Source organism: Lytechinus pictus, unplaced genomic scaffold (genome assembly GCF_037042905.1).
Source record: "Lytechinus pictus isolate F3 Inbred unplaced genomic scaffold, Lp3.0 scaffold_19, whole genome shotgun sequence".
NCBI classification, from domain to species: Eukaryota; Metazoa; Echinodermata; class Echinoidea; order Temnopleuroida; family Toxopneustidae; genus Lytechinus; species Lytechinus pictus.
The window spans coordinates 14,193,431-14,260,435 of NW_026974140.1; the positions used below are offsets into that span (position 1 = coordinate 14,193,431).

Consider the following 67,005-nt stretch of genomic DNA (forward strand, 5'->3'; position numbering starts at 1 on the left):
TAATTAATATTTTATCATTTACCGCATCCACCGGCTCCGCCACCCCTGTTACTTCAAACTTAATGTGCTATAGTTTTTGTTCCTGATATTGTATTGATCTAATTCATAGTAATATTAACTAATATATTTAGCCTATAGTACTAGCTTCAAAATGAGATATTACTCAATAAATTTGGTCAAGATGCTGTGATGTAGCAACAATTTATCCATGGCACCGTGTGGAAAATTGTTCATACGCCACCCTTTTTGCATACCCAACTTATGAAATGCGACCAGTTGCAATAATTACATCCAATATATCATAAAAATTATCTCTCGATCAAAGTTCAACGAGAGGTTAACTATTTTAAAGAAAGGAAAACATTTTGCAGACAAGATCTACAATAAAAACTTTTGACCTGTCGACGCAAAAGGGTGTAACCTATAGGAATTCACCCATCCGTTAGGAAGATCCACAGATTGATTTATCATATTTCCCGAAATTTCTTTGTTATGAAAATGAAATACAAGGCAGTTTATTCCTCTACAGGCAGAAAAAATTATTCTTTGATGATCTAAACATGGTATGTTTTTTATTATGAAAGTGTTTAAAAAAAAGATGGCGTTAATATTTTGTGTGGAGCGTCTGTAGAAACTTGTAGTCATGAAATTACAGTCGTTTGCGATTTACAGTTAATAAGAAATTAACATCTCTTGAGCCATGTTAGCGATAAACATGTTTTAAGAATACAAATATATCAATGATTATATTCTTCTTTCAACACCTTGCATTTAAATTGTCTGTGGATTTTCATTTACTAAATAAAAATGTTCAGTCTAAATTAACACATAATTATAAAATTAGCCACGTGATGAGCAGAACATGACAACCCAAGCAAACTTGGCCTTTACCAACATGATAATTATATTTTGGAGCATAATAGTATATCAGGTCTAAACTATGTGTTTCACGTATAGAAGATTGACACAATATTGTGACTGCAGAATGTCCTAAAATAAACATGTTCCTAATTAATTAAATCCCATCAGTACATAGTTCGATAACTGTGTGTAAACTAATCCATTCAAGATCTCTATCTAGACTTATCAACAATATCAGTCTTCATTCATGTCTTACTCATCAATGGAACACGCTAATATAATCATCATTTAAGTCCACCTACAAATTAATCTTCTAAGATCTCAACTAATCCTCATGACTTGGTGCGTTTAAAAATTTCAATTCCATCATAACGTAATGTCTTGTAAAAGAGAAGAAAATACGTGATCCCATCGCCGGGAAATTACTTCGTTATTTCGTGATAGTTTAAGGACATCTAAGCTCTGAACTGTTGTATTATTTCAAAACAATTCTAATTGCATTTCATCTCCCCCCAATAATATTAATAATGAATAGTTCATAATTACTATATTAGTATATAGAGCGAATGAAATCGACCTGTATATATCAATAATAATGTTACACATTAACACAATCGACTCAAGTAATATTCATATCAGAGGGCAGGATAAGTCAAATTGGTAAGGTTTTTTTTTTTTTTTAATATTGTCATTTTAGTTAATAGAATTTATTCACCTTCTAAAACAGAAATTTAAAGCACCCCTCTGATAAGTTATCTATTCAACTTTCAAAACATTGCTTGAGTGTAATATTTTCCGTCCTCAGAGATCTATAATGAGAACGTCGTTTAGGCCTATAATCATGTAGGCTATATTGATTTCTTTTATATCATTGATGAGACGTATTTGACAGGCATGACGGGGAACTTCGCACAAAATGGTTTGGTAAAAGACGGACAAGTGTAATCTACTTTCGTCGAACAATATATTCAGAAAAATAAAAATCAAGATAGCGTAAGAAGATAATATCTTAGGCTTATGGAAGAGACTATAGAGAAGGAATACACAAATGGGAGTAAGTGAGCAGAGAAACCAGGGCAGAGTGAGAGTATTATGGAATTTAAAACTCACTTGAGACAGATTTAACAAAATACAGAGGTCACGGCATTTTGATATTGATCTCTGAAAGCACGTCATCGGCTGAGAATGTGGAATGACATCCATTATAAAATGGCGAGAATCTGAATGGTATTGACCATGCATGTTGACTAGTGAAAATCAGCAAATAAATGGAAGGTTTAACAATTGCTGTAAACGCAAAGACGATTGTGGTACGATGATGACGACAAAATTAATATCATCTGGCATGTTTTGATTCCATATAACAACAAACTTTAAAGAATGACCACGATTTTGATTATGATCGATATGTTGTTGATGGTGGTGGTGGCGGTGGTGGTGATGGTGGTGGTAATGATGATAATGATGGTAGTGGTGGTGATGATGATGACGCTGATATTGATGATGATGGTTGTGATGATGATGATGATGATGATGATGCTGATAATGATGATGATGATAACGATGATGATTATGATGATGATGCCGCTGCTTATGATGATGATCACTTTCTCCATTGTTTATTTCATAATCATGATTATCATTATGAATTAAACAATGGAGTAAGTGATGATGATGATGATGATGGTGGTGGTGGTGGTGGTGGTGATGGAGATGCATGATGATGCTATGAAGTTGGTGATGCGGTGATGACTAATGATGGAATATGATGACCTTCATGTTATAATGTCCGTTGTGAAAAGAAGTTATAATTAGATAGTTTTGTCGATAGTCATGATGGCAACGACGGTGAATATGTTGTTTTGATGATAATAATAATTGACAGATTCTGTAGCGAAATGGGCAGAAACGATTCATAATACGTGTTTTATATGTCTTTGTTATTCTCAAGATCAATTCATTTTCCAGTATTCGCCAGTATTATAGGAGTTGAATTTGATAAAAGATCACATCGTAAGAGTGAATTAAGAGTTTGATATAATAGTGGTAAACTACTAAAGCAAATCCCCAGATCAACTCAGTCTCTTTGAAACTTCTTATAGATTGAAGGGATAACTATTCTGATCGAAGGAAGTAATATCTACTCTTCAGATGACCAACCACTCAATTGTTTTGAGAATGACCTTACATCTTCCAAGTTAAAAAAGAAAAACACATACCATGTATTATAATTCACACATTTCCACAACAAGTTGTATTCCACAAGTTGATCATGTTGATAAAGTTAAGGTAAATAGTGTTGATATCCCCAAGTAGGTGAAAGATAGTTGATACATCTTCCTAATTTGTACAAAGCAACTACATCTCCAATGAGGATATATGGAGGGGCAGCATCCCAGGCAGCATCTCCCAAACCCGGTCACAAACTAGGAAATGATTTCTATGCACTCAGAAAATAAAAGACCGTCAAGAAACGAATCCCACCAAGGGTCAGGTGATATTTTATTACATGGAGACCGATGGAGTGTAGCACAAAGGATGAATGTGTTTACTTCGTGGAGAGAGAGAGTAAAGCCTAACGACCTATATTTATTTTTCGTCCTAAAGCAATCACGAAAATACCTTGAGAACGTGTGAATCATTTGTAATACTAGCAGACAGCCAGACAAGGATTACTACATGATACAGAATGGAATTAGCATGCATATACACAATGGTTTTATCCTCTGGCTCTAAGGAATAAAATATAAATATGTTATTTTATAATAGATGCGGAGATATAATGGGTCTCGTAAACTGGGAAGAAAGTATAGTTGACTGGGAGAGAGAATTGAATGTTTGTTGGTGTCTTACCGGCTTGATGATGAGGCGGCATAGTGAAGGGCCCACAACATCCCCGTCACCACTGCTACGAATCCAGCAAGAGCGAACAACGACTCGAACATGTCGCCGAGCAGACAGATACGATAAACTGTGCCGCCCGGCATTTCGTACAATTCATATTTGTTCTTACGATCTTCATCTTCGATTGGAACACTGGAAACATCTGTTACGCTCTGACTAGACGCACTTTCAGGATTTTTCTCCTTTTCTCCCGCCACCGACATTATGGAGTAGAGTTGCCGAAAGTTGCAGACGACAGGCTGATTGGCGAGGCTATCGATTGGCCGATAGCAGTGATCGGTGTATAAAAAGCTCCATTATAACCATGTTTGAAATGATGGTTTCAATGCAAGTGTGTATGTCATCATTAGATAGTAAGTCCTATAAAAATATCATTTTGGGGGCAGAGCGAATCGCAGGAGAAACACACCTTCTGCATAAAACGGCGAGATTAAAATGACTGGAAATTAAGACTGACCTATAACTCATCAACGCTGTGATACTTTGTACTCAATCAAATATTGATTAACTACCAATCAAACAAAACTGATGTCACAGTGAGAAAAACAAAACATTCTCCAAGATTACACTGTATGTTTCACAAGATCAAGAAGACTCTATCTCCTCGAATGCGTTCCCTAGATACCGTGATGCGTATATGATTCCACTAAGACAATTTGACAGTATACTATGCTGCGGCTTCGATTTTTAGTATTCTGGTGTAAATATAACTTTACAAACGACCTTTAGATCGTGTGCAACAAAACACTATTGTGATTTCAGCAAGAATTTGAATAGAGCGAAAGGACGGGATAAGGTGTGTTTACACGTGCCTAGGAATTGTGTTGTAAATAGCAAGTGGAGAGGAAGTCTCTATACCGCCACAGCAAAACGAAAAAATGAAAATATCAAAACGTAAAAAAAAAACCGGTCACAACATAAGTCCACACAAGTAAACCACGAACTCAGGCACAACAATGTTGAAATAGAATAACATTTCAACTAACATGGGTAAACATTTCATCGCGGATTGAATAAAAGGTAACATTGACTGCTGAGGAATTCCGACTTTTGAAATCCTCTCAAAATGACCTAAATTCTAAAAAGTGTAAGTTTATGGAGTTGTTTTCGTAAAACCTTTCAGGGTTAGAACGCTTTTTTATGGATATACTATAGAGTCCTAACAAAAGTTTGGACAGATTGTTAACCGCAGAAGTGCAGACATCGAAATCAATCACTCACTTTCTATATAAAAATGAAAAGTATTGCTGCTTATTTTATTTTATAATTCTGTTTTTCTTTATAACAAATTAAAGTCAATTACAAAAATTACAAATGATTATTGATTTGATCTATTGAATGTTTTGTTTGCTTTATGAGAGCATAACCAAATGCATTTACTTTTAATTTTCATAAGAATGGGATCGGAATAGTTGTCATAAACTAAAAAATACACTATTTCGATTCTATTAATTAAAATGTTTTAATTTGATACGGAAAATATGATACATATATTTCCAGACTTGTTGTTTAGTCAATTGGAATAAAAGTTATACTATTAAATGGGTACTCCGGACTGACAAATAATGATATGAAAAGATGAAGTAACGTCAGACAATCAAAACACTGAAAGTTTCATCAAAATCGGACAAGGAATAACAAAGTTATGACATTATCTTTTTATGTTTTGCGTTAGTTCGGTGAAACAATTCTATGCATGTCTTCATGAATATGCATTGAGCAAACTGATGATGTCATTATTCTCAACTACATGCACTCCCATGTATTATACGAAATTATACTTAGGGCCTATGCGAATGTTTTTTGGGGGGTTCACCAAGAATGAATGAAATGGATTAAATCCCGATTTAAGTAAGATAATCATTATTGCAACTTATTTTGTTACAAGGGAAACATCATACACACATGTAGGAAAATATGAAATAATTATGATTTTCAGTGTTTTGCTCGGTGAATTTTACTCCATTCATTCAGATATAATTATGTCAGCCCTTTTATCCCTTTAAGTAGGCCTATTATTTTTAGACCATGTCGACTATGATCTCTTATATAGAGTTTGTACATGTATAGGAACACGGAAGTATTTCGGTAATGGGATATGCTTATTCTCTATTTATATGGGGTACTTCTAGATATTTCATTCCATCTTTATGAAATTTTATCTGTTTTTGTGCTCTATTAACTGATATTCCGACGGTGGAATTTCGTTGTTGAATATCTACCAACCCTTATGAATTGTCTTCATAAATTCTGAGATCGTGCAATACGTATTATTGGAATATGAAATAACACACTTAAAGTAAGAAACTGTACCATGTCCAAATCATCATGATCCCCCTGCAAATAAGGAAATATTTTGTGTGTTTTGTAATAGAGTGATTTACATCGCATGAATTGAGATCATTAATCGGAAGAACGGTTTCCTTTGATAATAAAACTACACAATGAGAGATAAGATATCCAAAGTTTCTATTCAAGTGCTTCTCATAATGTATTCATTTCTGTTTTGTGTACAGACTAGACATCGAACTATTGAACTAATTTTCAACTTGTTGTGTACAAGGTTCATGCAGTGTACATACAATTCAAGGCAGTCCTTGTTGCTGTTGAGTAGTTCACCTAAAGTTAAAAGACACTAAGACAAATACATAAATATTTTATGATATTCATGCAGTATATCATTTGATAAATATATGAAGCTGTTAAGTGGTTCTCAAGCTACCCTGAGACAAAACATCTAATAATAAATATTCATGTAATCATAACAATATAGGCCTACATTACCTTATCTACCATCCAAAGCCGTATTCGTTTGACCAGTTTGTTTTGTGGGGATATTAATTTAAAAAAAAAAGAAGGAAAAAAAAACATCATAAAGAATGAAGGGGAGGGTGACATGATAGCATGGGCGACGGTTTCGTGAAATTATTGGTCCCTCGTAGGGGCAAGACGGTCGGTTGCTGTACCGAATTCGAAATTCCAGGGGGGGGGGGGGGTCGCCACCTATCCTAAATAGTAATACAAGCTTACACATATGTGTAGGGACAATAAATATATTCATTAAGATAAATTGCTTGATTTTTATTTACAAGACCGACTACACTATTTAAATTATAGGTGAAAAATGAAAATTAACAAAGTTTATAAACATAGAGTGTATTCACGTATACTTTCTTTTTAAATTAGTTGTTGTTGCATCTATGTATATGAGGAAAATCATAAAACCTCGAAGAGTCGAAGGTTTTTGGACTTTTTTCTACAGTGTTTCCCTCTTATGTCCAAATGTCTGAACTCCAGGTTATTTTCGCTTGGTAGGGGGCTTTATTATCCCAATCATAACCATCGTTATCCTACTGAGAGGTATGATACCAGGCCTAATATTGAAACTGAGAAATACCCCTTTGATATCTGAATGGAATGTTATCACAGAAACTTGTATATATGAATCATGCTTTCACAATTATCAAACTTTTTTTTGTATTTTTCGAGCAAGCTATATGCATCCTTTGTGGTTATATTTGTGACGTTTTTTCCATCAATGTTTCAGCCAAACACGAATTTGGCAATCCCTGATTAAAAAAATATTTTGTCTGGTAATTGTAAAAATGGCTCTCTCTCTACCGAATTTTCTTCATCAGATTGCAACCACCCCACAACAAAACACATATATTTTCTTCGTCTTTTGCTTTACTTGTTATCCAACAACGTGAAGAAAAATACTAATTGAATGTTTCTCAATCTTGAACTCATTGGAGTATCTGTCGCGTGATGCCTCCCCCCCCCCAAAAAAAAAAAAAATGAGTGCACACACAATACATGCACACGGCGTCTGATGGTAAGATCGCGATCAAAATAACATTTTCGATCTTTTAAAAAAAAATCAAATTTTACAATATATTTTGAAACAATATTCAGAAAATAGTTTCCTTTTCCTTTCTCTTTTTTGTGTTCTATTTTTTTTTTTGGGGGGGGGGGCAGCCACCAAGACCCTAAGCTCCCCCTTACCCTAATCTAAAAGCGAGAACGGACTACAATTGTGTTGATAACGTTCCAAGCATTTTCCCTTGACTCCGTTATGGGTTATACATTTTTTTGCTATTTGGAATAAAAAGATGGTTTCATCTTGTTTGTTCAGTGTTTCTGTCTATTTATTTTTTGGTGTAATTTCGACTTAATTTTGTCTTGGGGTTGTTGGGGTTTGGAGGTGGCAATAGAAGGTTTATAATTTAAGAAAGAAAAAAAGTGTTTGATTGTCCGTATTTTCCGCGTCATAAGATGTCGTAAGATATTAGGAGCTCAATTGCAAAAGGGGTTAGATCCATTTTTCATAATTTTTTTTTTCAATGTATATAATTCTAGTAGCTCTATAAGATGATACCAAAGAAAAGTTGAATTTCCCATTAAAAAGTGAACAAAACTGACAACGAAAATCACTTTTTTTCACAAGGGGTCAGATCCATTTCAGTTTGTTTGCAAAGGAAATTTTTGGAAAAGAATGTAAAAAAAAAATATGAAGACAGGTAGATTTCTTCTATACCCAATTTAATGTTCACGTGGTATAGGATGAAAATTTAGTTTCGCATGAAAATATTACAGTATGGGAGAATGAAAAAAAAAGATTTTCTTGGAGTGGATCTATAAATCCCCTTTTGCAAACAAACTTCTGAAGAGCTCATTTCTCAAAAGGGGTTAGATCCATTTTTCATAAAATTTTATTGTTTTTTTTGTCTCAAAACCTAAACAGCCGCACATTTCAGTCTTTGACTGCTCGTGATTGTATTTTGATAGCTTTATCGCAATAAAATCTAATATAATATTGCAATATGGGAGAATTAAAAACATGATTTATCTCGGAATGGTCCAAAGTGGATCTAACCCCTTTTGCAACCAAACTCTGTGCATATTTTGCTTGATAAATAACGATGTTTTTAGTTTCTCTCCTAAATTATATTGAACCAGTCTTCAAGTGACCTGCACGACGTGTTTTGTCATTTTTGATTCCCACAAATATCTCTGATATCTGACAATGAAAGCCATATTATTATTATCAAGAGGGAATGTTTATATTTGACCTTGCTATACAGTGCTTCTCTTTTCATCTGTCAATTATTATAGTGCAGTAAACTGCACCATGTCGTGCATATTTTGTTTTGCTAAAAAAGGAGTGTTGAGGGAAAATAAGGAATTGCGTGTCGTTTTCATATTTGATCTTTGTACTTTGCGTTGCATGATATCAACGCAACATATATTATGCGATATTGTCACATCATATGTCTCATATTTCAAACATCATAATTTTTCATATTTTCGGAAACAATGTGAAATGCCTTATTTGCCATTCAATTTCAACATGCAGATTGTTTTCTGGAGGTTGTTTTTATGGGTTGTTGTTTTACTGGAATTTCATTCTTTAAATGTTATGTACGAAATGTTTCCAAATTATTTATGTCAAAATGCATACAAGTATCAACAATTTAAAGGATTACCAACACGCATTTAGACGGAAGTACAACCTGATTATCTGAGCCAAACATGTTTGTCAATTGGTCAAACATCATATGGCTTCATCACTTCATCTATTCTCGTCCATCCGGCTTTCTGGTGAGAATTTTGATATCATTACCTTCCTATCGGCCATTGTTGGGTGTTTGACCCTATTTTAATAGCTACGTGTAGTTTCATATCAATTGCAATGATTATTTGTGGGTGTATAATTGTAACAATTTAGATATAGTCCAGAGTCAGCTGGCATCAGGAAAACTGTGTCGAGAAAAACTATGGGGTTGATTGATTCAAAGTCATATCCCTTCAGATCCAGATTAATGTGCAGGCATACTGCAAGATCACATTCTCGCCCTATCCATGTTAATTATCCTAAGAAACGGTGCACCCACAAAACGAGGATAAAGTTGTTAAATACTCGTCGTACGATTCAAGTATGATTCCGCTCTAAAAGTCCTTCAGGAAATCATAGACATACTTCAAAGTTAGAAAGAAAAAAATTTTTGCCACCAAAATAATGAGCAGGATATTCCTTATACATTTCTTTAAACTTTAAAGGATGGGTCCTCATTAATCGGCATGATTATAATGATGACAGATATGATCATATAGGCCAAAATATTATGAAGATGGCAATTGCAATTTACTTTTTAAAAGCCATTTTAGGTCAGCATAATATTGTATGACCTCGACGTATTCTCTTTATTTACATATCGAATGGAAGGGGGAATTTATCGATTGATTGCGACCCACTATTGTGCAGGCTGCTTCTCAAAGACAGCCATACAAAAGCAAATCCAACCATTATTCAATACAGCATGCATGTAAAAGCATTGCAACCCCCACAAAGATTATGGGACGCGTACAGTCCTTGTGTAAAAAAAATCACACCAAAATAAGACAAAACTATACATATTGCAGGAAACTTACTTCAGAGTGGGAAACTGTCGAATATGTGACAAAAATGAAACAAGAGTGAATACAAAATAATGATGCCCAGAATAAAAATGATTATCATTGATATCTATACAGATTTGTACAGCCATTCATCTCCCGGATTCGGGAAAATCTAGACAGACAATCGATTCAGTTATAATGTGATTACAAATAAATAATAGAAAATTGACTCTACAGGAAGGTGCGATTATGTAATTCTATCCAAAAAATGTCAAACACAACTTCCTCATAAATCTGAAACAGTAGAGCACTTACAGAATATAAACATAATCAAAGAGACATTTTCTATATAAAGGCATGAAAATTGTCAGCGTCTATCAGAGTATAATCACCGTGGCGTAAACATGAAAGTCTGATGAAATCATTATTGTGCCTGAGCTTCTGTACATATTATATCAATTTACTCTTGTATCGTCAGTGGATGACTGACTTTACCCACATTGAATACACTGTATGTAACCAAGTGACGCTACAACACCCACTTGATGCTGCCAACAGTTCTACCAATCATCATGACAATCTAATACCACATAAACAATACCTACCCATCTTGAATATTTCCGTCATCATTATCGCCTTCGCCTCCTCCAAGTGTTTTCCACAGGTAGCCACCGATCGACTTCGGTGAAAACATGATGTCGGTGTACGGTGTCCAATACGATACAGACGAGGGGATAACACATTCGTTCTGCGCCTATAGCTAGCGGCTATTCGACATACGCTGCTAAAGCCTCTTACCGGCTACTGTGTGAGCATTTGTAATAGTAGATTTCCAAGGATTTCGAGTTCGCGCGCTCGATCCACTGTCGTCTGCTGTCACGAGTGTATATCTTTCACCTTCCCTAAAATGCCTGATTGATGAACGAAAGAAATACGTGATAAATCGCATCTGCAATTCATTTTGCTGTCGAAGGTCCGTGCAGGATACAAGGTTCAAAAGGGGCATCGCTGATCATAAACGATTGGTCGTCTGCTCACAGTAGATTCGACCAAAATGTCAAAAAACATGATCAAATCAAACCAAGTTACTGCTTACTGGCAAAGATGATATCTACAATAGTGCTGAATTTATCTCATCATCATTATCTTTATTTCAGCTAAATTGTGTGATTATTTTTACTGACATATAATATGTCCGGCAGATAATATACGAAACTACTCAAACAGTACTAGGGTCCTTTAAAAGGAAATAATTATAAACTGGGGCTCACGAAATTTGGGTACTTCAGCTTAGACTAGTTTGGTATTTCTTCTTCAAATAAAGGAAGGAATGCGACCCGGGTCTCAAAATATTTGTTCCAAATCTCAAGAATCCGATGACGGAAGTACTTCAAAGCATCAGTATACACATTTTCCTGGTTTTAACAGGGGCGGCGCCTATGTATTTTCTTGAGAGTGGGTGGGTAAGATGACTTGAAGCTAAACTTGATGGGGGGGGGGGCACAGTACGAGGATATTTTGTAACTTATATCTCTTTCCTCCATACACTCTCTTTTCTCTGTCTTCATTTTTTTGTCTCTTTTTGTTTTCTTATATTGTTCCTCTCTTCCCCCTTAACTAACCTTGAAAAGAAACGGGGGCAATCGTTGCAACCACTGGCTTACAAGAGGGGGGGGGGGGCTTGGGGGCTCTTGCCCCCTCCCCCAAAAAATAATCACGACCAAGAAAAAAAAGAGAAAAAGAAAGGGAAAAGGGTGAAATATTATATCATTTTCTGAATATTACCACAGACTTCAATTTTTGTTTAAAAAAAAATGTCGACATATTTGCTAGCTCGTTTCGCTCGCTCATAACTTCTTATGAATTTTTGCGATACGCCATATTGATCCCCTCAACATTTTTTGCTCAATACACCACTGGTTGCAATCCCCGTTTAACCATCGCCACTGGGTGTACAACTACTTTATACGATGGTAAGGTATGATTCATTTGAAGGGATGGTCCGGGCTGAAAATATTTATATCTAAATAAATAGAGTAAAATTCACAGAGCAAAATGCTGAAAATTTCATCAAAATCGGATAAATAAAGTTATTGAATTTTAAAGTTTATCAATATTTTGTGAAAACAGTTTTATGCACATCGTCATGAATATTCATAAGGTGGGCTGATGATGTCACATCCCCACTTTCCTTTTTCTTATGTTATTACATGAAATCATTGTTTGATTTTTTTTTCATACATATATAAATGATGTGTCTCCAATGTGATGAAATAAGTTGCGGCAATAAATAACTAATGCATTTAATCAGTTGTCAATCCAATTGTTTTAGTTCTTGGTAGAATTTTTTTGAATAAACCTAATATAATTTCATATAATAAAATACAATAGAACAAGTGGGGTTATGACACCATCAGCCCACCTAATGAATATTCATAAAGACAAACCTTTAACTGTTTTACCGGAATAATGCAAATATTTAAAATTCAATAACTTTGTTATTCAATATCCGATTTTGATCAAATTTTCAGCATTTTGCTTTGTGAATTTTACTCAATTTATTGAGATATAAATATCTCCAGTCTGGACCATCCCTTTAATTATATGTGATGATTCATCAAGTCGAAGACATAAACTTACATGCTGATATTTTTCCTGTTTCTAAAACAGAACATACATGATATAATTTTGAGTGAAGTTGAAAAAAAAACGTCTTGATAAAATCAAGATCTGGCGTCTACTCAATGGAATTCCGCAATGATAATGTACACAGTTCATCAATATTGTGTGGCAATGCATAATGGGGATTAAGGTTTTAACATTCTTATACTGATTGTGGTTCAAAATTTAATCAATAAGCACAAATACTGTGAGGAGTATTGCACGAAGGAAGTGAGTTAGTATTCGGAAATTTGTATTAAAAATGAACTAAAGTTTTTTTTATTATCAAAAACAGTGTAAATAACGTCTTAGTTCGCATTGGCATAAAGGCTGAGTTTGTATTCGTGTGTCCATCGAGGGCAATCCTCAGTTTTCCCAGGTATTCCCGTAGACGCGTTGTCATGCTCGAAGTAGCTCGGACAATCAGCTTTCCTTTCCCATGAACAATGGCCATAGAATGGTAAACAAAAAATAATCCGCTTTTAAAGTGTTAAGCCATAACGGGCATCAACAATGGTGCAGAAAAATAGCAAACGAGACATTTGCTTATTTGTTTAATTTTTTTTATTTATCTTCTGTGCTTATATATAGTTATCATTCAAAGTCAAAATATAATACAAAAAGTGCATATTTCAATCAAATACAGGATTAAGAACTCATATAATCTTAATAAATGCAATAAAAAGGAAAATCAATTTTGATCAAATAATAATGCATCTAGCATTATATCACGCGCGTATTCTAGGGGTGCTTTCGGGGCCCGCCCAGGGTAGGCGATAAGGGGGAGACAAAGTGGAGGAGAAAGAAAGTAATAGAAGAGAGAGAGAGGAAAAAAAGAGAAAAACGGGAAAGAAAAAAAGGGGAGGAAGGGGGGGTGGCGCCGAATTTATGATCTAACAAGGGGCGCCGAATTGGAGTTTGATATAGGGGCGCCGAATTTATGTTCGTTATATAGACCGGGAATAGTGGCTCAGTGGTATAGAACGTCTGCCTCATGAACGGAAGGTCGTGGGTAGCGTGGGCTCGATCCCCGGCCGAGTCATACCAAAGACTTATAAAAATGGGACCTTATGCCTTCTTACTATACTATAGGCGCTCAGCATTTAGATTGGAGAAGGGTAATGATAACATATGTTATGCAGGGCCCGCTGGTAGAGCAGTTTCCTAACTGAAGCATGTGAAGTTAGGGGGGTTGTCAGTCTGTTCCCTGATATTTTTTAGACTTAAAGGGGTACTCCAGGCTGAATGTAATGTTATTTGAACAGATAAGTACGTAGAATAAGGCAAACAAAAAACACTGAGAAATCATCAAAATCGGACAAGGAATTTCAAAGCTACTGAGTATTTCATTTTAAAGTTTTACATTATGCATGCAAGTCTTCATGAATACTAGTATATAGTCAATGAGCAAGCTGATGGTGTCATATTGCCTCTTACTCTCTTGTATTTTATACTGTCAGACCACTGTAGGGTATTTGAATAAACACCTACTCGTAAGGGAGGTTTGATTGTCGATGAGAGGAAATGATATCAGTTCAAATTAGCAACTCAACAGGAACATAACGAAGACGAAAACAAAAGTAACGAATAGATCTGAATTGTGTGTCTAAATTTATCTGTATGTATCTTCATTAAAATATCTGTCTTCTTATACACTTTGCCTTCCCAACCCACATCAAAATAGTATCCACATTACAATATTGAAAATCACCAATAGCTAATCAATTAAATTAAAGGAAATAGAAGAACCAACTAAAATGTAGTAACCCAATTCATAGGAATAACCAATGAGAAAGAACTAGAATGAGGGTGGGTAAATGACCAGTGATTATTTCATGAAGAATGTTCAACAAAAAAACAAGATGTGAGGATGGAATGAATGAGTACATCTGAATAGGAATGGAATGAAGATGACTACATGTATATATAGAAAGCTAACTGAAATGAAAACCAAACTGAAGTTAATTTAATACTTAACTGTGCTAAACAGAGGTCAAACAAAAGCAAACCAAAATGTTCAATTAATGTTCCTACATAAACACTCTTCTTCCTACAGTCCTCAAGTTTGTACACATAAACATTATTCTGACACATTCAATTATGAAGTTGGTTTAAAACTAGCAAAATGTAAAAAGAAAATAAGCCGGAAAATATTTTTACCTCTGCCATTTTCACCCGGCACCTTCCTTCCTACCGGTTACCCATTTACTACACCTGGGTGGAGAGTGACAAATGTAGATAAAAAGCCTTGCCAAAGAACGCGAGTGCTGCGGTGGAATTTGAACCCAAAGTCCAAAGTCCGGAGCTTTATCCACTGAGCCATGCATTACCCGGTTTTTGTTGATGTAGGCTCATAAATAGAAGCAATGTGCAAACTAGAAGAGATTTTGTTCCCTTGCCTCTCTTAAATTTGGAAATAAAAAAGAAATTGTTTGAATGCTCTCTTAAGTATACCATGTATACCATATAATAACCATAACTTTACATGATCGAAAAGGTCGCTCGTTCGCAACGGTCCCTTGCAGTAATGCAACTGAAACTTATTTCATTTTGTTTGAGTAAAAGTTCATAATTTATTTTTGTAAATTCGCTCTTTTTCGATTTGGATAGAGAGGGGGGGGGAGGAGTGAGATAAAAGCGACTGAGAAAAGGGGGTGCTTTTTATAATGTATTATACCGGCTTTTCAGTCAAATTTGACTACTTGGATTTAAGCCTGACTTTAGTCAAATTTGACTGTTTAAAGGTCAAGTCCACCTCAGAAAAATGATGATTTGAATCAATAGAGAAAAATCAGACAAGCATTATGCTGAAAGTTTCATCAAAATCTCTTATTTTTCACAGAATAGTTATAATTATGCACAATTTAGTGCAAGTGAGAGAGTCGATGATGTTCCTCACTCACCATTTCTTTTGGTTTTTCTATTGTTTGAATTACACAATATTTCAATTTTTACAGATTTGACAATAAGGACTAACTTGACTGAACCATAAAATGTTAAACTATGATAATTCACGTGTTCAGGGAGAAATAAAACTTTTTCACAGGACATAAGGAGATAGAAAATTTGAATACTTCATATTTCATATAATAAAATACAAAAGAAATAGTAAGTGAGTGATGTCATCAGTTCCCTCATTTGCATACCGACCAGGATGTGCATATAAATATTTTGTGAAATTCAGCAAAACTTAAAAATGTCATAACTTTCTTATTTTACATCCGATTTTGATGAAATTTTCAGTGTTATGCTTGTTTGATTTTTCTGTTTTTATTCAAATCAACTTTTTCTTGGGGTGGACTTGTCCTTTAAGTGCTATGCTGCTTTGCAAATTTTTTTATATTTTTAGTGAAGTTAACAAGGTTTTGACAAACTATACAATAATCAACAGAATCTCTATCTTTTAGGGTATTTCATAAATCAGAATAATTGAACATAATGCCAAATCAGTATAGGCTCTATAAAGTTTACTTGGATGAAAACTTTCGTAGATAATGTTAGATTGCCCTCTACGATATTACGTTAGCTGGCAAGATTTCGCCACGGCAGCAAAACATCAGTCTTCAGGATTATTCATCGTGAAGATTTTTTCGTTTCAGCTTCCCGAATTTTGCAAGATTGTGCCAAATAGACCGGATCATATCAGTTAAGGATTGAACAGCTTGTGGGTTATCATCTTCAAAGAAGACATGTTAATTTGAAGGTGTAAATAAAGTTGATATATCGTCGACCCACTACCAGTACCACGTAAAGTGTAAACGTTCTGTTTTTGTGCGGTTCTGTCCGCCCTTTTCGCCCGGAACTATCCCGGCGATAACCCTTGGTGTGTCCGCTGATAGATACCGTCGGAGCAGAGGGACTGACCAAAAAATGGAAGTCGGAGTTGTGTGTATACCAGACGATACCGATCTTAATAGGTTTAGGAATTTGGTAGATAATACAGATGGTTGGAATGTTAAATATAACAAAAACAATATAAAAGTCTGGGTTCAGAATCTAAGTGAGAAGGAAGCCACATCAACAAGAATCCGCATGTTAAAGGTGAGAGACTGAGTTTACTAAAACTAAGTTAGTAAGTAAGTTAATGGACGGTTGGGCTAGCCAGGAGGCTTCTAGAGAGTAGAGAGTAAAAATCATTTGCTAACGTATGCTTACTCTCCACGAAGCCAGGAATTCCTTCCCATTCATCTGCACGTACTGCCCAAAAACTTGAAACTTTCGCCCCCGAGATTTCTACTTAGGCCTAGGCCTAGGGCCTACCTAAAAGATCTAGCCCTAAATCATGTACATGGGCATGATGGGTGGTGGTTCGCTCAATGCTCAACTAGCTACAGCTTCTACTACTTTTTTACTAGGGCTAGGCTTCTATGAGTATGAGGAAAAGTGTGTGCTACCTCACCCTCTTCTATTTCTCTTAAAATCTCGCTTTAAAATTCAATGCCAATGGAAGAAACAAAGCAATGGAATAAAAATTCATTAATTTTAAGAATAATACAAAATCAGCTTAGGCCCTACTGTTAGTTTCTTGAAATACGTGATGTAAAATCTATAATTTTTATTCCAAGAGCTGATGTCAGGTTTGTCAGTCGTTTGTCTAATGTAGCTAGAAAATTATACCGATACGCGCGCGAGCCAATTACGTTCGTGTATCATGACATACATTTAATGTCTACCTCCACCACCACTGCGGTGCATATCCTGAACAAAATACAGTCCAATCTCTCTTATCCGGACATGTTGGGACCGGCATCAATCCGGAAAAAGGAATTTATCTGGATCTGGAAGACCCAGTATAAATACATGCAGCTGCCTTCCCTGTGGCTGTGGTAGCTACGCGTAATCTATTGTAGTGGGCATACACAGACAGTATTCACTGCAGTGCAGTGTCAGTTCAAATTATAGGCGTCCTTTACGGAAATGAAATCGTTTGGTACTTTGGTTACGAAAACTCTTGGATAATTTACCTGCTGAAAAGATTGAGGTACCGGTATACATTGAGCATACCTAAAAAAAAAGAGAATGACTCGATGAAACTAAGTTTTAAAATGGGATTTTCGCGGCGAACATCGCAGCTTCGCAAAGTCAGCCATTGTTATGACTAGGCTCAAACATGATAGATAGCGCTGTCTGTATCTCGGCCAAGCGCTAGCTAAAAAGAGAACGTGATTGCGCTGCGGCCTGATTTACTGGAAAATTATCCTTCCTAAGTTATTTTCATAAAAAATAATGTGGTTGTAGATAAACTATATTGGAAAATGTATGTAATCAAAGTGAGTTTGCGTAGGAATTTTGAGTTTAGATGGAAATCTCATTTCCCCACCAACTATTGACAAACAAAAAAATCTTGGCAAGTGTGCATCCAGATAATAGAGAGGTCCGGATAAGGGGAGGCCGGATAAGAGAGGTCAGACTGTAGACTGATTTTTCAGTCTTTTGTACAGAAAAATTGATTTGAACATTGTTCAATAAATCTAATAATGTTAGACCTAAGTAATGTTAGATCTAATGGATCTTTCAGTCCAAATATTCATGTAGAATGAACATTTTTATTGAGTTCACAAACTATAAAAATATGAAAATTCAGTTGTTAGAAACTTGTGTAGAGTAGTCAGGATCTGAGTTGTCCCAACCCCCTTGACCCCTTGTCCATTTTTTAGGAACATGGAAATTGTTTGATGTTAGCTATCTACATGTATTGCTGAGTAAGGCAGTATGAATTCCAAACTTTTAAATCGGGTTTGCCCTCATTAAACGGGGGTGGCTGGATTCACATCATATGGGAGGCAAAACCACTCACCTTGAACTCCAAGGCTAAAGCCCTTTGTCAAAAATGCAAATCAATGCAGGTCATTTTGCCTCCGACGAAGATTCTGCTAGGATCGCAAGCTTAGGCCCCTTTTTGACTTTCTAAAAATGCAAATGCACGGACCACGTACATTTGTACCCCATTTGCCTTCACCAACCTTTCTTTTGTGTAAAGTTCCAGTGTGAAGTGATATCACACACCTGCAATTCAACATAGAATCTACATGTACATGTAGGCTACAGAGTCCAAACATGTGTTTTGATTAAATAAAATACTAATTAGTCTGATACGTGTACATGGATATTTGCCGTGATGATATGAGCTTACATGTATGTACATTTGCAGTACAGTCCTTGGTACTATTTTACCAACATAAAACTTTTTGAAATTTTTGTTTTCAGACAAATTACAGTACATGTTGGCCTTTGTTAACAAATTTTCGGCATTACTCCTATTTTTGTTTTAAGATCAGTATGCTCGATCTGTAATGAAAATCATAAGATCAGTATGCTTGATCTGTAATGAAAATCATAAGATCATAAGTCAGAAAAAATTGGAACCAGTGGGATTCGAACCTGCCATCTACTGCTTTCCGGGCAGCGACTCAACCACCAGGCTATTCTGGTTCACGGCTAAGCCACGATGAACTGGAATTCAAATACCCTCGATCCTCTTCTTTCTGACTCATTAATATTCAAATGCCGTCTGCCGTGGACAATAGATAGTAAATTAAGAGGCTTTTATAGGAGGAAACTATAATTTGTTAACAAATTTTCGGCATTACTCCTATTTTTGTTGGCCTGTTGAGTGATTGATTGAAATCCAGTATTAAAACTTAAATGGCTCAATAAACAATGCGTCTCAACACTTTTGAAATGGCTGCCAAGTTCTGCCAATCAAAAAAATATATCACTATGGCGGGAAAGGCACATGGAAAGCCAATATACTCAACTTTCAAATGACTTAACAGTAACACCAAAAGTTAGAAAAATCTTCACACTTGAGTGAGCACTGTCCACATAAACAAAGGGTATGAAAATTAGGGTGGGCAGGAATTAACCTTTCATTTATATAGCAAATCTTTGAATATAAACAAATATAAGAATATTGAATGTAAATAATGCAAATAAACTAAGATTGAAGATGGAAATGAACGCAAGATAGGATAGTTTTGAAACACTTTTCATTTGAAATTAGTGGTGGTGAAAGGAGTGTTTTTCATGAGTGGTGGTCAGAAATCTTCTGTGCCGGTTGGGCCCAACCACTGCCGGCCACTGTAGCTATCACACTAATCTTTTGGGAGTCAGGATAATTATGATGGTACCTGTTGCATGCAAGGGGTGAGGTACATGTACATGTAGGGTGAGACTTGGTTGAAAGGATATTCTTCTTATTCGAAGAAAAGTGAGATGCATTTTACAATATCTGTTTTAAGGCTTACGAAATGGTGCCAGAGAAAGTCATGTTGAAAATCAAATAAGCTTCCCATAGAATCTCAATAAAGAACAATAATGATGTATTCTTTGTTCCCTACCAAGACAAGTTTTAATGTTTTACACTAATTAGATTGAAAATTGCAAGAGGAACAGGGAGGGTCTGCTGTTAGACATGTATCAATGACTCCCTCATTGTGTTCAAATCATTTCATGTACATAAGCCTATATATGTACATGTAATGTCCACATGGAAGTGTCATGGTGTAACAGTTCGGACTCTTGACTTGTAATCAGAGGGCCATATGTTTGAAATTTCGAATCCCAGCCCTGGCCTAACGTCCTTTGGCAAAGCGTCAATCCACACTATGCCAATCTCCACCCAGGTATTAAATGGGTACCTGGTTGGATGCAAAAGCGTATGTACGTGTAGTATGCCTTGCAGTTGAGTCTTGAACTCTCATTGGAATGCTCCCCAGGGAGTGGAAAAAGTGGATACATTATGTGCAGGCATGCTAGGATCTGATGATCGGGGTAATGATAGTTGCAATGTAAAGCGCTTAGAGACAAAGTATACCGGTACTGTGTTTACTGTTTTGAGTAATGTGCAGTACAGTATATACTGTACATGTACATGTACTTTAGTCAGGGTTGTAATAAAAAACGTTTTTTATAAAAAAAAACAAATAAAACGTTTTTTATTGTTTTAAAACGTTTTAAATCATTTTAAAACGTTTTTTTTCAACGAACGATGTAATTTTCCTGTAAATCAATTAAATTATAAACTTAATACAATATACTTTAAGCTCTTGATGTTTTAATTACATTTTTGGAGTATTAAGAGATGACTACAATTTTTGTTACTGAATTTTCAACAGAAAAGTTCATATTTTTCCCAAAATTACTAAATCAAGGAAATTGAATGCCAAAAAATTAAGTTGACATTTTATAAGTTTATTCCTCATACATGTAGTCTCAGGTTTTTTTTAGTCTTATCAATCTATAGGGGTGAGAAGAAGTTGAACTATGTAAGAAAACAACATAATCTATAGACTATAGGCTTTCAAAGCTTAATTTCATTTACTCAATATGCTTTATTTCATTTGTATCAATTATACAAATTTAAGTAATAATAATGATAATAATAGTCCGCTTTTATATAGCGCTTAATACATTGGAACGACGTGTCTAAGCGCTTTACAGATATATTATTAACCCAGTTATCGGATTCAATCAGTCATTCCCGCACACAATGTATGCACATCCTCCACTCCCTGGTTAGTATTCCAGTCAGTCGCTAGTGAGGCGCACACAGTACTGGACAAGCTACAATGACTTTCACATCCTACCGGGTACCCACAAGTGCATGAAATATAAGTTTGGGTTTAAATCTATAAATATTAGGCCCTTGAACTGCTTATTTCTTTAATTGAGGAATTTTAATCAAATTGTTTTTTTCAATGTTTGTTTTAACTGTTTTTTTTTTATTTCTTATGTACAGTTTTGTGGTTACTTTTGGGTTTTTTTTATCATTTTTTAATGGAAATTATTGGCAATAATTTTCCAATCATTAACAAAAAGTACAAATATTGATACAGATAAAATGTTGGCGAAAAATTTGCATTGGCTTTACTTGTGTAATATCATGGAGCTATCAATGTGTTGATAGCTCCATGGTAATATCATAACCGCATAGCCATGCATGTATAAAAAAAATAGTCTTGAACAATATGGCGTGGCCCTGCTGTTCTTATGGATTTATCATAGAAATTTTTAAGGGGGCCATTACAGTCCCCTGGGATTGTTAGGGTTAAAGGTCAAATCCACCCCAGAAAAATGCTGATTTGAATCAGTAGAGAAAATTCAAACAAGCATAATGCTGAAAATTTCATCGAAATCGGATGTAAAATAAGAAAGTTATTAGTTATGACATTTTAAAGTTTCGCTTATTTTTCACAAAACATTTATAACAACTCAGTGATGTGCAAATGAGGGAGTTGATGATGTCCCTCACTCACTATTTCTTATGTTTTTTTAATTGTTTGAACAATAAAATATTTCAATTTATACAGATTTGATAATAATGACCAACTTAACTGAACCAAAAAATGTTTAAACAATGGTAGTTCCACTCATGTTCAGGGAGGAAAAAAAATATATTTCACATGACAATGAGAAAATAACGACATACAAAATAAATAGTGAGTGATGTCATCAGTCCCCTCATTTGCATACCAACCAGGATGCGCATAGCGGCATATAACTGTTTTGCGAAATTAAGCGAAACTTTAAAATGTCATCACTTTATTATTTTACATCCGATTTTGATGAAATTTTCAGCATAATACCTTTTTCTTGGGGTGGACTTGTCCTTTAAGGTTTGCTAGCTGATTATCTTATTCTGAATTAAACTACTTTTCTTCATCTTTACAAAGCGCAAAGTTTCACCTACTTTCGTGTGTACCTCAAGGTTACAATGTCAGTTATACTGTCTATTTGCAAAATATTATTGTGCTTGTGCAACACTTCCATTTCATTCAAGTACTACTATTACATATTTGAGCTTATTTTAAATAGTGTTTCTTTCCCTGTCTAAAAGTGAGCACAACACTCAAATGCTTGTTAAAATGAGAATATATAGATTGATCTACATAATTGAACAGGAGGAAAGGAACATGACAAAGCAATGGAAAAGGGGGAGAATAAGGGGGGAAAGAGAGAGGAGAAAAAGAGTGGTGGTGAGAAAGAGATTTAGTTAGAAGAAAATAATATACCACTTAAGAAAAAAAGTATAAAAAATATATTCATGTAAAATCACATCCATGCATATTTATAACACACAAGTCTATGAGGTGTTTTAAAACACGTTTTTTTTTGTAAAAAACCGGGTGTTTTAAAACGCGTTTTAAAACATGTTTTAAAACACACCGTTTAAAACGTGCCAACCCTGTCTTTAGTGTATGACTTTGTTTCACCACCTTACAGGGATGGTCCGGACTGAAAGTATCTATAGCTTAATAATAGAGTAGAATTCACCTAGCAAAATGCAGAAATTGTCATCAAAATCGGATAACAAATAACAAAGTTATTGAATTTTAAAGTTTAGCAATTTTTTGTGAAAACAATTTTTGTCATGAATATTCATAAGGTGGGCTGATGATGTTACATCCCCACTTGTTCTTTTGTATTTTATTATATGAATTAGGTTTATTCAAATTTTTCCTCCAAGAACTAGAAAAATTGGATTGACAACTGATTTAGTGCATTAGATATTTATTGCTGCACCTTATTTCATTTTAAGGGAGACATACATGTATTATCCACACAAACTTGTATGAAATAATGAAAAAATTATGACTTTACATGTATGAAATAACATAAGAAAACGGAAAGTGGGGATGTGACATCATCAGCCCGCCTAATGAATATACATGACAACTGTTTTCACAAAATATTGCTAAATTTTAAACTTCAATAACTTTATTATTTGTTATCCGATTTAGATGAAATTTTCGGCATTTTGCTCAGTGAATTTTACTCTATATATTAAGATATAAATATTTTCAGCCCGGTCCATCCCTTTAAAACTCAATAAGAGGGAAAGTTTAAAAATCCATAACTTCATCAGATTCAGATAAAAAATATCAGTGTAGTGCATACTCTCTTTTAATTATTCTCTTTTAATTCAAATCAGCTCCTTTTTAGTGTTCTTGTTCTAGTACAGTCAAACCTTATAAAGAGCAACTGAGACTAGGTCTACTGTATAAAAGTTTGAAGGACCAATTGTCCACCAGTCGTAAAATGACCACTAGTTTCCCCTTGCAATGTAATCTTAATATAGGCCTATTGGTAGGTTTTGCTGCATTGTACTGATAATGATAAAGCATGTACATATACAATAGGTGGTTTCAAACCGCCTCGATCACAAGAATCCCCGTTAAATTACGAGAACTTTTTTAGGCTGAAAAATACCCATTAATTATTCCTGCATTCACACCGCCCTGAAACATACTCTTCGGGATAAGTTCCTGAAGTTACGAGCATGCGCAGTATGGTCTGATAAGCAGCAAGGCGCGAAATTCAAAATCACTAGCCCAGCAGCAACCCATGCACGGCGCCGCACCCAACGACACGCTGGGCTAATAGTTCCTGTAATTTGCTTTCAGAAAAATCCACGCGAAAGTTCTCGTAATTTCGCCAAGTACCTACTATTTATCGGGTATTTTCTTTCGGGGATATTATGCGTAGTTTGCTTTCACACCGCCAAAATAACTGGTATTTTCTGATCGGGGTAAATTTCCCGATCAGAGAATACCTGGAACTGGCGAACTTCGAGGCGGTCTGAAACCACCTATTGTATGTTAAGAAAGAAACTCCTATAGCAAAGGGAAAAAATTCTTATTGCCATGGAGTTAAGGCCACCGCACACCTTACGACCCGACTGGTCGGCGACTGGCTTGCGACTGAGTGAGGGAGATGAATCGCAAGGCAGTCATAAGCCTCGACACCGCACACCTTGCGATCCGATCTGCGACTCACGCATGCGCTTTTTGCTTTTTGGCATAGCATCTGAGAAATTGCGCTTACTACTGCGTATGCGCGTTGTTTATCATAATACGCGTTATGCAACTCTGCTGTCTGATTGGCTGGAAGTTGGATTGAGCTTGCGATCCAGTCATAAGGATTCGACATGTCAAATCCTTCCGATTTTCCTTGCGACTTGTCTCTGACCGGTCTGCGACTCTGAAGCTGACATGCGCTGTGACGTCACATCTCCCCTCACTCAGTCGCAAGCCAGTCGGCGACTGGTCGGGTCGTAAGGTGTGCGGTGGCCTTTACGACCCGACCGGTCGCCGACTGGCTTGCGACTCAGTGAGGGGAGATGAATCGCAAGGCAGTCATAAGCCTCGACACCGCACACCTTGCGATCCGATCTGCGACTCACGCATGCGCTTTTTGCTTTTTGGCATAGCATCTGAGAAATTGCGCTCAATACTGCGTATGCGCGTTGTTTATCATAATACGCGTTATATGCAACTCTGCTGTCTGATTGGCTGGAGGTTGGATTGAGCTTGCGATCCAGTCATAAGGATTCGACATGTCAAATCCTTCCGATTTTCCTTGCGACTTGTCTCTGACCGGTCTGCGACGCTCAAGCTGGCAAGAGCTATGACGTCACATCTCCCCTCACCCAGTCGCAAGCCAGTCGGCGACTGGTCGGGTCGTAAGGTGTGCGGTGGCCTTTAGCTCTCCCAACTCCCTGATAGTGCATTACATGTAGGCCTACATGTATATGAATGCCTACAGTCTCTGCATGGGTGCTTTCATACTACAGTCTACAGGCCCATCTCCTGGTCTCTTTTAGTCTTCAGAGTTTTATTTTAATTCTAGATAGGTAATTTGCTCCATGAGTGTGTGGGCTTTGGGTTCATTTGAAAGTCAATTAAATCTGTCATGTCTTATTTCTTGGAAAGCAGAGAAGATCTTTCCGTCAATCTTTTTTTTTTCCTGGTTGAATCAATGTGAGTGGGTGGATACAGCCAGTTGACTGCGTGGGTTGACCGCTGTATGGAGACCAGTAATCTTGTTTGGAAAGATCATTGCCATCACACTTCTCAATATAGAATAGATTTTAAAAGGCAAAGGTTAGGCTGGTCATCATTTTATTAATCTTACAGTACTACAGATGAGAAATTAATTTTCAACTTATTTGTACAGTGCATATATCAATTTATCAATTTTTACTTTCTGTGAAACCCAGTATTCATGTGGGTTTATTTCCAAATGTCTAATGCCAATTCGGCCAATTGCCAACTTGTCTACTATCATTTGGTCTACCATCAGTTCGTCCATTCACCACATGGTCTACTTTCATTTAGTCAAATGCCATTCCATCTAATAACTAGTTGGTCCAATAGTCATTTAGTCCATACCATTTGGTCTTTAATATTGGACTACATGTAAGTGTTAAATTGTGCAAAACGATTGAAAATGAATGGATATTAGACCAACTGGTCATGAGAAGAAATAGTCATCTAGACGAAATGGTGATGAGACGAAGTGATGATTGGACCAAATGGTTAATGGACCAAATGATTGTTAGACGAAATGTTGATGGACGGAATGGCATTAATTTAAGACTAGATGAAAGTAGACCATGTGGTGAGTGGACGAGTTGGCAGTAGACAAATTGGCAATTTACCTTCCTGTGCTTATACTGTAATGTAAGATTTTGTAATATCCTTTAGGGAATGGCAAAATTTGGCTCTAGAATTCTTTGAAGAATAGTTCATGTATTTCTATAATTTGTTTATTTTTTGTATGTTGGAATAAAAATCGATAATAGTATTTTTTAGGTTTAGGATACACTACAGTACATGGTTGTTGGCAGAAGGTGCGATTGAACATTCTCCCCAAATTGATATACATGTACATTGTAATATATGCAACATCTTTGCATGATTTTTTACAAATTTGTCTTACCACTTGAATGATTCTACCATAAGTAGGCCTACATGTAGCCCTACATATAGCATGTCTCCCAGTAGGCAAGATACAGAAATTTAAGGATGGCTAAGCTGTGGATTTATGAACTTGAATTATGTTACAGCTGACAAAGCAATAGACACACATATTGATCGGTTGAGAGCTGCTTGTACATGTACATCTCTCTCCGTCTCTCGGTAAAAACTAAGGCTTATGATGAATGATTGCAGAAAACCCTGCGGGATGGATGAGGATGCTGAAAGAAAGTTCTTAAAGATTGTTAATAACCTTGGATTGATCTGATGCAGGTGGTTTGATTTAGCAATCAAGGTTTAGGGGTTTGGTTAAAGCATGGTAGGGTCCATGGTTAAAGGGTGTCTCCTAAACAGGATAAAAATGGATTCTGCCAACAAAAAAAGTTTTTGTCACGCCTGCATAGTAGAACGAGACTACAGGCACTGCTTTTATGGTGACAACGGTGGCGGCGTCGTCAATATCAAAATCTTATAAACCAAGGTTAGGTTTTTGAAATGTCATCAATCATATAACTTAAAAAGTATATGGACCTAGTTCATGAAAACTTAGACATAAGGGTAAAGTGTGCAGAGGAAAGGATTCTGGAAGACCTGCATGATTTAAAAACCAGTGTAATTCTATCGGATGTTGTTGATCTGAATACCTTTATCCTGTTCCTGTGCCTCTTCCTCTTCTTTTTGTGTGTAATGTACACTTACATGTATGTTATGAATTAATGACTAGTAGTAGTATTGTTTAAAAAATCTTACTGAACAAAATTTTGCAATATTCTGATTAAAAAACAAAAATGATGAATAGTGTGAAAGGGAAATGGAGATGTACATGTAGACATTATTTAGTTTGAAATTCACATCATTTGGAATACTTCCAAGATAAAATGAGGTGTTGAAATTATGAAAGCTTATCTTTTTTAAATATTTGTTTTATTAAATCATGATAATCAACGTAAAATTACAGTATTTACAACTTTCAGAGTTATTGTAACAAAACACAATATTAACCAAAATAAAGCTTAAAAAACAAAACAAAGTAATACATGGCAAACACACTAACAACATAGCATTGTACAGTTGCAACTTGCTGTACATGTACGTGTATGGATTAAAAAAGACTTGAAATATTGAAGAAAAAATATCAGGGTTACACCTCAAATTTCCATTTTTTGAAGTGGATGGAAAGCTTATTACTTTTTTGGGCTAAGAAGTATTCCAAATCTTTCTATTTTTTAATAAACAATTTGAAGGCCTAAATTTTTGGTAAAACATCTTTGAATTTACAATTATATATTACTAAGCCAGTAAAAATAATTAGGACGAAAACTTATCAGTTGATACCTCAAATAGTTTTTCAAAATTGGTCATGGTAAAATTAAAATCATGTATAATTTATGTTGCCAAATGGGGAGAACTACTTCACAATTGCAAAAAATGTGAACCATAGTTTCTTCAAATTTATTACAAAAATTGCAAATTAGGAAGTCCTTCCGTTTAATTTTAAAAAGAAAATGAAAGCTTATCTTCTTAAAATCATTGATGAAATGCATCAAATTTGTCTTTTAATTTTCTTAACTTAATTAAATTTTCTGTCTTCCCCCGTTTGTTTTCTTTCTTTCCAGGCCGTTAATGTAATGAATGATGTATCTGCAGCTCTTGCCTATGATGTCCTCCATGACCCAGAATACAGGAAACAATGGGACAAACACATGATAGAAGGAAAGGAGATCTGTATGCTTAATCCAAACAATGACATCAGTTATTATTCATGTAAGTAATAAAGTAGGTTTTATTGTCATGCAGTGGTTATACTGTATAGGCCAGAATTCACAAAGGTGGTTATCAAATTCATCAGTTGAACCCGTGATTTATGAAGATTTCCTGTATAAATTACACCTAATTTACTGCCGTGGTCTAGTGGTTGTCATCTTTCAAACTCAGGGACGTGTGTTCGCTTATCATGGCTCTAGCCATGGTGTGTTTTCCTTCAGCAATGCATTTGCCCACATAGTGCTGCACTTGAATGGGTACTTGGCAGGATTATTTCCATGAATGCACTGAGCGCTGAAAGACACCTCAAGCTAAAGCCGAGGTAATAATAATAATAAAAATGCGCCTTGGAATAGATGATTTCTAGATTGATAGCACTAAATACTGTACCTATTGTTATTATTATTAAAAAATGTCCAATACTGATGCGTGCTTTAGTCACAGTGCGCAAAATTGATGTTTGTTGCCATGGTTGAGCACGCTACGTGTACATGTATGTTCTTCATTAGTCCACTGACTTGAATTAATGAATCCACTGTTCATAACAGTAGACTCCTGCATGATGCATTAATAGCTCCTTGCATGATGCATGGCTAACTTTCATTCGCAAGGACAAACTTTGTACACCCAGGAAAATGTACTAAATTAGGGAGAATAAATTCTACAAAATATTGCATTCGTGAATGTGTACTTTACAAAAATGATGTTATAAACATGGAGGAAAATTTTACCCTGACGTCAAGTTGGTTTCAATTAAATCAGAAAACAAATGGCAAATATCTATCAAAGGATGAACAAGATTTGGATTTGGAAGTTCTTATTTAACACAGACTTCACAGCCATTCTGAATTATAAATTTCTGACCATTCTTAACTGTTTTGATATGATTTTCTTATTTCTATTAATAAATTTACATGTACTGCACAACCCAGTGGGAAATACTGTATCAATATTGAAAATGCCATTTTCATTATTGGGCAAAATCATCTTTATTTTCCAGATGCATGGGTTGTTAGTTCTGCATCTGTAAGCAGGTCCCCCATAAGCTGTGTGATATACAGTGTACTGTATAAACTCCACAAAATGCTGTTTTCTCTTAAATATGAATAAAAATTAGAAACATGATTTCATATGAATTTTAGTGAAGAAAATGTTCAAAGTTTTCATAAACCATTAGAAATGGAAATCTCTGGAAGTTTTATAACATGACAAATGGGGCACCTGCTCGCACATGGTCTCACATTTATAAAGAAAAGGACCTTTAAAATAGATATGTATGAATTACCAATTATTACTGTATTAAGTCAAACTCACTTTCATTACTGTTTCTCTCATATATCTGGTTTTATTTAAACCAACTGCTCTTCATTGGACTTTCTTGACATTTTTTAAGCAGCATTTAAATATTTTAGAGCACAGGAGAGCAGAAAATATCCATATTATCTCATTCTGGTTCACTGAACTGAATGAAAATCATAGTCTATAATAAAATGGAACCCTCATTAAGGTGTTAATGCAAAGTCTTGTGGAATATTAAACATGTTTCACTTGTGACTGACTCTTATCTGATAATAACCTCTTCTTCATGTGATACATGTACAGTACATGTACATTGTACTTTTAAATGGGAATATCATGTGATGTTCTGAGTCTTTAGTACAGTTTGTATTCCAAACTCCTGAGCACCATGAACTTTCAATAAAAACAAAATTACATGTACATTAATCTTCAAGACATCAGTATGGGTTTGGTTTGCAGATTAAAAGACTTTGAAAAATAAAAATAAAATGAATAATTATTGAAAATTACAAACTTTAAATTGATATGATTAGGCAACAAAGTATCAGTTATCGGGAGATCATTTCATGAAGATCAGTTTGTCAGTGACTCTCACTGACAACTGTTATTCTGTACATGTAAGCTATTAAAAATCCTCACATCTGATCAGCTATGAGCAAATTAATCTGGACTCAATATTTCTAAGCAGGAGATCATTGACTACATGTATCTTTCTTTCGTTGATGAATCAAAATATTAAAAAATCAATACAGATGCAGTCACTACTGTTGTACAGAAAATTAGTGGAAACTGATTGTCATGGCTCAAATAATCACAACAAAAAACAGTATAGGGCCTGTGCAGATACAGTGTGATTTCTACAAAATTATGGCAGTGAGATTTTTCAGGTTTATTGAGGTTTTACATTGCATTATATTATGAAAGAAAGAACATTCACTTTTTGTAGAAATTGAATAATACACAGTGCATTTAAGATTTGCTCCCAAAAATGTCATTGTATACATGTGCATTGCTTTTAAATCCAAACCTCATTCTGCAGTGGTTATTGAATCATCATCAAAGAGCACATCCATTCTACATGTAGATAGGATGATGTGAGGGCATCTTTTCATTTTATACCACTTGCTTGATCAGGGAATTCTTGATCAACTACATAGACTTTGTCATAGCCTGGTGCAATCTTACAGATTAACAATTCAAAGGTCAGATAAAAGGAATTACGCAGTTCAGACAAGCAGAAATTTACTGTACATGTACATTGTATGTGCAGTAGCTTAACAATTTTATTTACATGTATGTCTGTCTGAACAAAGCATTTAAAAGTATATTTTAACATGAAACTCATAATCATGGTACTATGAACTACATACTACAGTGCGTATATAAAAAAACGGGACAGTTTTGAAAAGTCTATAAAAAATTTGTTTCAAATTATTATATCTATATTTTGATGTTATGCTCTGATATCTTATCTTTGAAATGCAATTTAAAAAAATATATTTTGTTCATGCTTGAGCGAACATGGGACGTTTTTGTCGGGGGTTCAAAAAGAGGCTTGCGCCAAAATGGCAGAAATGAGAAATTTGATGATTAGACTTTTGGCCAATCAGCAGACTTCCTCTTAATCTTTTCATTATCTTTGCCATAATTTTCAAATTATGCTGTCAAATTTCATTTACACATTTATTTATTTACCTGAATTATTTTGGTTTTCATTGAAACTTCTTTTACCTTTGAATTTTCCTTCATAAGTAAGAAAAGAAGACTTTTTGTCAACCCAAGTAAGAAGATTAGCATTATTAATTGTGAGAATTTGTAATTATTCAAATCCTTTTATTATGTGAAACAAATTATGTTATGGTACCTACATGTATAAAAGACATGAATCCTATTTTCAAGGGGCTATTGAATCCTTCAAGTTTAATTATGTGCTTGGCAGGACAAACAGGAAAGGATTCATGTCTTTCAATGGCAATGGTGTAGCCTATTGAGTTGATTTTGAAGGAGCAATATAAGGCAGATCGGTTAAAATGTATTAAAAAGTTGTGACGCGAGCAAGCAAAACATTTCCACTTTTTTTATTAAAATATCAAATTTTGTGATTTTGACATAATATTCAGAAAATGATATCATATTTCACTTTCTATGTTTTCTGTGATTTTCCTTTTCACTTTTTTTCTTGGTCATGATTTTTTTTTTTTTTTTTTTTTGGGGGGGGGGGTGGGCACCCCGATCCCCCACCCATCAGTATGCCACTGTTCAAAGGCACCATAACCTTTGTAGCACCCAGGCAATGAAAGGATTTTAAAAAAATTGGCGCTCTCCCATACTTCGGTTGAAAAAAAAATTGTTTTTGCTTAGAGAAGGAATATTCAAAGCTGAAAGAGAACATATTAAAAACGAACAACAACAAAACTATTCAAGCAAATAAGTAGATTTGGAAACAAATTTTGACCGCATAATTCGAAAATTATGGCAAAGATAATGAAAAGGTTAAGAGGAAGTCTGCTGATTAGCAAGAAGTCCGACCATTATATTTATCATTTTATACCATTTTGGCGCAAGCCTCCTTTTTAACCCCAGACAAAAACATTCCGTGTTTGCTCAAGCATGAACGAAACTAAATTATTTTGATGGCATTTGAAGGATAAGACCTCAGAGCACCTATTGACACCAAAATATAGAGATCATAATTTGAAACAAAAATTTTATAGACTTTTCAAATCTGTCCCGTTTTTTTTATACGCACTGTACATGTATGAACCTCCAGTGCACTGTAGCATTTTACAGGGGCTCTTATGCAATTAACAAGGGCTACATGTATGTTGGACATTGTGTAAAACCATTATGTTCCATATCATTTGCACCTTACAAACATTAGCAAATGTCCAATTAAAATCAAGGGGTTAATTTTAAAATAGAAACACGTTCCAGTTGAAAATACTGATGTCGATTATTGCTATGATTTTTGCATAAATTAATATCAGAATATATAAACAAACAATCATGACATGCATAATTCAGCTAGTGTGAATGGTTTTAAGTTACCTATGAATGGGATCTGTTTGCTCTTCATCATGCGCCTTTGTTTGCCGACCCAGACCCCCATCGCTTCTCTATTGACTCTACTGGTTAATGGCGTTTGGTGAAATGAGTTGAAAGCTTTTTGTGATATTCCAATACACTGATACAAACAGTGGTAATCCATTAATAAGATGATGATGTCAAAGAATAAAGATAGTACATGTAGGAGTGATTTCTGTCTTGCACAATCAGAGGGGATTTCGTACATACATGTAACGTTTGTATCATTATTTCGGATTTTGAGTTTGATGCTATGATTATGAACTGATCCCTCTACCATGAAATTTTTCATTAAAAAATGAAAACAATATATATATATTTGGAATGTCTTACTTCAAACATAAACAGATACTGTATAATACATTTTTCTGCTTTTTCTCTTTTTTAAATACATGTATACATGTAGTTCTTTTACACTTACTTATTACTTATTTTATTCACGTTTTATTTCAATAGGGTAGCCCTTTCAGTTAATATAGCAAACTGATTTATAAAGGGGCCCTGCAACACAATAAAAAAAAACACAAGTTTGTTATTACAGCATATACATGAAATAGAAATGGAATGAAAATAATACATACAATAACAAATATACAATATGAAAAAAGCTTTAGAAAAAAGAAGAAGAAAGAAATTAAAGGAAAAAAGAGCCTCAATCAATTACAAAATGTACGAATAATCAAAAGAAAAATACAAAAATTAAGGGTTACTAAAGGCGATTAATGGAAGCAAGGATTTTGCACTTGGATTTGAACAATTGTAACGATGTTGCGTTTCAAACTGAAAGAGGGAGATTGTTCCATATACAAGAACCGTGATATTGAAAAGATCTTTTCATGTAATGAGTTTTAGGCTTGGGTATATAAAGAGGAGAGATTATAGCATAACGTGTAATAATAAAATAATAATTGAAATTTATATAGCGCATAATAGTCCAAAGACTCTCTATGCGCTTTACACTCTGAGGGGTTCTGAATGCTAAACTCTTTATTAAAAAGATACTCACAGGCGAGCCTGTTAATTACTAAATACACAAAATTGGTAATCGACTCATTGTTTGAAAGACTGCCAGTTTAATTGACTCAGTAATGTTGTTTGAGGGTTAAAAAGTCCGCATTTAAAACCAAACATGTGCCTATACTAAAAAAATATGTAGTTTAAATACCACTTTTATAGTTTCATCTTCATATACAATGTAGTCCAGCTAAAAAAAGTGCGGTTCTAGCGACTAGCAACGAATACCCTTTTCTCATGGGCAAAATTTTCCTGAACCCTGTATACATTGTAGTGAGACCACCACATATTGACCATTTGTTTGCTTGCGTGCATTAAGATTATTGAGTATTACAAACGATATGCGTGGGAGAGTAGGTGCAGTGTCCATAGGAATGATAAGAATTGATATTACGAGAGAAAAAGAGGGGTAAAAGTTTAAAAATTCCATAGAATATATCAAAATTATATTGACCAGACCCAAACCCCACTGCAAAACAGTTGTTCATACCAAGAAATCTGATAGGAAACGGCTTTAGAAACAAATATCTGTCGTCAATCATCGAATCATGTGCCGGAGCTCACGGTGGAAGTAGTGAGACAATCATTTAGCATGGTGACATCATACATGTAGAACTGATTTGGAAGAGTCAAAATATTTCGCCACCGCAACAAGAATTGGCAGTAAACTTAGTGTATACTAGTAGCGGCACTAGCGGGTGGTCGATTTCAAAAGAAAGGTGCAAATGAGCAAATGTGAAATCGCCGCATTCGTTGTTCGCCAATATATACACGCACAGAATCAGAGTTATCAATCTAAACATGGGAATCTGATCTGCTCAATTTCTGCATAAATGAGATGAAAACTAGGTAAAACTGATAAATATTTACGCAGATGTAAAATTAGGTGGTCGATATGGGGTAGCTCCAACCATACTACATGCATATTGTAGGTGGGGATAAATGGCAAATAGTAGTGCCATCTATAGTCCAGGGTTAAGCATAGTTCACTATTTGTTCTCCAACATTTTTCAAAAGTGGTTATCCCCACATACATGTACATGTACAGTATGGGACTATTATGCTTTTCACATTGCATTTCCTTAACCCCATACTATCCTTAACCCGGACTATCCTTAACCCCATACTATCTTTTTTTGGATTTACACTGTCTTTCTTAACCCCATACTATCTGCTTAGCCGGGGTTAACGCCTTAACCCCGGACTATCCTACAGCTCATGAATATTGATGATGGGCAGTTTCACGGTTACGGAGTGACATTCAAAAACAAGTTTTTAGCATTCAAACAAAGATATCACCCATATTTAAATAGATATTTGCAAAGAAATGGTACCTGACAGTAGTTGCTGAAACCCACTTTTCAAAATAATAACATTTGTTATTTTGATCCACTGAATTAATGAGATATGATAATTCATAAACATGGTTACGGAGTGACATAAAATGGACATGCATATTTGAGGAGAAAACATATTGCTCAAACTCTGTGAATTTTAAATGGCTATCACAATATTGAGTTATTGATTAGATTCTATGTTGTTCTAGCTTTAATATGCTGCATTACATTAAAAAAATTGTGTATTTTTTCATTAATTACAACTTAAAACATAACCCATTCCTGGTTACGGAGTGACATCTGAAATATTCACACACAGGCAACGTAAAATGAACTTATATTTTAAAATTTTCTTTTGATATGATGTAAAATGATGACCTTCAGATTATCCAAAAGAAATTTTTACAAAACAAGCAATAGCTTTCTGTTAAATTGAAATTAAGTAAAAACAATACATATAGTCCCATGTATAGAATTTTTTGTATGGTTTGGATTCTCCTATAAGGAGATGCATAAGAAAAAAATTTGTGGCTAATTATGTTCCCCTTTTGTATTTATGAAATCCCATATGAGTTTTGATAGAAAAATTTGATCCAGATTTTAAATAGAGCCAATATAAATTTTTGGAAAATGTCCACTTTTGCTTGGAATTGCCCTGATTTTACCATACAGAGCATGATTAACGTGCAATTTCGACTTCTGTGATTGGCTATTGCTTAGCCCCACTTTTCCTTAGCCTGGTTTTGTTTCACACTGCATCTCTTAGCACCGCAATTGTGGTGCTAGCACCACAATAAGCCGGCTAACCCTGCTTTTTGCAGGGCCAGATAGTACCGTACTATTTACCGTGCTACATGTAGCCCCCTTTGCTAAAACGTAGTGTGAAAACGAAGTGGGCTAAGGCCCCCCTTAGCCCCACCAATTTCCTGGGGTTAAGGAAAAAAGTACAGTGTGAAAAGCATATATGTGACCCTGCAAAATACTTGGGTTAGCTTGGCAATTGCAGTGTTAAGTGTGAAAGTCCAGAGATGCATGTACTGTAAGAGTCATCATGAGAACAGAAATTTGGCCAAGCAGAGGACGATGCTCCACATATGCCCTAGGGGCAACACAGCCAATGCTGTTGTCCAACCAGAGATGGCTTCTACTAGTCATTGATTACTGAATTTTATGTGAAAATAGTATTTCCTTTGCCAAGGTTAAGCAGAAAATTCCTCAGATGTTACATGAATTAAAAAGGGGAAAATCATGACAATCATATACTTAATTTTTTATTGTATAAAGCAGCAAGCAAAAGCCCTGGGGCCCATTTCATAAAGAGTTGCTATCATAGCAAGTTGCTATCATAGCAACTCTGGTAGAATAGCAGCTTTTACTTGCTATGCTAGCAACTTGCTATGCTAGCAACTTTGCATTTCATAAAAGCACATTCGCTGGAAAGTCAGCTTGACTTTCCAGCTATTTATTTGAATAGTCATGTACGAGGCTGATTAGGGGGAAATCCCCTTTCTCTCCAGTTTTTTGTTTTCAATTCAAGTCAGAAGTTTTGGTAGAAAGCACTGGCGGATCCAGGGGGGGGGGGCACAGCCGGCCCGTGCCCCCCCACCTTTGAGAAGCAAAATTAGAAGAAGAAAAATTGAAAGAGAATATTATTATTTTTTTGCTTATTAATTTTTTCGGGAGCGAAATTATTATTTAGCAGCTGCAAACAACAGGGTCTGCAGCATAAGACTAGCAGTTGAAGCAGAGAGATGGCTCTATGGCGATAGTTTGCAATTCTAGAAGAGAGTAAGAAGAAAATATCTATTTGTCACAGGATAGCATAGCATTGTTTCTCCATTGTGTAAGTTTTCAGAGAATTGATTTCATTTAGCCCTATGCCAGGGAAAAAATTATTTAAAAAAGGGGGAAAATTTATTATTATTGCCGGTCGAAATTTCACCTTCAACAAATTTTCTACCGTACAAGTTTAATCCCAGTCCCACACTTGACTATTTGTGTCGGTAATGCAAGGTTGTATCAACAACAAGGCAGGCGGCGGCCCACTGCTGGTGCAGTGCCGTATGATCACCCTGAAGCAAGTAAATTTGTAGGCTCTAATTATGCATGAAACATCGAAAATGACCTTAAAAGATTATTTTTGTTCAAAATGGAAATGATTTTTAAGTTATCGGTTTCAACGGTGAATAACCATTCAGTAGGATTCAAATTTCAACAATGCCATGGCCACAACTTTTTTTTTTGAAAGTCAGAAACAGAAAAAAAAAGCAATCATTTTTTTATCGCATACATTCGTAATTCCGAAGCTTCATTATTCCGAAGGTTCGTTAGTCCGAAAACGAAGTGAGGTTCGTAATTCCGAAGGTTCGTTAATCCAAAAACGAAATGGTTAACGAACGTTATTTCGTTTTCGGACTTACGAACCTTATTTCGTTTTCGGATTAACGAACCTTCGGAACAACGAACCTTATTTCGTTCTTGGATTAACGAACCTTCGGAACATCAAACCTTATTTCGTTTTCGGATTGTCGAACCTTCGGAATAACGCCACAAATGTTTGGATTAACGAACTCTTTTACGTTTTCAGATTAACGAACATCGAGGTATAGGCAATTTACGTGTTTCGGAATTACGGACCTTCGGAATTACGAAGTGTTACCTTTTTTATGGCCTAGGGCTTTTTTAATTTAGGCCTTGCATTAAACACTTCCACAAAATAGATCTACCTTCCTCTATTTTTTCCCACAAGAAAAAAAATCCTCTCAATTTTTTTTTTTTTAAGTCTGTCTATAACTTGCCTCCCTTTTTTTCCCTTTGCCTGCCCTGGGAAAGACTGAAAAAATTGCTGTTTCGGAGGAATTTTTAGATTTTTTTTTTTTTTGGGGGGGTAGGTAGAACAAAAAAAAAGAAACAGCATTTCTACTAGAAAGCATTACATTAATATTTTCTTTATTAGCATTATCACAGACATTGCTCTAAATATCTGTTCTCTTGTAAGAGCCCTTTGGGCATGCCTGAGCACAACGTACACCATTCTTAACAATGAAAAACCCTTTACAGTGTCAACTTGACGCTCCCCCATGACCAGCGTCAAATATTTAACCCTATTTGACGCTCCAGTAACCATACTTGTCGCTCCAGTAAAAAGTTGACGCTCCTACTGGAGCGTCAACTTTTTATGAAATGCGCTGCAGCGTCAAATATTTAATTTGACGCTGCAGGTGAAAATTTGACGCTGTTTTGGGACTTGACGCTGACGCTGTACCTTTATGAAATAGGCCCCAGATGCATCAGCATGATTTTGAAGATCCATAAATCATCAATATTAAAACTACATGTATCCCTTTGTGAATTCAACCATGGTGTTACATTCATAATTGCTGCAAGGCATTGATTACAGTATGTCATAACATGCTGTTGAAAACAAATTGTGATACTGTATAGGCCTACCTGCAATTTAGTCAGCTGTTCCTTCTATGATTACATCTATCTTGTGATAATTTTCATGTTGGTTTTCTCACTCAAATTGTTACTGGTATTTTTTTTTCTTTACAGTGTTATTTGAATTCAACATGCCGGTTTATACATGATGTAGCTTCTCCATGTCACATGAAACAGATTTTAACTGTTTACATACATGTATAACTGTATGAATGTTATTTTACATATACAACTACAAGTATATTTTAGGCACTTCTATTATAAAGTCTATTTCAGTTAAAAGAGTATTATTTAATTTGTAATGAAGAATGCTTAAAGTTTATCTCTTTTTAAGGTATTTTTTTTCTGAATTCTACTTTTTTTTTTGCAGTGAAATGTCCATCACCAATGAGGAATAGGGATTTTGTGACCCAAAGAACGTGGTTAGAGACTGACCGAGAATATATCATCTTCAACCATTCAGTATTCCATAAGGTAACCATGCTTTTCAGTTTTTATTCTAATTCTGTCTTTGATTAACAGTTTGTATAAGAACAGTACAGGTGTGGTATGAGTTGCATGTTACATAAATCAAAGTCGAAGGTCATTAGGCTTATTGAACTTTTAACATGTTGCGGTGTCAACATAAAAAAATTAACCAATGCTATGATTTTGAATTTTCAAGAAGCAGGATAATATTGAATGTACATGTATAAATCCCATTTCCATAAAACTAATACATACAAAAATACAATTGTCATCAAGTTCATGTTCAGTATCAGCAGAACAATGATTGTAATTTCTGGTACGTAGCTGCAGGTCAAAGATCATTATGGGGTCAAATTCAATAAACTGAGCATATCAACTTTAAAAAGACATAACCAAGGTTAAGATTTTGAATTTTCAAGGTAATGTTGATATTATAGTCTGTAAATTATGTTAAACTTGGACATACTGTAATGTTTGTGTAGGCTGCTAGAGGTTCCACTTGCTTTAAATAGATCAATGAGATTTAAATCTTGCTTAGATACAGGGCTAGTTGCTGCAGGCCTTCTTGTTGCAGTTTACTGCATCCAATATCAAAATGAGCATTCTCAAGAAATGTCTGCATGCAATAACTACATGTAGTGCTTTTGTAAAATCAATATGCATATAAAGTGATTTTATATGCATATTTGATTGACAGTTATACAGACAGCTGTTTACTTATGGATTGGACTGTACATGGACTTACATGATATTTATAATGCTGTGCAATGCATGTACATGTATTTGTAAAGTGCTCACTCAGTACCTGTACATCAACAGCATCTCACACCTAATGTTTTGGGTGCATAATTTCTGTCATTCGCTTCAAGTTTGTTGATAGAATACATGCACATTTTCCACTCCCTGTGGCATGGCTGGCAGATACTACTGCATGTCCTCTGACAGGTATTCACAATGCTGAACAGGCTGCATGAATGTTAGGTTCATTCACATTCTATTGAGACAGATTCTTCGGTGATTCTTCTGAGTTTACTGAATCTCAAGTTTATAGCAAGATCAGCCCACATCAAGAGTGGGAGATTCAAGAAACCAAGGAGTTTATACGTGCTGGTAACTCCTTGAAAAAACCCTATCCATATCTTCCTATGAAGAAGAATTTTTTTCTTTTTGGCGTGGACTGTATGACATGGGGTTCATGTGCATTTTTGGCTCCATGTTTAGATAGCGTGCAACGACATGGTACTGTGAATGAATTATCCAGGCCAAAACCTTAGATTAGTTTTAGATGTGAATATGTACTTCATGTAAAAACCATCGTTTTGAAAAACATCCGTTGTTGAAACAATGTATTCAGACACAGCAAAAATCTCCTCTATCGATACAATAGATACAAGAACTTTCTCCTCTGAAAGGGGGGGGGGGGGCTATCATTTCATACCTTCCAACCTCCTGACAGCCAAGAAAAATGAAGGAACAAATTACCAAAGGAATTTCTCAAAATAGGAACATTCTTAAATTTCATATATAGGAAAAAATTCTTCACAGTTCAAGCAGGAAAACAGAAATAGCACTTTGCATTTCCCCAAATAGAAATATTCCTATGTACATGTAGGCCTACATGTACATGTAATATGAACACTTTCAGTAATGTCTTACTCTCGACTACCAGGTACTATTTTTAATGTTTAATATGTGAATATTACATTGCTACTTTAAAAACAAATAAAGTGCACCTGTGCATAGAGTGTGTCCGTCACCCTTTAAGGTTTAAATCACCAGGTATTCGACACATCCATCGCTTCAAGATCATCATGGGGTCTATATTCATTACACTTGATTGCAGATGAAAACCCATAACCATGTAGAGCCAACTAGTAAAATATACATGTAGAAGACTACAAAAGTGGAGGTTTGGGGTACTTTATTTTTTTAGAGATTCCGTTTGATCCAATAAGCAGGAATCACATGAAACATGTTTAACACAAAGAATTTAAATTGAATTCTTAAAAAGAACAGTATTCTTACAATTCCTTGCATATAGATCTAGAAAAGATCCATTTAACCATAAATGTAGAAGGTAAGTCAATATTTGATCCTTGAATTCAAACTGCAAACATGTTTGGGGGAATTCTACCTGTTTAATCCTTTTGGTATAAAAGCCTTCTTGATTCTCCATTATAAGAGTCAATGATTAACAAATTACAAGGTTGGAGTCTGTCTCCTTGAAGTCAACCATATATGTATCATCATCCTCTTTAGGTTTAGGTATTGACCATTGGATTAAAGGTCAACTCTACCCCAACAACAAGTTGATTTGAATTAAATAGAGAAAAAATAATCGTACATGTACATGTATTTAAAATTTCATTGAAATCTTTCAAAATATAAAGAAAGTAATGGCATTTTTATAGTTGCACTTATTTTCACCACTATTGGCGCAGTCACATTTCTTCCTACGGTGGCCGTAGAGCCGTCCTATTCATTTTTATTCAAGCCACCTACAGCTAGCAGAAAATGTTAAAACGGCTGTTTTCGTCTCGCCTTACGGCCGCTGTAGGGGAAATGTGATAGTGCCATTAGAGTGTATACAGTACATGTACCTGACTCTATGATGTTATACAGTTTGCACACTCATGTATATTTCAATATTATTTTGTTGATTTGACAATAAGGAAGCGCTTTTTAATTCAATCAAAACAATAGAGAGATTTTACTTGTTTACAGAGGAATCAAATCATATTTTTTCAATTTATTTCATATACATTGAAATGTAAAAAAATAAATTATGAATGGATAATGTCATTGGTCACCTCATTTGCTTAGCACCTGACCTGTGATATTTATGCATGTATTTTTTTTAGTCTTAAAGCGAATCTTTTATTGTCACATCTTACTTTAGTTTACACCTGAATGCATTCTCAAATAGAAGTATGTACATGTACATTTACCAATGTATTGAATCTTTAATCAAGGAAGTGATCTGTGGCAGTATTTTCAAATACATAGAAAGTAAAAGTGAAAATATTACTTTCATGTTGGAGTAAACATGTAGATGAATGTAAAAAGCAAGCAAGCAACAACACAAGAAATTACAAAAAATATAACAATTGCTTGAATAATAAAAATCATGATTCTGACCAGAGGTAACATGCCCACATAGTCTTGATATCTTATTTTTATTGATGTTTTACTTTTAGAAATTATTTACCACAGGCACTAGATCAATGTACATTATAAATGCTTTATATTTTGTTAATATTATTTATTATTATTATCATCACCATCATCATCATCATTATCAATATCATCATTATTATTTTAGCATTGTATATCTAGAGTCATGAGTAATGTGATCTCTGGTACATACAGAACATGTACATTGCACATGTATGTCACATTTAATACTGTATGTACATTATTTTCACAATCGTCTGTATTGGTACATGAAAAATACATGTCCATATTTGAACACATAAAGAAATTTAAAATAGACTTTCATTGGTATACTACATTTACATGTAGTTCACACATTTATTTTTCTTGAGATTTCATCCTATTTATTTGCTTCCTTACTGTAGCCCAACATTGACTTGACGAAGTGCGTACATTGTACATGTAATTTCATGTGTCTTTATGACCAGAAATTTATGTACAAAGGACCGATGAGAATATCAAGTACAAATGTCTTGTCATTAAGACCATCATCAAGAACTGCATATACGTGTAGGGATAGTATCTCTCTATGATGATGTACTTTACGATGGTATTTTATGAGCCCTATATCGTTCAGGGAAATGGGGCAAGGAATATCATTTTCATGTCAATCGACAAAGGAAGGTAAATTTCACACCCAAATGAGTGCCATTATGAATTTGCATTTTACATCTAGACAGGGCGACAGTCTGCTGTTGAACTGCCAGCATAACCTTTGAGAATGTTGTTACTCTTTGTTCAAAGTGGTTTAAAGGGCTGCTTCTCTCATCAGCCGTGGGAGGGTACATTGTACATACACTGTACATGTACAACTTATTTTGAATATGAAAATACATACCTAAATATTGTGTGTGGGCATTACACTGTACATGTACATTTACGTGACATGTGTAGTTTTCAGCCTGTAAATTTAAAGGAGAATGAAACCCTTGAAACCAGCTGAATCCATATCAAAGAGAAAAATCAAAGAAACATATTGTTGAAAGTTTGAGGAAGATTGAATGAATAATAAGAAAGTTATGAGCATTCGAATATTGAGATCACTAGTGCCACGTAGATCCTCCCAACGGCAATGCGACCAAGATCTGTGATATCACACACGTACAACTCCCTCATTACTTTAGTACTTATTTCACTTATATTCTCACTTTTATAGAGTCTATCACAAGGTGAGGTGTTCTCTTTATGAGATGACAAGTACAGAGGTTTCACAACATTATATCATTGATGAATCGTTTGTCATATGATTAGAATGAGCAAAAAGAGATGTTTTGGGGTATATTTTCAGTGTTCAAATGGGAGAGTTGTACGTGTGTGACATCACAGATCTTGGTCGCATTGCCAATGGGAGGATCTCCATAGCATTAGTGATCTCGACATTCAAATGCTCATAACTCTTTTATTGCTAGTCCTATTTTACTCAAAGTTTTGTTGATCTTATTCTTTGATTTTTCTGCTTTCACAAAAGCTAACTTGCTCCAAGAGTTTCATTCTCCTTTAAGCATTAAAAGTTACACAATACTCGTGGGAAATGTATTTTCAATCAAAGTTTCAAAATGCTCATTCTGTCTTAATAGCATATTAGTACACCTTATGTTACAGTGCATGTACATGTATGTGGGGAATTCCATTTTATGATACATGTATGTATTTTTGCCTACATGTAATTGACATAAAAAGTCTTCAGAGGGGAATGATTTCTTTGAAATTAGCCAATGTCACATTACATAATTGCTCAAGTCACTATAACAACCAAGTCTGCATAATTTATGATATTAATATTTTATTGAGTACTGGAACATGATGTAATGATGGCCTTGTCATTGGATCTGGTTACAGTTTAAGTGTTCAATTATTGGAATGGATAACACATTTTGTACATTACAGTCTTTAATGTTCCCTGGTTAAATCTATACTTGTACTTGTAGAACCAGTGATCAGTGGAATGGAAATCATGACATTGACTCTTTGCTAATTCTATTCTCTAAAGGCTATTCCAAAAGTCACACCATTTGAGATCCCAAGCTATATGAATTCTTCAGATAGATCAAGGTTGAGGGATGGTAACCCACAAACATCAGGATCCTCTGCATTCTCCTTACTGCTATATGATCCCTTAAGGATACCATACCCACAGAGCGAATAATCATGGTTCAGTAGACAGTGTCTAGTGCACGATTAACCCATGAATTATCAAAACTGGCAACGGTCAGCCATCTGGCACTTGATTCTTGCCAGATTTAGTACACAAGTACCCTTTTTACACACGCTAAAATTTCCTTAACCCCGTACTATAGGTGGGGCTAAATGGCAATTTAGCCCCACCTATAGTACGGGGTTAAGCTTAGCCCACTTTCTTTTTACACAGCATTTTTGCAAAGTGGGCTAACCCCACCTTTAGTACGGGATTATTTGGCCCTGCAAAAAAGCAGGGTTATCCCAGCAATTGCGGTGCTAAGAGCGATAGTACGGGGTTAAGATCGCTAGTGTAAAACGAAAGTGGGCTAAGCTTAACCCCGTACTATAGGTGGGGCTAAATGGCAATTTGGCCCCACCAATAGTACGGGGTTAAGGAAATTGTAGCGTGTGTAAAAAGGTACGAGTGAAGTACTTGTACTACGAATGATCGACAAAAACCACTAGTCCGGGGTTAGCGAGTTTCGTGTGTGAAAAGCAAGGATTCCTTATCCGGGGTTAGCAATAACAATTTGGCATGTGTAAAAAGGAAAAAAAATAGTACGGGGTTAAGGATAGTACGGGGTTAGCGATAGTCCGGGGCTAAGAAAATCCTGTGTAAAAAGGGTAAAGCTGTAAGATGTCAAAGATTGCCTGCTCTGAAAATGTTATTTTGGGAAAGAAAAATATTGTGTATAGTGGCTGTGATGGTACTTTCCATATTTGTGGCTGTACACTGCTATGCTTACATGTACATTTAAAAAATTAGTGTGGCTCAATAGTGATAAGAATGGATATTATTTATTTTTTTCATATTTTTTCCCCATAATATTTTAATGGGAAATTTTTGTAGCCCGCTTCTTGTGCTCTCTGTAAGATCCATGTGGTTCAGTATACACGGATGGCATTATACATGTATTTATTCCAAACTACAAATCAAACACTTATAATAGTGCAATTAAACTCTCCACCACATCAGTTGGAATGATATAGAAATGTCAAAGCTATTCCACTCATCAATGGTTTCATATCTAACCCTGATAGTCTACTGAATACCAGACCACACCCCCTCTCTCTCTCTCCCTTTCTATCTATTTTCTCACTTTCTCTTTGATCTTTCAATCCCTTTCTCTCCTTTTCCATCTGTCCTCTCGCTTTTTCTTGATTTTTCAATCTCTCTCCTTCTTTCTCTCTCTCTCTCTCTTTATTTCTATTTCCGTGATATATAAACAGGTGTTTTATTGATTTAATGGCTCAGTTGCACTCTATCTCACGGTGTACATATTCATGTTACATGTATCCTTCAGCAATCACAAAATATTATCTCAAAGTACTTTCAACTTCTCATCCAGTGTGTTCCACCAGGGTTCTATTTCTGTTCATCAGCTGATAACTGATAGTACAATGTATCCTCTTTCTTTTGATTCCTTGTTCTTCAGTGCAAAACTTTTCAAAAAGTATATTGTGGTTTTTATCTTTATGCTCTTTAAAAAATTGAATGTCACAGTCACCCAAAAGTGACCCAATACTCTCCTAATGAGAGCTCCTTTCACTTGTGTTTTTTTTTTTTTTTTTTTTTGGGGGGGGGGGGGGTGTTCTGTTGATTTTTGAGGCCCCATTGGACATAGACCCCCACACCAGGGGGGCGTTTCATGAAAGGACTTGTCGGACGTTTTATCCGACAAGTCCCATTTCATCCGACAGTTACCATAGTAACAGTACCTCTCAGCCAATCAACATCAGAGAAAGATGTCAGATCTGACAACTTGTCGGATGAAAATGTTGATGAAACACTCCCCCGGTTGCAAATGCAATGTACCATTATCAATTTGTTCAATTTTTATTGGATGATCATGGTAAAGTTTGGTGCTGTGTTAAATGAGATCTATTTTGAGACTGAATGAAAATTTCTGCTGTGCTATTCCCATTAGCCCCATTCCATTGATACTTTATGTTCCTTGATTAGCCTTATCAGAATGATCCTGCTGTAATCTGTAGTGAATCCCAGTCAAATTTACGCTCCTTTGCAATGGCTTATCGTTTAATCAATTAATTGGCTGACATGATGGCAAAGGTCCACTTGATTTGTGGTTTGATTTTAGGTTGAACATCATGAAACCTGATTGAGCTGTGTTTTACATATTTATAATCAGTGTCATAATTTCGTACTCTGTATGTCAAATTAAGAATAAAAATTTCTAATAAAATGCAGCACTGATTTATATGATGAGGTAATGTTTGTTGATAACTTGCCAAGATGAAAACAATTTCTTCTATATCTTAATGGCACACTACATTGCTTTTATAGCTCCAGAACTTGGTGCGTTCAAGAAACTAGTCTGCCTTGGTTGAGTACAGAACAATAAATTTCTAGGTGCAAGAAATTATGCCTTGGCTGGGATTTGAACCCACTGACGAGAGTCATAACCACCAAACCACAGCGCTCTACATATACACACAATGAAGTGCATTCTTTCCCGGTGATCTTTTCATCCATCAGAGATCTTTTTTGCAGTTTTCCCTGTGTGTTCATCTGAGGTTTGATCTTGTTTAGCCTTTACGACTAATGGTAATTCTTCCAGGAACACAAAGAGAGCCATAACATCTGCACTGCTGAACCAAATCAAGGCACTAAACAATAGGGAGGTGTCAACCCAGTGTCACACCTTCTAATGAGAAACTGATGGAGGGGTGTATTAGGGTAGAGGTCAATTACAGCTATTCCCTCCATCGCTCCATCACTGTCTAGCCCTTCGCTTCATCTACATATCTGTTATTCTCTTTGTCTGGTCGTCTCGTTAAACTCTTTCCATGTTGTTGCTGTTGTTAATGGTGCTTCGACAAACTTATAAAAAGTAATTCCTTTGGCAAGTTCTAATTGTATTAACTGGCATCTGCTCTACCCCAATATACCATAAAACAACAACAATTGTAGATTCAACTAATGATAGAGACCAATATTTTCAGTTTCTGTACCATTGATTGTTCTGCTGTACTATGTTGGCTACACGTATCATGTCTTGAGATGGTAATCAAATGTCAAAAATCCCCTGCAGAAAAGATGGTTATTCCTGTATACTATAATGCATGATTCAAGATTGTAGGATGCTTCTACACCGGCATTTTTATGAGAAGTAGTGATTTTTTTTTCTTCCAGTGTCAGCTCTTATAATCTGCTGCATGGATTTTTTTTTGTGAGAGTTAACAAGGTCAAGGTGTTATAATGTCCTACCACGTAATCACATTTTTGTTTGTCGTCTCTCTGTACAGGACCTACCTCCAAGGAAAGGTTTAATTCGAGGTGAATCAATACTGACAGGTTACCTGGTGAGACCAAGAGGAAAGAATAGCTGTGAACTATACTACGTCACACAATCAGACCCTAAAGGCAAGTATCACAATAGACCTTGGTATTGCCATGGTAATGGCTGACCTGGTTAGGCTCTGGGCCATGGCTCAGTTCGGTGTTAAGTTTAGGAGAGGAAATTAAAGTTTAACGATTGTGGTCTTTTTATAGCTTTGTTTTCCTTTTTGTTTTCTTGACATTGTAGGAGAAAATACCTGCATCTATTGTTGTCTCCCTTATCAACCACTAATGCTATCTACATCACAAATACACAAACCCATATTTTGTCAAAGGCTTGCATCAAATTTTAAGACTTAAAAAAGAACCCTCTGTGATTTGACTACACTTCCCTGAGTGTGTTTCTTTCCCTTTCTCTCCATGTGAATTTTTTCTATATTTTTACTCATACATAAATAGCTACATTACCCTCTCTGCTTACAATCATGTATATTCGATTGCAATCTTTCAGCTTAAGTTTATTTCACAAAAATCCTTTCAGACCCTTTTTTGAGGGTGGGGGGTCTGTAACATTACTGCTTCCACTCTCTCACATTCTTCCACCACATCCTTCTCTTTCTCTTCCTCCCCTTTAAACTCCATCTCTTGCACTATCTGTTATCCCCCTCCAGCTGTTCTTTCATCTTTCTTTCCTTTACCAAGCATTCAACTCCTTCACCTCTCATAGCACTTTCCATGCAGACACACCCTAATTGATAACCAGTTCTAATGTAGACACCAAAGTCGGTCATAGAATCAGGTTAATCACTCCCTCTTTACAATCTCCCTTTTAACCTACATCCCGTATCCATGGCGATGACCCAAATGATGCCTGCCACTGGTAGAAATGTTTTTTAAATCAAACATGTCCCAGTGCCTCCAAGACAATAAGTTTTACCCATCACCTTCCCATCAGATCTGTGGTAGAGTGGCAGTGCTTTGACCCCAAGTTACAGAACAACATTCTAAGAAAATAAATTAAATGAAAGTTTGGAGGAATAATGGAAAATTGATTGGTTTTGAAAATTGAAAACAGAAAGTAATAGTCTTATATTGAAAAATGAAATTTATACTAGAGGCACATTCAAATTTCTATTTGGCCAGTTGGTTTATGCCTTTATACATGAAGTTTAATGTGTAGATGGACAGTCTTTCCATTGACTCCAACACATAGAAATAGCAGGGCTCCACACTAACACTTTTTTTTTTACTTGTCACAACCTATTCATGTTGGACCAGTAGATACCCAGATTTTTACTTTTTACTGGTCCCCCAAATTAAATAAATAAAAACTTGAAAATTAATATGCTGTCGTTTATTTGTATGGGGGGGGGGGAATAAAATCAATAAACAGTAGCCTACAATCTCACAAAATAATTCATAAGAGCAATTTCTCAATTTTGGAGAGCCATTTTTATAATTTACAAATTAATCCAAGAAAAATATTGTTATATATACTCTTGAATTTAAAAAGGAAACAAATTCTAAGTAAAAGAAAAACAGGTTGATAATATTAAGATATGTAATGGTCAGGTTATTGACTTATTCATTTGTGTAGTTGCTGTACGTGTATTGAATAACTGCATCACAAAAGGCCAATCACTCAAATTTATTGGATGATAATCATATTCTTTCCCAGAAGCCAGGCTCATGATGAATTTACTTCACATAATGTCACACAGCACAAATTGGTGAATATACATGTAATTACTATTGATAAATAGGGATTTTCCCTGATTTATTTGTGCATTTACACTGGAAAAAACTGTGCATACTCATGCTAAAATGAAAATCTGCTTTATTTATTCAAGCTTGATATTTTATGGTACTTGTAAAAAAATTCCGTATTCACTTTCTAAAAGCATTTATAAAAATTTCTTAAGAAAACCATGTACTGTAGGTGATAAAATTAGTTTATAATTCAGTCTTTAATAGAATAGATTCAATGGAGTAAAATGGATTTCTTATAAAAATTATAATGGTACCGGTATATAGTATTAATTTTGGGCGATGAGCAGGTACATCACCTGCATATCTGAAATGAATGAATTACATTCTTGATTAGTAGGTCAAATTTTATTTTGGTCAGTGGTTTGCCAGTCAAAGTAGAGTGAGAGAGATAGAGAGAGGGAGATTGGATGAGAGTAGAAGGTAGCAGAGGATGTGGCAGAAGACAATACAGGAAGAGACTAAAGAAAGAGAGAGAGTGTAAGTAATTAAAAGAAGAAGAAGAAGAAATAAGAGCTAAAGCGAGAACTACATGTTTCAGTTTCAGTTTTCAGTTTAGTTTATTTCCATTATTCATATACAGACATTAACATGCTTGACATGAGTATAACATAATTATATTGAGTTGAAATAAATCGTTATTGAGACAGAAGTTATACGCAATAAGAATTTAAATCAGAACTACATGTAGGTAAACAGGTACATAGACCTACATGTTAAAAATAGATTATTGTGGCACTGTAGCACTTCTTGTATGAAAAAGAAGAAGCTAGGCATTCTGTAAGATACAAGAACAAATATAGGTTTTCTAGATCAGGACTGAGAATAAAAGATATGTGTACTCTGTATTTTGTCTCTCGACCCTGGTGCATGTATTTACAACTGTAGTATAACATTTGTATATTGACTTGAGTTTTACAGACCAGTATATATGTATCTGTATAGAAGGACATGTACTGTATGGAGAAAGAGAGAGAGAAAGAGAGATAGGAAGTGAAAGAGATTGACGTAATAACAATCCATTCATTGAGACTGAGATGTTATACTTTGAAGGCTGGGCAGGTTGGGAAAAGTGGAAATAATCAATAAAATCAACACACAGATGGAACAGACTGTACAATGACATCAACTATGGATTTCAATTCAACCAATTAGGCATAAAAAGAAACTCGCATACTGGGTGTATTGAGAGAATATTCACTCTTTTTCATGTCATGGCTCTTTCTCTAGTGGTATCTAAAAGGAGGTGTATTTACATTGGGCACGCCACTTGTTAATTTAATTAACTTGGCGAGTCTTGGCTCTTATCTAGCACAGGTTGAGGTACTTTCAGCTCACCTTTAACTGATACGATTATGAATGATATAGGCTTTACAATTGGATTCGCTGATCGCCAAGTTCAGATATCAACAGCTCTTTAATTAATTTGAACAAAAATAATTGTGAAGTGCTTTTAGCAGTCATAGACTGGAATCACGCTATATAAATACCAATTATTATTATCATTTATTTATTACATATGATAAGGACAATAGAACATGGTGATTAAAATCATTAAACCAATGTTGCACCATCCTTGCTATTCATTGAGAATATAACTGGCTTATCCACAATGCAATGCAATTTTACAAGTATTTTAGTATTACTGGTTTAATCTTGAAATTCATTACATGGTATTATACTCATAGGTGTATGTACATGTACATCATATGTCTGTATTTGGGCATGTAAAATTTCATCTGTGCTGTACTGCAGACAATTGAAAGTCCATGCATCATCTACAAGTAATGAATATTACAATTGTACTTTGCCAGTGCCTATTTTGATGGATGGACTATATATATATGCAATGTGGGGGCGACCAAGCAGAACTAATTATTATTTTTTGGACAAGGAAAGAGAAGACAATATATTCATCACTTGACAAAGATAGAGTTCCTGTAGCTAAGGCAATCATTTATCATTAGAAACTTTAACAAATAGGAGCTTTAAAGGGATAGGTCACTTTTCAAATTATGACGTAGACAGCAGCATCAGCAAATATGATGGTGAAGATATTGATGATGATAGTGATGATGATGATGATGATGATGATGATGTGGTGGTGGTGGCAGTGGTGAAAAATGATGATGATGATTATAATGATGAGTATGATAATGATGGCCATGGCTTTAATCACCTAAACCTATATCATTCATATATTGTTGGTTAATGGTTGTAAATACTTAAGACACATTCTAGAATCCATGTGCATTTATTGTTTCTTAATAGTCAATTAACTTGAACTGTAAAAAAAAGTGAGAAAAAAAGTAGTATTAAAATGAGCGATGATACTGCATGTTGGGGTGGACTTGTCCTTTAAATTTAACTACATGTTTGGTTAACATCCCTGTAATATTGCTGGTGCCTGTAAGTTTGCATACAATAGAACAATCCCTGTGAATAAAAATCTATTCATTTTCATCATCCATAATTTTCACAGATTATTACATGTATTTTGATTAGTGAGGAGCTTATTAAAAAGACTTCCTTTTTGTCTCCCTTGAGAATCATACTGTATTTATACATTCTTGGATTACAAAATGTTAAGCATATTTCACTAATTCACTGATAAACATTCCAACCCAGACAAAAAGCAAAACCAATAATAATTGATGTTTTATATTACAAAACGCCATTATAATTTATTAGATATGTTGATACATGTACTGTATTTCACACATGAGAAGAAAGAAAAGAAACAGTACCAAAGAGTGATTTGGCATGTATCTGAATTTCATTTATAATATATCGTGTCTGGAAATGCTATTTCTCACTTTAATATTACACTTCATTAAGGAAAATAATAGAGAATTCTCTCTTGTTTATTTTCTTCCTTTCTTTCAGGATCAGTACCTAAATGGGCAGTGAACAAAGTGGCACAGATCGTAGCTCCATCGGTAAGATATAAAATGTGGTATAGTAGGAATAGAGATTACATGTTGAATGTGAAAAATTATTTAGTATGCAATGACCAGGAATATAACCTTGATGTATTATATAGAAAAATAATAATAATAATACCAACATGCTTAATATATAGCGCATATCACTACCAAATGCGTCCCTATGCGCTTAATTGGATATTATTTCCCTGGCTTTAGCCCCGCAGCCTTTTACAGCACGGTGGCATTTCAAGGAATAAATTCCTGCCAGGTACCCATTTATCTCACTTGGGTGGAGTGCAGCACAATGTGGATAAATTTCTCGCTGAAGGAAATTACGCCATGGCTGGGATTCAAACCCACGACCCTCTGTTTCAAAGTCTGAAGACTAATCCACTTGGCCACAACGCTCCACAGACTCTCCACAAGAAATAATTTATCTGATTGCAGATTATCTAAATAATATTACCGTAATCAGTTTGTTTCATTTTCACTGCATACCCACTATTATTGCTGTTGACTTATACCAGTAAATGTGTAACAAATATAACTGTACTTTCTCCTCCAACTGTGACTGGCTGGCATATGGGAGAGATAGACACTTCATTTCTACTTCTCAGACAGCTGTAATATATCAAATTTTATGTTGTTAATTCTTTTTTTCTGCATCATTAATGGCAAGAGGAGTGATTGCTCTTGATGAAATATGATTTTTGCTGGTACACATGTACAGTAGATAGGATAATGCTAATGAGACTGTTCTATGTTCCCCATAGGGTAACACTTTCACTATTAAGATTTTTGCAAGACTAAGTTCACATTACTATCTGAAACACAAACATGAATTGTAATTCATTTATCTGTTTTGGTAACATTTCTGCCAAAGATAATTCATGCAATTTGTGTTGACATGGTTCTTGATGAATGTGGACATAGGGGTAATCAAGTATTAATGACAAGTCGTAGGTCACACGATCATGGTCAAATGTCTTTTAGGGTCAATGAACGTAGTAATGTATCATTATATGAATGGTGTTTTTTGTGAATAATTATTTTATAGCAAGCACTGCTGCTATATTGAATCGCGTAATGCAGGTGAGACTGCCAGAGGCGCTCCATTTGTTTGTTTTCTAAATTCATGATAGAATTTCTTAAAATTGCATGGACGCGACAGTAATTTAACTCCAAAAGTTTTAATTCCATGATTCCTGTACAATAATAATGCATCACTTAAGTTTCTCTAAGCGCTTTACAAGTTGCTCGTATGTCCCCAATAAATTTTATACTTGGAAGTGGAAACACCTAGGATTCTGTATGCAACCTGTGGAACATCATATGTTATGGACAGTGCATGTCCTCTTATACCTTTAAGTGGATTGTGCCTTGTCTAGGATTTACATATGATTATTTACATCGTGTGGCTCCAAAATGGTTTGAAACATAAGGTATAAAATTTAAAAAAATGAAACGATCACAATGGCAGCAATTTACTGCAATATGGTACCATATTTCTGTTCAAGAAAATCATTGAAAATAGACAGGTGGTGATATTGTTTGAGTGTACCATGCACATCTACCATATATGGATCAATATTACAGTATTTGTGTGGGGAGGGAAAAATGGGATATTAAAGAGTTCCTTTTTTAACAATTTGTTCTTTAGGTTTTTCTATGTAGAAAATGAATATTTTTATTTATTGCCAATATCTTTAAAAACATGTTTTGTAATATTGTAATTTCTGTGAATGTGCATTTTGTATTATCAAATATACATGAGATAAATCTGTTCTAGTGACAATATTTTCCCCTTTTTTTTCACGTTTGTGTGCCCAGGTGATGAAGACATTACGTAAGGCATGTCTAGGCTACCAGAAATGGAAGAGCTCCCACAATCCTAGCTTCAAACCTTGGTTATACCCTGAGCAGGCCATGGCGTACCTGCCCCGCCTTGACATGAACGACATCCTAGCCAAGCAAGAGTACCTGTCGGACGACTCCCTTGATGAGACCGGAATGAAGGAGGAAGACTTCAACGATAGTAATCTCATGGCAGAAGACAAGGAGGTTTTATGAGGAGAATCTGTGGCTGTTGCCATGGCGATGTGATGGAGACGTCCATGTTGTGTCTGGAGATATTTCAACCAGTTTCGTACTATGATTTTATTAAGCTAACTTACACAAATTAAGTGGGGACATACTGTACATAGTGTTAAGCCTGAATATTGATATCTTTTTTTATATGGGCAAAAGGATTAACAATTCAGTGCTTAGAAAAAAAGATGTAATAATTCATAAGAGAAGACAGTATGATACCATGTTGTACTTAGAAGTGCATAGTCCTTGAATATATTCTACATTTAGTACAGTAAAACTTGTCAAATCAAAGCTGTATTTACTTATGAAACAGCTTTGAATTTACAATTTTTACTTACAGTACTTCACGAAATTAAAAAGACCAGGGCCATATCTCGTCCTGGGAATAGCTCTGACTAGGCAAAGTTTAAAGTAACATGAGATGAACTCAGTCAAAGATAGCTTTTGGTAGGCACCTTTTCAGGTCTAAGCCTCATCTTTCAGTGGGAATCCTGCCTAGTACCTTTACCTCACTTATCCTCACATATCAGCATAGAGATAACAGTTGGAAAAATGGGAAAGACACTATGAAACACACTGAGGGATTCAAAAAATGTTGCTTTGTTCATGTGCCTTAGTTGATGGAATGCATCATTTTCTCCTTCCCTCATCAATGGATAATGATAGATATCCCTCCATGGCTATACTTCTTAATACATACATTAAAGTTGAGAGAGACGGGAAATAAGTTCCTGATTGGCAGGGTTAGAAATGCACGCTGGACTATGCCAAATCCTGTCTTCCATTAAGGAATAATGAATAATTAATCCCAAAGAGCTAATTTTCATGACTCCTCTTCAATGCGGTATGTTCTGCAGGCAATGTAGGTAATTACAATTGATTAATAGACTAATTACTGGTTACTTTACTTCAAATGAATTGTGTTCAGCTTGTGAGAAAAAAAAAAGTTTTCTGTTTATCTCATTCCGTAGGAACTCGGCAGGACAGCATTTTTGCTGGTAAACGCCAAGGTGGTATATAACCAATTACTGAGGAAACATTTTACGTCTAGGTTAATCGGTCATAGTGGCTGACCTTCTAGACTACAGATATTACTCTCGGGCCTTTTTATCAAAGTGGAGACAGTGGCAGATTAGGGATTCGAACTCACAACCTTGCGATTATGAGTCCAATGCTCTAACCACTGGACCACACGACCCGTTTTGATTTGTAATCGTTTACAACTTTCCCCCATTCTTAAAATGTGTATCACCATTGTCCAATTATAACAAGCATAAAATATGAATATGTAAAGTCATTTGCAAATATGAAATCAGTGTCTAAAAATTGCTTGTTGCTGCAGCTTACATTTGTTTCAGTGAATAAAATTCTGAAAACAAGTGGCAATAAGAGAATTTGATGATACACTGAATGGCTATCATTTTAAGAGGGTATTGGACAAGGATGGGTTTCACCTTGACCTTGGCTTCAGTCAGAGAAAGTGTATAAATCCTAATTTAGAACTTTGAACTCCCGACCTTGATATCCCATGTATTGGACCAAGTGATTGTATTACATAACAGCCATTATACCAAAATGATGAAAAATGTTTTCATTGTATGGCATCAGTGGAGTTAGGCAATCGTGAAATTCAACCATGGCCTTGTCATGAATAAGTGATACAATACTGAATATTATTAAATTTATCCTAACTGTAATTTAGGGAAAACCATGTGCAGAATGAAAATAAGATCAATATGTTATGTTTCAGGGACCAAATGATTTTAGACCAAGTGTCTCCAACTTCAATACTGAATTACCAATGGTGGATTTTATTTTTACTAGATTATATTTATAAATTATGTTTGATAAAGATTTCATGCCTTATGTCTAATTTAGCAGGAATATTGCGGAAAAAGTCCAATAATCAATGGGCCTAATTTCACAGTCGTTGGTATTTTTAAGATATAAATTAATCCACTGTTTATGACGGCAAATTGATTTACTGAGAAAAAAAAATGGATCATAGCAATAATTATGTATTTGGCACACTGCAAAAAGCTTGCATTCAATATCGGACCTTTTCTTTCTACATTTATGTAAGCTTAAAGAATAAAGTGTAACTTAAGCATGAAATTTGTATAAACCATTATTAAAACTATAGATTAAAACCAGGGATTCAAAACCACCTTTGTGAATTTGGGCCTGGCATTTTATGCGGGAATCTAGTATCGACCAGACAGGTTCATTTTGAATTCAATGTGAGTTTAAATGCCCTTAAAATTCATATTTAATATTCTCATCAGCTTAACCAATCTTTATCTTATTATCTCTAGGGTGTCACAGCATTAAATGCCCAAGGCTGCTCATGTTATATTCAAATCATGCAATCAACATTCAGCAATAAAACATTGTCATTTTGATTCCATTCCAGTATTCTTAATGTCAGCCCTAATCTCCTGTAAGCTTCCACCAAACTTAACTTGTACTTTCAACCAAGAACAAAGTTATATTTTTTAAATCCCCATTGATTATGTACAAGTAGACCTAGCAGTATTAGTAGTACAATACTGTACAATACATTGGGTTAAAAGACAATATTCTATTATTAGTCACATTCTTACAAGGCCATATTCTAGTATGATTTATATTTCCTGACATTTAAAGAAAACTTAATGTAACTAAGTTGGTGTGATATTATAATGTTATATTAGGTTCCTGATCAAATACAGTATTGTTTTATTCTGTTTACAGTAGCATAAGATTGAAGCAAACCAATGCAATCATTGTGGTTTAAAAATAAATTACTGTGCAATGTAACATGCTTTATTTCAAATCATGATTTATTTGCAGTTTATGCAATTTCAGACCAAACAACTTCAACTAAAAGTTTAAAAGAAAATCATTCCTTTTCCAAGAAGATAAATCCTGTACAAGGTTGTGAGTCATTTGTATACTGTGTGGTATATTTTTCATGAAACAATTTAAGACTTTAAACAAATTATATAATCTCATCAGGCCTCGTAATACTATGTTTATTCCATTTTCTATTGTGTAACTAACTGAATTCAAAGTATACTGTTTTAGATATCAATGAAATACACAACTTTAATATGTATTCATTCCATTTGCTACTTACGAGTATGTAACAACAAAAACATAATTTTGATGTTATGATGTTTTAAACATTAAGTTTAACCAATTTTTTATATTCTTATTCTTTTTTATTATAATATCAATTCTTTTCAAAACCTTCCAGATTTCATTCTGTTTCCTCTTTCTCTCTCTTTCCTGGAAGAAGAGTTTATGGTAAACTTCAATGAGATACATTCCAATCCAAGCGATGCAGTCTGGCTGCAGGTTTTTAGTGCATCCGATGTTCCTAGTTGCTACCGGCTGCAGCTCTCGTAAAGAATTTGTTTTATCCCCAGATGCTGTACAAATACTTGAATGAAGTCCATGAAATTTAATATGGATGGACATCTGATACAGCATCCCCCCCCCCCCCCGCCCCTCAACTCATCATCCATTCCTTTAATTCCTTTTATCCTCCAAATTAGAATGTGAGGGCCAACTGATATATCTCCTCAGAATCAAGTCTTCCTCTAAAGGATTAATTGTAGAGATGTTACATGTTACAATTAGTATTTGTACTTACATGCTGCTGCTATGTTTGGCAACCTATGTCTTAGAGTAGCCCAGATTTTCTTTAATATGAATGCTCGATCTATTAAGACTAGGCTTCATTGACAAATTGAAGTTACAGATGCATTTATATACTGGGTAGCCTCGGTGTACAAAAGAGCCAACTACTAGTAGATGTCTAAGACCAGCTTGCAAATCTTCCCCAGTCTGTGACCTTTTTTCACACATATTGACCAATGATTAAAACAAACAATGTCATCAATAGTCTGCTATAGTTGTACATGTATTTCATTCTCAGTGATTGTAGTAAGTAACTTTGTACAAATCTTCAAATAAACTTCAATAAATTGATTTTATTTTCTGCTACAAGGAGGTAATCATCACATCAGTCAGTTGCGAATTTGCAATCAATTGTAAGATTTATGATTTGCTTGCAAATGATAGAAAGTTAAATGCAATGCCTTATTGATCTTTGTTAAATAGCCCTGAGAATGATATAATGTAAATATTAACATGATTATACTTTCTAACTCAAACTCTATTTTATTTTTGTTGTACATGTATTAATTTTGTCAGTTTTATACTTGTCTTTTATTTCATGTTGATATCTTTGCTTGATTTGTAATGATACCAAAGGCCACCACTAATCTTACAAGTAGTCTATGATCCTAGTTGGGAACAAATTGCATTTTTATATTTTATGAAAATACAAAAAGAGAAAAATTTCTTACATGAGGTTTAGAATAACAATAAGAATACAGATATTGAAATTTGGGGTTATTTCAACCTTTAGTGTAAAACATAGTTTAAATTGTTTTCAGATTGTAGCTGGTTGACGATTACTGTGGCATCATTATAATTTAGAAATTGAATTTGCCTTTCATGATGAGGACTGCAATAGTCGTGAATTTGAAGTTCAGTATTCGTATAATACTTTGGACAGAAAGATTTTTTATGTTCCAATGTTTACATCAATATAACATTCCCATAATTATTTGGTAGAAAACCAATTGTAAGGTGTGTGGTGGCTTTAATTTGTACATATTATATTTGAATATTGTAATTTGCTTCTACACATCATTATTTAACATACAACTGTCAAACTCTCATTGCACAATACTGAATCAATGCAATGACTGTTATTTTGTTTTTAGTGATTCAAAAATGAAAAGGAAACATTTAAGCTATTATATAGCCATTAAAAGCCATAGGTATCCAGAGTAGTAATCACAGAAAGTTCAGCTAGGATTCACAAAATCTCCCTAATGAAGATTGTAACCCTGTTTATTTTACATGTGTCTTAAAATCAATGCACACATCTTAATGGGAATATCTTTGATCTGACTGGATGTTTTGTGAAAGGCTACCTTGCAATATGTGTCAGCTAGTGTCTGTTTAAAAAACGATAAGCAATAATACTTTCAATAACACTATATACATGTATTGGTTCCAAATTATGATTTATCAAGTGCAGTTGATATTACAGAGCATCTTTTCATGTGTAGATTTTTTTCCTCAGTGAATATGATTTTCTTTTGCAATTCAAAATAGATTTTCATTTTGAATAATTTGCATTGTAAGCTCTTACTAGATTGTGCTTCCATATCTACTCTGTTTATGTTGTATTTTTACTTTATATGATTTACTAAATGTTGGTTATAAAATGCTTACAAAATGTACTAAATAGCACATTTGGTCAAAGATTATTTATTACCACAAAAAATGTTCGTAGAAAACAATATATCAATATACCAGTATATCATTAAATTGTGCACAGTGTATTTACCAATGGAAATTATTTTGCCTTTGTTTTGTAGTAATGGATTATAAATTTAAATGACATAAATCAGTTCTACAACTGATTGAAACAAGTAACAAACTTAGAGTTGCGATATATTAGAATCATGTGCAACTGTTTATTTGAAGGGGCTATTATATGAAATCAATTCAAATAATGATACTAGATCAAATGATGGTATTGAAACATGTTCTCTTTTATATGAGCATGATAAATGACCCTGCTTGTCTTGCTTATCATAAAATGTTTAGGTTGACATTGTCCAAGTTACTGCATTGTATCTCAATGTATATTTCTAGTGTATTCTATGGTGAAATGTCAAGTTATGTTAGTGACTTAAACATTCCTGATGTTTTACATTATGTGCTAGCACCAGAATACATTTTGCTATTTTATGTTATTATTATGAGTTTATAACTTCTATGGTGTTTTTTTTTTCAATTTGGTGTTTGACATAAAAAATATATAAACAAAATATTATCTGTGGGTAATCATTATATCAGATTTACTGTTGACTGTTAATATCTTTTGGTGTTGGTGTTGGGCCTAACTAAACTAAACTTTAGATAAAGCTCAATCGGTGTAGAGCTATCAGTTACATGACTACTTAAGTCATCTTTGTAAACTCGTGTTAGGTGTTCGTGCTAAGAAAGGGAATCTGAATTGTGCTTAAGGTTCCAGTATGAACATACCTTCATGTTGATTTTTAAGATATGTTGTTGATTGATTTTAATATGTTGGTTCCTGAATACTGCTTCTTTACAGATTAGAAAGAGGGGTCACCAGAACCTAAGCTTACAAAGGGTCGTGATAGATCTGATCAGTTTAACTACGGAAACCCAACAATGTCATAATTCTTTATAATATAGGAATTGTACTTAACATCCCTTTGGAAACAAGCGAAGCACATTGATATGTCAGGACAATGATGTATGCATATTTGGCATTAATGGCCTGCCTGTGATTGATCAGAACAAACTCGACTCTTTAGAAGCCAGGGCCCAAATATCTAGTTAGTCAAATCAACCACGAGATGTAGGTGACAAGGGACCAGGGCCCGTTTTCCATAAACGAGATAAGCGTGCATTTTCTCTTATTTCCTGTCTAAGACAAAATTCTTAGCTAAAATGCATATTCCATAAAGAATTGGCTAAGAATTTTGTCTTAGAATTTGGCTTAGAGTTTTTGCGTGACTAAGACAGATATAGGATGAATGGCTAAGCGACTTTTCTTAAAACTGCGGAGTCTGTATTCCATAAATACAACATGGCTTAGAAATTTGCCCTAACTTTAAGACAGTTGTGAGTTGTCTTTATTGTTTTAGTTTCAAGGCAATTTCGGCCCATGCCTTTTCTTTATCCTTAAATGTGATACGTGAATTAAATAAGCGTGGGTCTCAAGATCTCTTCCCTTTCTCTTATTTCTGCTATTAGCGTAATTTTCTCTCCTTCAGTGAAATTGGCCTTCCTTTTTTCTCAGCTTCCATCTTGATATTTGTTATGATGCGATTTTTGCTTTAACACATAAAACGCATAGACTTTTATCGCGGAGCAGCTGTTACGTTCGCGATAAAAGTTGCGTGACGTTGCAATTTTCTCATGACGTCATAGACTTTGAGACTTTGGCTTAGCCATATCGTCTGACTTGAGACAAATGTCTTAAAGTTTATAGAATATTGTTATGGAAGAAGCAACATGCTAAGACCAATTGCTCAAACTTCAGCAAAAAGCTTATCTCGTTTATGGAATACGGGCCCTGGACAAGAAGTATAGAGAAACTTTCATTTTAGTGATATCTCTACTTTTTTTTTCATTTAATCATTTCGATGTCATTTTACTTCAAATCTAAAGCCTGCTGTGCACAAATACAACAACATATATTGTTATAGTTATAGAGATTCATTGCCAAATATTTTTATGTAAAATGTACTGTAATGAAAATGTACTTGGGAGTACTGTTATGTTACACATTAAGTACTGATTACAGTTATGACTTGATGTATATTCTTGAGTGCCTTATATTTAAAACTAATTAAGAAATTGTATCATTGAACAGGGTGCCATTTATTCATTTTTTATATTTTTTTTTTCTTTTTTTGGGCCCAATAATTATTTGCTTTGTAAGTAGATGTATGATATTTAAATAAATTATGTTACATTATATTTCATTCCTTGTGTGATCTATGCCCTGTAACAACAAAGATACAATCAATTTTACAATTAATTGTAACATGAGCTTATAGAAAATCCTGTAGAGTTACAATTAAATTTGCAGATATTGATTTTATTTGTCTATGAAACAGGCCCCGAGTTTGGGCCAATTTTGGTAGAGTCATGTATTAGTTGCTAGAATTTATTTAATGAGATGTAGTCATTGCTTATGCAGTATTTGTATAGCATATAAATATTAATACTTTTATTCTGGTTCATATTTCAAAAGTACTTCCTTCTTAATCAACCTCTAGATACAATTTTCGTGTTCTTTATTTCTTTGTAAGATATCAACCTTACTATTGGCAATACTTCATGTAAATGTGACTTCAAAATGTACTGTGAAAGTTATAGTATAATATCAAGAAAAATATAACTTTTGTGACGTAGAAAAGAAATTTGCATTTATAAATATTCTATATCTTCTATAGCCAAATATTGTGAAATAAAAATATGATTATATTCATGATTAATATATGTTGTTGTGTGTTTATGAAAGTCTGTATTCATATTTTTTAAGATGCTCGCGACAAAGGGAAGAAACTGATAATCGATTAAAAATCAACTATATGCACTCTAAATTACAGGGATTTAAAATTAGTCCACATGGACTGTAGTTAGGGACCAATCGAATTCCGAATTTAATTGAATCCTTCAGATTCCTTTTTTAAATCTCGAAAGATTTAAATTTAATTTGAATTTAAATCATTTGAGATTTAAATTTAAGTCTTTAGGATTAAAACAAAATCCAGAAATCGATTGGTCCCTAACTACAATCCATCTAGACTTATTTTAAATCCCTGTAATTTAGAGTGTGGTTAATTTTCCACGAAGGGAAAGTATAGGCCTCTGTAGGTCAGAGAATTAAGAGGAATGTTCAGTCAACTCAGAAAGGAGAAAGTCTGCATGCACAGAGCATGATTAAAACTTTGACCAACAAGTTGTCTTCACACAACATGTAAAACTTCCTGTGTAGGCCTACACAATTCTTTGTATGCTGCACATTCAGACCCTTACTCGAGTGAAGGGTTTGCACTGCAGACTAGACAAGAAGAAACATCCTTTGTGTCTCTCATATTCTCGTTGTCTGTCTTTGTTTCCTATTGTTATATGTGAAACCCCCCCCCCCCCCTCCTGAAAAAAAAAAATACGTAAACCAATTATTTCGTTAAAGGGGAATCCAACCCAAATAAAAATTTGCTATTAGAGGAAAAAGGAAAATCAGACAAGTTGATAGGTGAAAGTTGAACAATATCGGACAAACAATAAGAAAGATATACCTATGGAGATTTCAAATTGGCAACAAATGTGATGTAAGGCAAGGACTACTCTGCCATGTACTCCAATATGTAAATTGACTAAAGTTACTTTTTTTTCAAATGTTTTACTTCAAATTATATTTTTTCATGAGGACAAAACAATATACTACCTAGGCTATATTTAGATTACAGCCCCAGTGGAATGGATACTTGGGAGAAAACCACAAATCACTGATAATAAAGTACATGGCACTGAACTAGAAATGGGAAAGTTGTCCTTGCCTCTTGTCATAATTTACTTACCCAGTTGCCAATTTGAATTCTACATAGTCTTGGAGATCTCAATTTTGAAACAGCCATATATAACTTTCTTATTGCTTGTCCGATTTCTTTCAAACTTTCAGCATTCTGTTTTGTTAATGTTTCTCCTTTCAAACACAACATATTATGACCGAGGCTGGATTCCCCTTTAAGTTTATGAGTTCATTATGAGGCTTGGTGAATCTGGAGTTGACTCTAAAACCCCTTTTGAAGCAGCGCAGACGAATCCGTGTATCGTCTTATAACAACAAAATAAGAGTAAACAACTAGGCGTAACCAATCACATCTGAACGACACGTGCCTAAAAACCCAAATAAACGTCTATATCGCCCTTGACAATAATTTCATTTTTTTTCATTTCATTTATTTTTCCATTTCCAACAATCATTTACAATAAGTTTTGTTACATACATCTTGATATAATCAATAAAACAAAGAAACTTATTATATGTAATAATTAAGATAACAGGTCGGAAACGGAGGAGGCTGCTAAAAAAGCGAAGCTTGTAGAATGCAGCCTCCAATTACATATTTGTATGAACAATGTAAACAAAACACAAATACAACATGTAGAAGTTGAGCTTAAATATATTTAAATGAATAGTTTAAAAGGAAAAAAGAAAGAAATAGAAAATGAGAGAAAAAACGAGATCAATGGTCTCCAGATTCTTGCCCCGGCACTCACAGCGAATATTACGGATCAACAGGAAAACGAAAAATATCATATTTCACACTTATAAGTGCTAAGTATATATGAAATATATAATGTATGAGTGATGAAGAGTTAAACAAACTAACGAGTATCTTGGAGAAACTTTTTGAACTTAAATTTAAAAGTATTTAGACTTGGGGAATCTTTGATAGTATTATTAAGAGTGCCCCAAAGTCGAGGGCCTTCGAAAGTAAATATAGATTTGGCAAGAATTGTCCGGGGTAAAGGAAAATGAAATTCGTCGGATTGACGTGTATGGATAGTTTTGTTTTTGTTAAATGAAGAATCGAAGATTGATGGTAGCATATTATTATTTAATTGATACATAAATTGACCCAAGTTATATTTACTTTTAAGATTTTATTGTCAATAAACAATTGGTCTGTATGGGATCTCCAGGACTTTTTATGTAAAAGTAATATTCTTTCTAGATCTGATGTATGTGTATTTCCCCAGGCAATTATCCCGTAGTTTAGATAAGGTAAAATTAATGTTGAATAAAGCATTTTTAGGGAGGAAGTTGGAAGAAAAAACTTGACCTAATTTATAACACCAATATTTATAACACCAATAATGGGGTTCAAGCTAGCGTAGTTTCTGTTACAGTTAACGAGGAGTGTGTATACGTAAGATGTTTTGTTTTCTTATTTGAGAATTACGTTATTTTACTCGATGTTCCATTTTCTGAAATGAATGGGGCACTATTTGACTTCAAAGCAAAAAGTAATTGGCGCCCTCTTACAGCATGTACCATCAATGTAGCGGTATGTGTGTACCACTGATCTCTCCACTAACTGGATATGCGGGGAGGGTCCTTTGTTTGAAGCCCGCGAGTTCTATTGTCCGCCATACCAGTTCCCCCAAAAGGAACGCGATCGCTCCACTGCATGTGCATTGAAACGGTACGCTAGCTGTCTGCACACTGAAGCTCTCATTGCTTTTCATACAAAACTTCATATTTTTAAGGTGCCAGAATCCTCAATTTTCTTGAAACCATGGTACTTTCCCAGTACATTTCGGAAACATAATTTTGAAGGGGTTGTTGTTTTTCTCACCGCTGAGGAAGAATGGATGAAATCCTTGACTTGTCTAGGGGTATTTTGGAGGCATTGCCAAATAACATCTTATTGATAGGGCGAGGACTTTCTAGGTTATGCAGGCTTATAACACTGGGCTTGAAACCCCCTTTTATTTAAAGAACAAGTCCACCCCAAAAGAAAGTTGATTTGAATAAATAGAAAAAAATCAAACGAGCATAACACTGAAAATTCCGTCGCTTAAAGGACAAGCCACCCCAACAAAAAGTTGATTTGATTAAAGAGAGAAAAATCCAACAAGCATAACACTGAAAATTTCATCAAAATCGGATGTAAAATAAGAAAGTTATGACATTTTAAAGTTTCGCTTAATTTCACAAAACAGTTATATGCACATCTTGGCTGGTATGCAAATGAGGAGACTATGACGTCATCCACTCACTATTTCTTTTGTATTTTATTATATAAAATATGAAATATTCTAATTTTCTCCTCATTGTCAAGTGATACAATGATTAATTCCTCCCTGAACATGTGGAATTAGCATTGTTTAATACAAAACAAAAGAAATAGTGAGTGATGGACATCATCGACTGACTCACCAAGTTGTGCATATCACTGTTTTGTGAAAAATAAGCGAAACTTTAAAATGTCATAACTTTCTTATTTTGCATCCGATTTTGATGAAATCTTCAGCACTGTGCTAGTTTGATTTTTCTTTATTTATTCAAGTCAGCATTTTCTGGGGTGGACTTGACCTTTAAGTGAAACTTTAAAATGTCATAACTTTCCTATTTTACTTCCGATTTTGATTAAATTTTAAGCATTATTGTGTGGTTGTCAGATTATTTCTTTTGTTTTGCATCCCCCCCTAAATTTTGGGTTGATAACCTTTTTTTCTTCTTTTTTTTGCTTGTCAGATTATTTTTCTTGCGTCCCCCTCCCCTAAATTTTGGGTTGAAACCCCCCTTTTTTTTTGCTTGTCAAATTGTTTTCCTTTGTCCAACCATAAATTTCAGGTGGACGGTGCTGACAGCGCTGGTTGCCTAGCCTATCTCCAACAATCTCAAGATGCAAAATTAATCGACACTTCCGAGTCACAATTAAGGCCACCGAAACAAAACAAAAAACATCTCCCTATCATTGTTACTTTATTAGACCGGTCGTTTAGAAAATATGATTTCGTGAGCGACCACTCCCATTTACATTGAGAATAATAATACAATAACATAGATTTTATTTTGAAAAGTATCCGTTGTTTCAGAAAGAAATACTCCATCCCCATTGTCACCAAGGGAAAATTGGTAACACAGCAAACGAGTCTCATATTCTTTTGCGCTAGCATATACTGAAATTTCGGAATATAGCAAGGACATCCAGAGCCGGCCATGACATGGAACCAGGGCGGATCCACGACTCCCCAAAATGGGGGCACATTTTCTCTCGGAAAATTTGATAAAGGGTCCTCACTTGTGTAAATATGAAAAACATATTCCTATTAAAATATTTGTTGTGACTCTCAAAAGGCAGGGGCACACTTGTGCATGAACGACTTATGTACTGACCATGACTCCC

The 67,005-nt window shown here is 34.8% G+C and overlaps 1 protein-coding gene across 1 annotated transcript; it reads left to right on the forward strand.

The window, feature by feature from the left end:
* The first annotated feature begins 28,200 nt into the window (after positions 1-28,200).
* On the forward strand, positions 28,201-59,253 carry LOC129260634 (START domain-containing protein 10-like). Its single transcript, XM_054898591.2, has 5 exons — positions 28,201-28,349; positions 38,895-38,998; positions 47,651-47,768; positions 52,338-52,390; positions 54,209-59,253. The coding sequence occupies exons 1-5, from the start codon at positions 28,214-28,216 to the stop codon at positions 54,446-54,448; spliced, it is 651 nt and encodes a 216-aa protein (XP_054754566.2). The 5' UTR covers positions 28,201-28,213; the 3' UTR covers positions 54,449-59,253.
* The last annotated feature ends 7,752 nt before the right edge of the window (positions 59,254-67,005 follow it).

What these genes read in the sequence shown, in the direction of transcription:
- LOC129260634 (XM_054898591.2), top strand. Translation starts at nt 28,214, where the DNA reads ATGAATGATGTATCTGCAGCTCTTGCCTATGATGTCCTCCATGACCCA. An exon ending in TGACATCAGTTATTATTCAT is followed by an intron (nt 28,350 to 38,894) that starts GTAAGTAATAAA and finishes TTTTTTTTGCAG; the next exon opens with TGAAATGTCCATCACCAATG. An exon ending in CACAGATCGTAGCTCCATCG is followed by an intron (nt 52,391 to 54,208) that starts GTAAGATATAAA and finishes TTGTGTGCCCAG; the next exon opens with GTGATGAAGACATTACGTAA.